This window comes from Ipomoea nil, unplaced genomic scaffold (assembly GCF_001879475.1).
Source record: "Ipomoea nil cultivar Tokyo-kokei standard unplaced genomic scaffold, Asagao_1.1 scaffold0382, whole genome shotgun sequence".
Classification (NCBI taxonomy): Eukaryota; Viridiplantae; Streptophyta; class Magnoliopsida; order Solanales; family Convolvulaceae; genus Ipomoea; species Ipomoea nil.
Window position 1 is genome coordinate 990473 of NW_017616810.1, and position 72089 is coordinate 1062561.

General features: G+C 34.5%; 6 protein-coding genes and 2 non-coding genes across 15 annotated transcripts; 2 read left to right on the forward strand and 6 right to left on the reverse strand.

The window, feature by feature from the left end:
* Positions 1-2292: 2292 nt before the first annotated feature.
* Positions 2293-7252, reverse strand: LOC109172051 (serine/threonine-protein kinase BRI1-like 2). Its single transcript, XM_019321203.1, has 2 exons — positions 7247-7252; positions 2293-5929 (listed from the first exon to the last, which is right to left on the reverse strand). The coding sequence occupies exon 2, from the start codon at positions 5883-5885 to the stop codon at positions 2487-2489; it is 3399 nt and encodes a 1132-aa protein (XP_019176748.1). The 5' UTR covers positions 5886-5929; positions 7247-7252; the 3' UTR covers positions 2293-2486.
* Positions 7253-9605: 2353 nt separating this feature from the next.
* Positions 9606-9679, reverse strand: TRNAI-UAU. Its single transcript has one exon. It is a non-coding gene; the product is annotated as a tRNA-Ile (tRNA).
* A 154-nt stretch (positions 9680-9833) lies between these two features.
* On the reverse strand, positions 9834-9907 carry TRNAI-UAU. Its single transcript has one exon. It is a non-coding gene; the product is annotated as a tRNA-Ile (tRNA).
* Positions 9908-22913: 13006 nt separating this feature from the next.
* LOC109171815 (transmembrane 9 superfamily member 3-like) lies at positions 22914-27018 on the reverse strand. 2 transcript variants are annotated; one of them, XM_019320894.1, is made up of 7 exons: positions 26630-27018; positions 26305-26345; positions 24722-25307; positions 24507-24644; positions 24185-24341; positions 23618-24102; positions 22914-23295 (listed from the first exon to the last, which is right to left on the reverse strand). In XM_019320894.1, exons 1-7 carry the CDS (start codon positions 26797-26799, stop codon positions 23076-23078), a joined length of 1797 nt encoding a protein of 598 aa, XP_019176439.1. In that variant the 5' UTR covers positions 26800-27018; the 3' UTR covers positions 22914-23075. The 2 variants fall into 2 exon arrangements, with proteins under 2 accessions (XP_019176439.1, XP_019176438.1); XM_019320893.1 differs by having other exon boundaries at positions 24722-25316.
* Positions 27019-30215: 3197 nt separating this feature from the next.
* Positions 30216-33462, reverse strand: LOC109172069 (transmembrane 9 superfamily member 3-like). Of its 6 annotated transcripts, XM_019321231.1 has the most exons (9): positions 33317-33462; positions 32712-32897; positions 32510-32550; positions 31844-32429; positions 31597-31734; positions 31359-31515; positions 30782-31266; positions 30435-30668; positions 30216-30400 (listed from the first exon to the last, which is right to left on the reverse strand). In XM_019321231.1, exons 1-8 carry the CDS (start codon positions 33424-33426, stop codon positions 30449-30451), a joined length of 1923 nt encoding a protein of 640 aa, XP_019176776.1. In that variant the 5' UTR covers positions 33427-33462; the 3' UTR covers positions 30216-30400; positions 30435-30448. The 6 variants fall into 6 exon arrangements, with proteins under 6 accessions (XP_019176776.1, XP_019176777.1, XP_019176775.1 ...); XM_019321232.1 differs by having other exon boundaries at positions 30221-30668; positions 32712-32870; XM_019321230.1 differs by having other exon boundaries at positions 30221-30668.
* A 3970-nt stretch (positions 33463-37432) lies between these two features.
* On the forward strand, positions 37433-39772 carry LOC109172071. 2 transcript variants are annotated; one of them, XR_002052687.1, is made up of 3 exons: positions 37433-37828; positions 38468-38623; positions 39065-39167. XR_002052687.1 is itself a non-coding variant. In XM_019321236.1 (2 exons), exons 1-2 carry the CDS (start codon positions 38452-38454, stop codon positions 39268-39270), a joined length of 378 nt encoding a protein of 125 aa, XP_019176781.1. In that variant the 5' UTR covers positions 37975-38451; the 3' UTR covers positions 39271-39772. The 2 variants fall into 2 exon arrangements, 1 of the variants encoding a protein (XP_019176781.1); XM_019321236.1 differs by lacking the exon at positions 37433-37828 and having other exon boundaries at positions 37975-38623; positions 39065-39772.
* A 7721-nt stretch (positions 39773-47493) lies between these two features.
* LOC109171807 lies at positions 47494-50166 on the reverse strand. The gene is made up of 5 exons (XM_019320884.1): positions 50028-50166; positions 49778-49941; positions 49561-49648; positions 48258-48464; positions 47494-47999 (listed from the first exon to the last, which is right to left on the reverse strand). Exons 1-5 carry the CDS (start codon positions 50131-50133, stop codon positions 47695-47697), a joined length of 870 nt encoding a protein of 289 aa, XP_019176429.1. The 5' UTR covers positions 50134-50166; the 3' UTR covers positions 47494-47694.
* A 13643-nt stretch (positions 50167-63809) lies between these two features.
* On the forward strand, positions 63810-70733 carry LOC109171917 (protein FAM32A-like). The gene is made up of 3 exons (XM_019321010.1): positions 63810-64007; positions 64563-64715; positions 70210-70733. The coding sequence occupies exons 2-3, from the start codon at positions 64565-64567 to the stop codon at positions 70464-70466; spliced, it is 408 nt and encodes a 135-aa protein (XP_019176555.1). The 5' UTR covers positions 63810-64007; positions 64563-64564; the 3' UTR covers positions 70467-70733.
* The last annotated feature ends 1356 nt before the right edge of the window (positions 70734-72089 follow it).

Here is a 72089-nt window from a genome sequence, read left to right on the forward strand (position 1 = left end):
CATGGCTTTATATATGTATGCCCATTGTTAGATGGTGGGGTCCATTTATTGTGGATTCCTATGAAATCCCGGCCCGTTCGTTCTGTACGATGATTGTGCATGCAAAATTACAGTACAGGAGATGAAGTTGGCCGGCAGGGATGAGGGGCGTCCAATACCGTTGATAGCGTGTTTCTGAAATCGAACGGTTCCTGTAGGTGCACTGCATTCAACGTTACGTTATTATATAATTATTATATAATAGATATTGAAACGAGGGAGTAAAACAGACGCTATATGGTGACATTTGTTGGTTGATATGTACGACATGATCGAAGATTACATGTTTCATTGCTATTGTTCTATATATGCATGGCAGGTTCATTTGTCAAGGGCTGCTCTTGTACCGGATACAAACTACTAATTTTTAGGAAAGAATTTAAATTTATTTATACCTGAGTACCAGATATCATAGAGTGTACTCAAAACCTTCTCTATTCATTATGGGGTGGCACACGGGCATATAGTACAAAATCACGTGTATGCATGCCACGCGTACGCGTACACATATATATAGACAAAAGAATCATATGCGAAACTTCTCCCAGGTGAAACGGAGTATACTAATTCCAACCATTCATCTAATGACGTTGAACACTTGATTTCAGCCGTTGATTGCAATTTTTAATATGCCGGTGATTATGTTCGAATTCACGCATTGATGAGTAAAAAAAGGGGAAAAAAACTTCCCTACAATTCTCGAATTGGTCAAATTAACAATTGAGAATAATTGAGAATGGTATCCGGGACTATGTGGTCTAATGGTATTCGGGTTGGACTTCCATTTGGAAGATTGTGAGTTTGAGCCTCAATGGAGGCGTTATTGGTTCCATGTATTTCAATAGGTTCAATTGAGGATTATGGGTAAATGAAAATTTCATGGCAAATTATGCTGTGCATACGGATGCAAAAACGACGTCGTTTTAATAAAACGCGAGTCTCTCCTTAAAAAAAAATCAGGTTCGATTCCCATCAACAACATATGAACTATAATTCCATAATCGATGAACTATAATTCCAGAATGAATGAACTAAAATTCCATAATCTATAAACTAAAATTTCAGAATCGATGAACTACAATTCCATAATCGATGAACTATAATTCCATAATCAATGAACTATAATTCCATAATCTATGAACTAAAATTCCAGAATGAATGAACAATATAATGTTGTTGTTGAGAATCGAATCTGAATTTTTTTTAAAGGGAAGACGCGCGTTTTTTAATAAAACGACGTCGTTTTGGCATCCGTATGCACCATGCATGGTGCATACGGATGCACAGCATAACGATTGAAATTTCATAGGTACCTTACCGGTTGCAGCCAAACGGGCCTTTACATCATTTGGGTCGATCTAATAGGCCGACCCACTTTGGGCCAAGTTTAGAACCTTTGCAGGCGTTTTTCTTGGGCTAAACCCAGTTTTTTGAGTTTAGAGCCCTTTATCCAATTATCCAATCAGTCCATCTTAATAATGTAAAGGTGCCACCTAAGTTTTTTTTTTTTTTTTTCGTGCACATAAGACGCCATGTCATCTATAACTGACTTATTTGAACTTTTTATAGGTTACCAATTATCCACGGGATCAATTATAATGATATAGTATTTATAAAATTAAAGGAAAAAAAAAACTGACTTAATTATTTTTTCTAAAAAAATTGAAAGCTTATTTTGGATAAGTGGATCACAAGAGAAACATAAGATCACTATTCGAGGGCGTGTGTTAAAAAAAATTATGTCTTGTGACTTAATCGACAAAGAACCAAAATGAGATATCCTAGCTTAGGTTGTCCATAGACCAACAAACCACTACGGCGGAGAGTCTAACTTATTATTTTATTTGAAAGCTTATTTGACCATTATCATTTAAAATATTTACATTGAAAAAGAGACCATATAATTCATTTTGATAGTTATATGTATTTATCTTTTAATGTAAGAATATTTGTATTTAAGATATAGATATATACTAAGCACTTGGAAGAAATATATACACAATAACTTATATTATTCATCCTTCCATCGTAATATATTATTTTACTAATTATTGAAATCAGACTCTCAACAGAAACCATTTATTAACCATCTTAATTTGAGACCGATCAACTATATAAGTAACTTAGGTTGGTGTATGGTTCTCTGTGGAAGCTTATTCCTACTCATTATTGAAAATTTTAAGATTTCTGAGAAAGGAAAAGTGATAATAAACCTGGGAGTTTATAAACACGAATTGTGTTGTGATTGTGAGGTTTTGTTAATGCAATAACGAACTTGATCATACATTTCTTGTAAGCCTTCATACAATTAAGTTATAATAATCTACATACAGACCTCAAAAATGACACCAAAAAAGTGGAAAGATGAAAGCAAAAGTGAAAACTTCTTAACAAATCTTACACCTTCTTCAACAATGAACAATCTGATCTCCCATGACGATAGATTCTCAGGCACTGCTGCTAGAACTCCCACTCCCCGGCATAATCAGCTCTCTCAACATCGCCACCACCTGCAGCATATTAGGCCTCTTCGACGGAAAATCATCCACACACTGCAGCGTTATCTCCAGATATCTCACCATCTCCTTCACCTCCGCCGCTTCCGCTTCATCCGTCTGCCCTTTCGCCACTAACAAGAGCTCGGGATCAATGACTTCCATGGATTTCGCTTCTCTCACCTTCATTTTTACCCATCCGACGAGGTTCGTGTCCCCGAAATCTTCCTTGTCGGTGGGGCGTTTTCCGGTGAGGAGCTCGAGGAGGACGACGCCGAAGGAGTAGACGTCGCCCTTGGCGGTGCAGCGGAAGCTCTGGTAATACTCCGGCGGGACGTATCCCGGCGTGCCGGCGAGGGTGCTCACGCTGAGATGGGTGTCGAGCGCGCTGATCAGTCTGGCCATCCCGAAATCGGAGACGCGGGCGTCGAGTTCTTGGTCTAAGAGGACGTTGCTGGATTTCATGTCGCGGTGGATGATATGAGGGATGCAGTTATGGTGGAGAAAACAGAGCCCCTTCGCGGCTCCCCTAGCGATCTTTTTTCTCTCTTCCCATGTTAAGATCCGCCGCCCCGATTTGGTCCGGCCGTGGAGGACCTCTTCGAGGCTGCCGTTTTCCATGAACTCGTAGACAAGTAACCGCTCCTCCCCGATTTTGCAGTAGCCGAGGAGGGGGACGAGGTTTTTGTGTTTGATTTTGCCCAGAGTTTCCATCTCCGCCATGAATTCCCGGTCGCCCTGGCAGCTTAACCGGATGAGCTTCTTGATCGCCACGCTGGAGCCGTCTTTGAGAGTGGCTTTAAACACCTCCCCGAACCCGCCGGACCCGATCATGCTGGCGGCCGCGAACCCGTTGGTGGCCTCTATCAGCTGCGAGAATTTCAGCTTCCTCAGCTGCCGCTGGAACGTCGCCACGTTTATGCTCAGCGGCTCTTTCTCCTTCTCGATCTTCCACGTCGTGGCGGCGTGGCACGCGTTCAGGCTGCTCAGCATTTTCACGTCCTCCGCCTCCCGCCGCCGCGCCCGCATCGCAATGGCCCACACAATCAATATACACACCGAAGCAACCGATATAAGAATCCCCAGAACAATACTATTGGCCCAGGAGGCCGCCGTGCCTCTCCGGGCTGATTTTCCAGGATTCGTCGCCGGGGGATTGTAATCGTACCCACATTCCGTCAACGGAACGCCGCAGAGGCCCGGATTGTTGGCGAATTGGGTCGCCGGAAGCGTGCTTAGTTGCCCTCTTTGAGGGATTTGTCCGGTTAACTCATTATTGGAAAGATCAATTTGGACTAGGAAAGAAAGATTTGAGAACGAATCAGGGATATGCCCCTGGAGCCTATTATGAGAAGCATCAAAGACTCCTAGATTCTTTAGTCCCCCGAGGGAGGATGGGATCTCGCCGGATAAATGATTGTGGGCTATTACCAGTACTTGTAAAGCTATCATGTCCCCGAATTCGTTAGGAATTTCTCCCCGGAGTTCATTGTAAGATAAGTCGAGATATTCAAGAGTTTGGTACCGGGTAAAAAGATTCAGAACGGCACCGGAATATAATCTCGTGAAATCACAGCTCCGGAGGGATGGAATCTGCAGTAGTCTTTCGGGACGAATGCCGGAAAATTCCAGCAACCCGCCGACTCCCCGGCAGGAGTTTCCGACGTTCCTGACAAAAATCATTGTGTTGCCGGATAACATCCCGCTCAGGGGCTTCGCCCCCTGCTGCCGGCCGAGCCGCGGCGGGATTTCGCCGGTTAAACGGTTGCTGCTCAGGTCCAGCCATACCAAGCTGGTGCATTTAGCTAACTCCCTCGGGATTTCTCCGGTTAAGCTGTTATTTCCGAGCTGCAAAACCGACAACCTCGTCAGGGACCCAAACTGCGGCGGGATTTCGCCGCGTATCCCGTTGCTGGTCAGGGAAATCCATTCAAGATTCCCGCAGTTGAAAAGCTCCGGTGGTATTTTTCCGGTGAGGTAATTGTTGTTCAAGATGAGATCTTTTAGCCTCCCGCAGTTCCCCAACTCCGCCGGAATATTCCCTTCCAAGTTGTTGTACCAAGCTATCAGCTGCTCCAGATTCCCCAGCTTCCCCAGCTCCGGCGGGATCGAACCGTTGAGATAATTCAGGCTGAAATCAATCGTCCTGAGCTGCGAACATTTCGAGAGCTGCGCCGGAATCCCCCCGTACAGAAAATTATCCGGCGCTCTCAGCTCTTCCAGAGCAGCGGCGCCGGGGCATAAATCCGGCGGAATAACGCCGGAAATATTGTTGGAACTAAAATCTATCACTCTAAGCTTCTTGCAGAACGACAAAGAAGGCGGAAACGCACCGGAGATCTTGTTACTGCTCATTAACAGAGTTTCCAGCGAGCCCAGATTCCGAAGAATGGAATCAGGAAACGGCCCTGTTAAATTATTGTTCGATAAATCAAGATTCTGGAGCCAAGAACACGCCGAGAAGGAAACCGGGATAGCCCCGGTGAGATTGTTATGCGAAAGCTTGAGGTCCAGAAGGGACCCACAAACATTCCCGAACTCCGGCGGGATCCATCCGGTTAAAAGATTCGAAGAAATATCCAATCTCAGCAAACTCCTCAGCTGCCCAAACTCTCTAGGAATCGGACCGGTGAAAGAATTGGAAGCCAAAATCATCTCCGAGAGAGCAGTACAGTTCCCGAACGCCGCCGGGACAGAATCCGTGAACCGGTTCCCGGACAAATCAAGAAACGATAAGGAATCACAAACCTCAATCCTCATCCCGGAGATCGAGCCGGTGAGATTATTAAACGACATGTCGAGATGCTGCAATTTTCCGGTGCGAAACAGGAAATTCACCGGGAGAGAACCGGTGATATTATTGAAACCAACGCTTACATACTCAAGATTCGGGCATTTAACAAAGAGATTCTCCGGCACCGGCCCGGCCAGCCCGGAAAACGACAACTCCAACTGTTTTAACCCGGAAGGGAGCATTCTCAACGACGAAGACGCATTCACGGACAACCCATTGTTCCCGGAAACATTAAGCGCAATTAACATATCCAGAGAACCAAAAGGGTAGAAAGAAACGTCGCCGACAAGCCCCGCCTGCGTAAGATCAACGGCGCTCACTCTCCCGGCGCTGCAACTCACGCCGTTCCAAGAACATGGATCTTTCTTCAGCTCCCAGCCGGAGAGGGCGCCGTTTGGGTCTCTCTGGATCATCTTCTTGAACGCCAGAAGCGCCTCCGCATCGGTTTTGATGGAGCGAACCGGTCCCGGGTCTGAGAAAACCGGAAACAGAACTGCCCAGACTAAAATGGCGGAAAGGCGAAGGGATTTCTGGAGTTGTGAGAGTGTAGTTTCCATTGGAATGGAGAAGTGAAGAGAGAAGAAGAGAAGAAATGAGTGAGCTTAAGAGAGAAAAGGAGGAGAGTAGCTTTAGGGAAAAGCTTGCCCTTTTAAATTCTTTTTTTATTTGTTGTTTATTTATTTATTTTTGTAAATGGAAAAGGAGGGAAATTGGCAGTGTGAATGAGAAAAGCAGTGTATTGTCGTATTGAACACATTATATTTATTCTGTCATGAAAATAATTTTTTTTTTTTAGACAGGCAAAGAAATTAGATTTATTGATTTAAAAGAGTAGTAAAAATAAATAAAAGTGAAAAGAAGAAGAAAAACTGAAAAAGAGACAAAATGCGAAAAAGAAGGGAGGTGGAATTGAGTTGTGGTCAAAGGGGGTAGTGGGAGGGCCCCACAGACAAGGCAATATCGGAGATGATGTTTTTTGAAGGAGCTGAGAGAACTGTGAACTATGTTTGATCCAACAAAGAGTGATTTTTGGTGTCAGAGGGCGTGAGAATGTTCCCCTTACTCTCTTCACTTCTGATGCAACGTTACCTCGATCTTCAAATTTTAAATTTCTAAATAAATAATTAAAATTAAAATTAATATATTTATATTTGCATATTTTCTAAAATAACTATAATCCAAATACAATATTGAGTTTTATCATGAGTAAATACCCAAAATAGTCCATCGATTATAGCTAAATTCACAAATTGGTCCTCGACTTTCAATTTCAACCAATTAAGTCCTTAACTTTGTAATTTTAACACAATTTGGTCCTCTGTCTATTTGACAGTTTGTTGACTGTGATTTTTGAGGATATATATGTAATTTCATGGTCCATCGTCGGTTTTTTAAGGTTTTGGTTGCATTTCCAAACCGCACTGTTACATTTTAATGCACTGCCGAAAGCAATATACCAAATCCAATCGCCTTTCTTCATCTTCCCTTTGGATTCAATGTAGTTGAGTTCATACCAGAGCGAAGAAGACGACACGTTTCCGAACAAGTGCAACGTCATCCTAGAGTCCTCCACGTGCTCTAACGAGAGCTGAAGGTTCATCTGGAGATCGTCGATCACGGTCAACAAACGGTCAAATAAATGGAGGACCAAATCGTGTCAAAATTACAAAGTTAAGGACTTAATTGGTTGAAATTGAAAGTCGATGACCAATTTGTGAATTTAGCTATAGACCAGGGACCATTTTGAGTATTTACTCTTTTATCATGATAGATGATTGATGTGTGTTGAAGATATAACCATTAATGCAATCCAAGTATAAGCTTATGCTTTTAGTTGAGATGAAGCACATGCTTCAATTTGGTATCAGAGTCAGACCGCATATAACCATTAATGTGCAATCCAATTATAAACTTAGACGTTTAGTTGAGATTGAACACATACTTCAATTATGTTGACACATACTTAGTAATCATCCTTTCCAATTAACTATTTAAAATTTAAAAAAAAAAAATTTGAAAGAATTCTACCCTTTTAGTACACACACGTCAAATACTCAAATGTAATTTATAGAATAAAAATATTAAAAAAATATATAAATTGTAATTAACAGCTAACTAATCATCAAATGGCCTCATAATTAAGCAGCAAAGGAGATCAATATTGGACAATGCACAGAAATTCATCTACAGCAATACTACATACGCTTATCAATAACTCGTCTCTTTTCAAATAGTAGATTTGACTATAGAGTTTATATATTATTTAAGCTTGATTATTTATAAAATTCAATTTTTAAATAATATAAAGATATTTTAAATAAATTAAATTTCGCATAATTTGCTCTCAGTCATTTTTGACTATGATTACCTTTTTTTTTTTTACGAGAGAAACTCGTAACTATTATTGTTTTCAAACTTTTTTTTTTGTGACGAGGGAAACTCGTAATCAGGCCTGGTTTTAAAATTTTTTGGTCTCGTTTTTATAAATAAATGAAGTCCTATCAAAAGTATAAGTGCTATATTCAAAACCAATACCGTAAAATATATGACTCTTCTTTTTAGTTACAAAATGGTTTTGACAAATTCAATTAATTAGGTCCTAATTATTAGGAGAGAAAAGTGATTTGGAAAAAAAATTGATGAGTTTTACAATTAATTGTATTTTTTTTATTTCTTTAGGTCCAAAATAAATATTGAGCGCTCTAAAAATTGTTGTCCATGCACGTGCTCGTAATTATTATTGTTCCCAAAAAGTTGGATCACATGGTAACTCAACTGAACACTACGCATAAGGAGTCCCCTCACACACTACCGAGGGTGACACCATTCTCCACACTACCGCTAGTGAGACTCAATGAGAGATTGCTCCAGTAGCAGTCTCCCAAACTTCACATATGCTTACTGCGCACAAGGGACCCCCGAGTCAGTCTCCCACACACCCTCACCCATTTGCTTAAGGCGCACAAGGGACCCCCGAGTCAGTCTCCCACACACCCTCACCCATGTGCTTACTGCGCACAAGGGACCCCCGAGTCAGTCTCCCACACACCCTCACCCATGTGCTTACTGCGCACAAGGGACCCCCGAGTCAGTCTCCCACACACCCTCACCCATGTGCTTACTGCGCACAAGGGACCCCGAGTAGTCAGTCTCCCACACACTGCTACTGTAGTCAGTCTCCCACACACTGCTACTGTAGTCAGTCTCCCACACACTGCTACTGTAGTCAGTCTCCCACACACTGCTACTGGTGACCCCCGAGAAGTCAATCTCCCACACACTGCTACTGTAGCTACTGGTGACCACAAGGGACCCCGAGTAGTCAGTCTCCCACAAGGGACCCCGAGTAGTCAGTCAGTCTCCCACAAGGGACCCCGAGTAGTCAGTCAGTGCACACACTGCTACTGGTGACCCCCGAGCGAGTAGCTACTGGTAAACCCCCGAGTAGTCAGTCTCCCACAAGGGACCCCGAGTAGTCAGTCTCCCACACACTGCTACTGGTGACCCCCCGAGTAGTCAGTCTCCCACACACTGCTACTGGTGACCCCCCGAGTAATCAATCTCCCACACACTGCTACTGTAGCTACTGGTGACCACAAGGGACCCCGAGTAGTCAGTCTCCCACACATTGCTACTGGTGACCCCCGAGTAGTCAGTCTCCCACAAGGGAGACCCCGAGTAGTCAGTCAGTGCACACACTGCTACTGGTGACCCCCGAGCGAGTAGCTACTGGTAACCCCCGAGTAGTCAGTCTCCCACAAGGGACCCCGAGTAGTCAGGTCTCCCACACACTGCCCCGAGTAGTCAGTCTCTCACACACTGCTACTGGTGACCCCCGAGCCCACACACTGGCTACTGGTGACCCCCGAGCGAGTAGTCAGTCTCCCACACACTGCTATTGGTGAGTCATCCCGGGATACACACTGCTACTGGTGACCCCCGAGCGAGTAGTCAGTCTCCCACACACTGCTACTGGTCATCCCGGGACACACTGCTACTGGTGACCCCCGAGCGAGTAGTCAGTCTCCCACTGGTGACCCCCGAGCGAGTAGTCATTCTCCCACTGGTGACCCCCGAGCGAGTAGTCAGTCCCCCACACACTGCCACTGGTGACCCCCGAACGAGTAGTCAGTCTACCAAGCGAGTAGTCAGCCCCCCACACACTGCTACTGGTGAGCCCCGAGCGAGTAGTCAGTCCCCCACACACTGCTACTGGTGAGTCATCCCGAGTAGTCAGTCTTCCCAAACTTTACCGATGCAAACTACGTGCGTAAAAATGGTCCTGGCGAAGCTCGAACTCGCGACCTCCGGCTCATAAGACCAGCGCTCTAACCAACTGAGCTACAAGACCACTTATTAACTTCACCTACACTGTCGCTGGTGAGACTCGATGAGGTTGCTCCCACACTGCTGGTGAGGCTGGTCATTGTTCCCAAACTTCACCCCAGTTGGTGGCAAACTTCACCCATGCAAACTACGGGCGTAAAAATGGTGAATTCTTAAAATGGTCCTGGCGAGGCTCGAACTCGCGACCTCCGGCTCATAAGACCAGCGCTCTAACCAACTGAGCTACAAGACCACTTATTAACTTAACCTACACTATCGCTGGTGAGACTCGATGAGGTTGCTCCCACATTGCTGATGGTGACACCACTCCCCCGGATCCACACTGAAACTTAAAATTGGTGAATTCTTAAAATGGTCCTAGCGTGCAAGGCTTGAACTCACAACTTCCAACTCATAAGACCAGCACTCTAACCAACTAAGCTACAAGATAACTTATTAATTCATAATTATTATTACTTAAAAGTATATATCGGATAAACCTTACTATAGCAACTATGAAAGGGTTTAAAAGTGAGCTAGTTGTCAAATTTAGTCCGCTATCTTTCTTTTTACCCATAGTATAAAAAGGACAAACTAAATCAACCAGTACAAAGATAAACCATGCATTTAAACAGCTAAAAAAAAAAAAAAAAAAAAAAAAAAAACTTACTTTCAATTATTACCTCTCATGGTACTTTACAGTCATTCACATAGCAAAAGAATTCTCAAAATCCCCTAATTAATCACCAAAGATCTTTCCTCTTCTAATTTTCTCTTTTATATAATAATAATGATTGATGTTACATTCGATCATATCTAGGTTAGTTTTACCACATAATATTCACCTTTTTACATACATACTTAGTAATATGTGATTATTTTTTATATTTAATTAATAAGTAAATTATTTTAACGTAGAGTACAACTAACTAATTCACAGGTGTCACTTAATAAAAAAAATTTATTACCATGTCAAGAAATTAACATTATGAAGTAAACTTAAGATGGAGAAATAGCATTATTCTTATAACAATAGATTATTTTAATTTATTGATTTAATTATTTACATATATTTTTAAGGATTAAAATTATATTTTTGATAAAATTAAATTATAAGATTTTCTCTTGTGCCAATCAATAGTAATTGGGACAATCATACATGCTATTTTTTTATTATATCAATATTATTAACACTAATGTCAATATTACCTTGTATAGTTAAATATATCACACATAATTATATTTAATATTAACGTATCAATGCTAATCAACATCATTAAAAAAAAAAAAAAAAAAAAAAAAAAAACTCTCTAAAGTTATACTCATCAACTTATTTATTTACATGCATGCATCCTTGATTTAATTGTTATTATTTCCTTAATGCCAATTATGTTAGTACATCACAATATATTTAGAATCGATCGTTATAATTACTTGTTAATGACACCACGTCTTGGTAAAAGCAAACCCTACTTTAGTGAATATAAATAAATGGTGGGACCCAAGTGATTAAATTTAGAAAGGGAATCATTAGGGTTTGCATGAGGCTCGAAGTTGGCAATATTTTAATGTGAAATTAGGAAATAAAAAAACTTGGAATGCGTATAAAAAAATTTTAAAATATTCTATGGGAATAAATAAATAAATAAACTAGATATTTTTTAGGAAAAGAAAAATGAAAGGCCCACAGAGGAACAACATCAATTATCTCTTGTGCTTAATGGCATAGGAGGTGATGATTATACCTCACATCTTGGTCCCCTCTCTTTTCTACTTTTATATTTTACCAAAGCAAAATTAATGCTTTTTATTTATTTTTTTGTTTAAATGATAAATTTAAATAAAATTGTCAAATTGCAGACTATGATGCCTATAGAGAATATAATCATGCAAATAAAATAATAATTTGGAGGATTACGTTGCATAATGGTCAAGTTGGGCTTATATTATGTGAAAAGATTTTTCGCAATAACAATTGCAAGAACACGTTAAGTGGGAACTATACAACAATTCAGTTGATTCAAAAATTTGAGCAATAAGTTTAATGTATTAGGCTCAACAATTAGCGTTCTAGATGATCGTTATTGATTAGTACGTGTTGGTTAGAAAATTATTCCTGATTAGTTTTTGTCATAATTTTTTCGATCAATTCAATTTTTCATAGAGATCAAATCAACCAGCATTTCAATAGTTTACAATGCCTACTCAATAGAAAATTATTCCTGATTAGTAATAATATATCCTTACCTATATCGACGCCCTTCCTCAATAGGGATGCATAGCAACTTACTCCAATTCATATCCCGGATTAAATTACAATTTATTATTGTTTTATTTCAACTAAATGTTTAGACTAATAATGAGTATACAACTTATAGTAAAAGACATTGTATAATTTTCATTCATACTATAGATTAACAAGAACCATGCTACGCCCTTATTAGAAGGCATTATAGTTAATTACCAGATGACTCACATGGTTAACAATTATATTTGTTACTTGCTATATATATAAATAGGCCATAAGTTGTACTATTCGACTATAAAACACACTTTATAGTGAACAAAATACAACTTATGGCCTATTTATATATATAGCAAGAGAATATATTTATTAAAAACAAATTATGGACCTATTATCAGCTAGAAGAAAAAAAGTTTAACTTTTAGGATTAGATCCAAAGGGTGTTTGAATCAGGGAGTAATTGGTCATAAATATATTTGTTTTTTCATGTATCTGAAACACTAATAATCAAAACAACTATAAGTAGTTTATAAAATTAAAAATATTACTCCGAATATCTTTAAGAAAATATGGGCAATCATCCATCCAAGTGATCGAGGGGACACTCAAAAGATAAGAAAAATGGTTAACTATGGTGATTGGATTTTGGTTCATGGTTATGCATTTTTTTTAAAGAAAAAATATGGAATATAATAACTTATTTATATACTATATATGTGTGGGAGAGAGACCGAGAGAACAAATGTTCATGAAAAAAATCGAAAAAACATATGAACTGTCAATTTGGAAAGATCAACAACTATTAAGTAAGGAAAAAAGGGGGAAAATACAGTGATAATTTTATAAATACATTAAATTTTAAAGTGCACCATGTACAATTTCAAAATGCACGAAACAAAACTACCTAGTGCATATGATGACATGTAAAAGTGCATTGAATTTTTACATGTATTTTTTTTAACCAACCAATCAGAATGCATTAATTAGTAAAGAAATGCGAAATACAACTGGATGGTGAAAAGTCCCACTACCCAAGGACAAACGAGGAACCAATCAGAATTTGTACATATAATTAGGTACATTTTGCAGTATTATTGCTCAATGCACTTTAAAGTTTGAGATATTTGCAAAAAATGCTACTGTGTTTTTTCTTACCTTAGAGCCATTGATCATTCCTAGATTGATGACTATGATGAATTCTCAATTTTTTTCTGTACTAGTTTATATATATATATATATATATATATATATATATATATATATATATATATATATATATATATATATATATATAGAGAGAGAGAGAGAGAGAGTGAGTGAGTGAGTGTGTGTGTGTGTCAAAAAAATTTGATAAGCTAATTAGGGTTATTAGCATGTTTTTGTTGCTCCTATATGTTTTTACAATTTGATATATACGACATAGTTTATAAGGTTTTTAAAATTTTATACTTGTATTAATTGCCTGTAATATAAAATGATTAATCAACAAACCTATTGAGTTAATAAAAAAAATTCACACAATAATCCGATAGAAAATTAATACAATATTTAATAAAATACAATTGAAATTAGTAATTTTAGTAGATCAGAGGCCGGATTGTAACATTACTGATAATAATGATAAAATTATTATAAAGTTAATACAAAAGTCTGTCCATTTTAATTTGTTTACAAAATAAAAAGTGATAGTGATCGAATGAACCCATCCATGATCCATCTGTATTCCCCAGCCACAAGAACGATCACTGCCTTTCCATTCATCATTATTTCCACTGGACTTCAACCCCATGCCAGACCATCGAATCTCAGAATTCGATATACCTATGCAAAAGATGAGAATAAGGGAGAAATTTAATTTCTATGGATAATAATGTTTTTAAATTAAAATTAATTCATTTCATATTTAGTCGTTTAAAGAGTGTTCTACTTTTAGTTCTAAATGTTCAAGATGTGTTTAAACGTAATAAGCTAATTAAACTTGGTGAAATGTTAGAAAAGTAAAAACATTTTGAATTAAAAGTGAAATATTTTAATTAAAGTTGAAATAAATTAATAAAATCAAAAAATAAAAAATAAAAATATATATTACTATAATCAAATAATAATTATGATTGAAATGAAGTCTATGATGTAAGTTAGTGACAGAAACTAGTGCATATAACAACGTTGCATGGAACGAAGAAATTTGGGGAAATTAGGGTTAGGAAGTTAGGGTTGGATCAGATAATAATCTAGTCCAGGACAAAAATTCCCTGTGTGTCAAAATTGTTTTACAGATCATTTTGAACTTTTAGAAAGACTTTAGCACTGAGGATCTGCTCATCACCATCATTCACCACCCAATAAGGAAAGCATGTGTCTCTATCAAGTTTTACAAATAGCATATTTTTTTTAAAAAAAAAAATTAAAATAAAAGATTGAAAAATAATTTTTTAAAAAAATATGTTTGATGAGAGTTCAAAGTTTCAATTCAGTTACAACGGTAAAAGATTACACGAATGTATATCTCAGTATACCTCTAAACTCTCCTATCTATCAGGACACTAATCAAAGACTTATTCTAGAACCACATATTACAAACTATAGGTTACATAATAATAATAATAATAATAATAATAATAATAATAATAATAATAATAATAATAATAATAATAATAATAATAATAATCTACTATCTACTATACTAATAAGAGCCCAAGAGAGTTAGGCCTATAATAGGTAGAAAAAATGGCGGTCGAATTTTTTAATCAAATGAATGGCTCAGATTGATCAGATTTTAATTTTTCATTAAGATTTCCTAATTTATCCTTAATGAATATGATTATCCGTTAAGTTTTTCGTTAAATATTATCTTTTCCGTTAATTTCTGTTAGTTCACCGTTAACTTACTCATTGATTTCAATAAGAAAGGTCTTAGGTTCGAACCCCATCCCAATTGGCATAATTAGTACTCTATTTTACTCTTATTAAATTAAATAATAATTCAGTAGCTACAACAAAAAATAATACACATGCATTTCTTTAATTTATAATTATGTGTCTACAATGTCTTTATTCAAAAAAAAAAAATTATTCATTATCAATAAATTAAGGGAAAATGGCACTTTTTCCCCCTATGTTATATGCTTATAGCACTTTTTCCCCCTGAGTTATTCATGCATCCACATTTGCCCCCTCAATTATTATAAAAGTGGCGGTTTTTCCCCCCTGATAATATTAAATAGACATTTTTACCCTTAAAATACATATTTTATTTATTTCTCTTGTTCAACAAATTATTGTTTATACGTAGGGATTGCCACGGTTTGGTTCGAACTGAACCGAACACTATAGCAATCAAATAAAAAAAATTCGGTTATGATTCATAACATAACCCAATATTTGGGTTTCCGTTTATTAAAATTGTGAAGTGGAAAAAAATAGATTCTGAACCGTGAACCAGAGGTTCAAATCGGAACAACTACTAGCAATAGCTTAAAATTAGAATTATAATATTTGCAAATAGTGTATGTTTTTTTCGCATTTATATTGACTCTCACATATAAGTATATATAATCGTGATTTGGTTTTTTATTTTGAATCATTGTTTCACAATTTCGGATCCAATTTGAACTGTTGGTTCAAACTTTATTTTAAATTTTTTTTTTTTATTTTTAAAGTATTCTAAATTCAACAATTAATGTATTTTATTTTTTCAAATTGTGGTTATAATTTGTTGGAGAAGTAAAATAAAGGAAATATTTATTTTAAGGGTAAATATGTCCATTTAATATATCAGGAGGAAAAATTGCCACTTAAATAATATAGGGGGAAAAAGTGCTATAAGTATATAACACAGGGGGAAAAAGTGCCATTTTCCCATAAATTAAATATGAGAAATAATTTCATTAGTTATATTGTTTTTATTTTTTCTCCAATATAAAAATTATTTACATTCAAATTCATCAATTGATTATATTTGCTACATTGTCCATACAATGTGTTTATTAAAAAAATTATTCATTATCAATTAATTAATTAAGAAAAATAATTTTATTAGTTATATTGTCTTTATTTTTCTCCAATGTAAAAATTATTTACATTAAAATTCATCAATTAATTATATTCACTACATTGTCTATTATCTTTTTTGTGCACTATTTTTTAATTAAATATCAAAGTTATAATACAAAATAATGTTATATACAGAGTATTTATTTACCAACTATTTTATTAATACAATGAAAAAATTAAAAAAAATATATAATTAGTAAAGTCAATCATATTAACTACTTGAGTGATTTGTTGACAAAGAGAGTATTCAAATCACACAATAATTTGAAGTGAGAACTACCCACAATGTCCTTGTTTGACAATCAACAGTTAGCGGATTTGACCAGCGAATTATATCAACGGTTGGTAAAAAGATATTTAAAAAAATTAGCTGTTTAAATTAACATATAAAATGACATAAGGGTATACATAATAATAATAATAATAATAATAATAATAATAATAATAATAATAATAATAATAATAATAATAATAATAATAATAATAATAATAATAATAATAGTTTTTAAAAAAATAAACAATAAAAAAATATAATTAAGCCAATCATATTAACTACTTGGGAATTTTTTGACAAAAAAAGTATTCAAATCACATAACAAATTGAAGTGGAAAACTATCTCGCAATTTCCTTGTATGACAATCAACGGTTAGCTCTTCAATATTAGTTTATATTTAATATTTTATGCCTTAATTTTTATTTTCTCTCCCTTATGTCCCGTATTTAGTTTCAACCATACCTATACAATTATTTTATTGACAATTATAATCAATCTTGACTATATTATCTTGCATTTGTAAACTTATAATTACTTATTTAAATACGCAAATTCAACATTCAATTATCTATGCATGAACAATTTCAATATAATCTTGCCTTAATATATTTTAAAGTACTTATTAAAAAAAAACATTGGGCATTATCCCAATCGCGCAATGCGCGTAAAAAACTAGTTATTTATACTAATAAGAGCCCAAGAGAGTTAGGCCTATAATGGGTAGAAAAAATGGCGGTTACAGATTTTAATCAAATGAATGGCTCAGATTGATTAAAAGATTGATAAGATTTAAATTTTACACTAAAATTTCCTAAAATACCCACACACCGTTACTAATTCCGTTAAAATTTTAAGAATTGCCGTTAGTTCACCGTTAACTTACTCATTGATTTCAATAAAAAAAAAAAAAAAGGTCTTAGGTTCGAACCTCATCCCAATCAAAGTTGGCATAATTAGTACTCTATTTTACTCTTATTAAATTATATAAATAATAATTTAGTAGCTACAACAAAAAATTATAGATATGCATTTCTTTAATTTAGAATTATGTGTCCACAATGCCTTTATTCAAAAAAAAATTATTCATTATCAATAAATTAAATAAGAGAAATAATTGTATTAGTTATATTGTCTTTATTTTTCTACAATATAAAAATTCTTTATATTCAAATTTATTAATTGATTATATTCGCTACATTGTCCTTACAATGTCTTAATTCAGTGAAAAAAAATTATTCATTATCAATAAATTAATTAAGAGAAATATTTTCATTAGTTATATTGTCTTTATTTTTCTCAAATGTAAAAATTTTTACATTCAAATTCATCAATTGATTATATTCACTACATTGTCTATTATCTTTTTTTTTTTTTTTTTTGCACTATTTTTCTAATTAAATATCAAAGTTATAATACAAAATAATGCTATATATTTATTTACCAAGTATTTTATTAATACCATGAAAAAATTAAAAAAATATATAATTAATAAAGCCAACCATATTAAGTACTTGAGAGATTTTGTGACAAAGAGAGTATTCAAATCACACAACAAATTGAAGTGAGAACTACCTTGCAATGTCATTGTTTGACAATCAGCAGTTAGCGCGCGGATTATATTAGCGGATTTGACCAACGAATTTATTTAATTATTAACATTGAGTAGAAAAAATGACCGCCAAATTATTAAATCAAATGAATAGTTCAAATTGTTCAGGTTTTAATTTTTTTTTTTTTAAATTTTTCTAATTTATCCTTAATTATATGATTATTCATTTAACTTTTTCGTTAAATTCCGTTAATTCACCGTTAGTCTAATTATAATATTAACGTCTAATATAGAATTATAATTACACCATTAATCTAATTCTAATATTAAAGTCTTAATAGAACTTAACCACAAATCCTAATGTCGAAATCTCCTCAAATAATATTAGTATATATTTAATATTTTATGCCCTAATTTTTATTTGTTCTCCCTTATGTCCCGTATTTGGTTTCAACCATACCTATACAATTATTTTATTGACAATTATAATCAATCTTGACTATATTATCTTGCATTTGTAAACTTAGAATTACCTATTTAACCCGCACGGGCTTAGCTCAATGGTTTAGTGGGCAGTATTTGGGAGAAGAGACCAAGGTTTGAACCTCGGCGACGGCAGTGCGGGAATTATGTCCAAAGTGGGCAGATTCCTTGTTCACACCGGCATTTGGTCCTGTCTGCTGAACCATTGAGTCACCGTGATTTACAACTTCCTACAATGCTCTGTCGGGTTAGAGTGTGGGGGGGGGGGGGGGGGTGCCTTGGGGTAGGGGACTCAACCTTTGGGAGAAGAATTACCTATTTAAATACACAAATTCAACCTTCAATTATCTATGCATGAACAATTTCAATATAATCTTGTCTTAATATACTTTAAAGTACTTATTTAAAAAAAAAATATTGGGCATTATCCCAATCGCGCAATGCGCGTAAAAAACTAGTAATAATAATAATGACTCAAAAAAAAAATAATAATAATATCACTCACATGTTTACTTGTAACAGAGAATTGAAAATTGAAAAATAAAAAATAAAACAAATTAGAAAAATGAAAAAACAATAATTAAAGTAAACGCGTATTCAATCCGGAAAATTACCTTATATCTTCACATAAGAAAATTCTATGAGTTAATCCAACCTACAACGAGTAACAAAACATCATATTTTTATTATAAACTCTCTTAGCTTACTAATATTTATTAGATCTAGTTACCATGATATTCTTATATCTAAATAAAAAGTTTTAAAGTTTAAATCTCGCATCATACTTTGTGGTGTTACGTTTATTAAGTTTCCTTGCAACATTTTTCTTTGATATATACTTATATATTATTGCATAAATAAATACTTAAATTTCAACCCACATCAATACTTATAATATCTTATACAATCACATAAGTATTATATTATTGACCATAAAATTGGAACATTTGTAATTATAATTATGGGTTAAGGTTGAATTGAGTGGGTCCTATAGCATAGGCATCATGATTAAATATTGAGTGTTTTTTTCAATTCAAGATCCTAGTGGGTTTTCACTTTTCAACTCACAGATCTTCTCCAAACCGGCCGAAAACTGACTTGTCTTACCATCAAACACAGCTACACAATGCAATGCAGACCTTTAAAAAAAAAAAAAAAAAAAAATCTCTTAGCTCATCCAAAAAAAAAATCTTATGGCAAAGTAATATTGTGACAACTGCAATGTTATAGTTAGACTTTACGTGGTGGGTTATTTGTGGACACCAAACAATGATCCTCTTACTTAAAAAGGCGTTGAATTACCGTGATTTACCCATTCGCCATTATATTGGACAGGGGTGAAAGATTTCATTTTTCATAGGCAAGTAACGTACGTAATTGTAGCTTTAAAATCTGCAATTCTATTTGGAGTTTTGGGTTGGGGGTGAAAAATTAACCCCTAAATTATATATTGATATAATTTCTCAACAAATTTTACCCTATAAAATTGAATGTCAAGTTAAAGTTCAAACCCCCATGCAAATCAATTGTGAACACAATTCATCAATTCCTTTGTGGCATGCAAAGGCAAAGATTACTCTTAATTGGATGAAGAAATACTTCAATTCCTTGTCTATTTCATATACTATTGTCTATGATGGATATATTATACCTACGACTCGACCCGAGGTAGCAACGTGGACTTGGAGCACCACGGTGGAGCCTAAGAGCAACGCGGACCAGGGGCACCACATTGGAGCCCAAGAGCAGCACGGACCAGGAGCACCACGTTGGAGCCCAAAAGCACCCGACCTACGGCGCCATGGAGGTGCCCCGACTCGAGCCGACCTACGTGGGGGCTCGGGTCGGGGAGCTCGGTCCTACCCGAGCTCGAGACCCGACCTGACCCGGCACTACCCGAGCTCGGGACCCGGCCTGGCCCGGCCCACCCAGGCCCGGTCAAAGTGGTGATCCAACCCCCCTCCCCCCGATTTAGGGGGAGGCTGTTGGGGGGTTTGGCTTGTATAAAAACCCCCTCCTTGTCCTAACAAGGGACATTCTATCTATATTCTACATTTATTACACACTTTGTCTCACCGAATCTTTGTAATAGCCAATTCCTACGGCAATTAATATAATATACGGTCTCACGGCCTTTAGCTAGATCGTTGTATATTATTTATATTACGTTTTTATCCGAATTTATTTATTCGGGTCCACCCCGGGTTAATTAAATCCATCAGTTTAATAATTGTTTGTGTAGTGCGTGGTATAGGTTGATATGATTGAGTAGAATACAAAAGTTATATATGTCCAATTCATTCCGATCCTAATCCAAATTCTTCTCATAATAGCTTTCCACTCAAAATAATGGTTGGAATATAATGCCTATACTCTTAGGACAATTTATTTCCAATATCTATTTGATCATCATTAATTCATTATTTATATTATTTACCGTTATGAATAAATCCTTACATGTGAGATGTGATTTTCATTCGAATGAGCTAAGTTCAATTTTTTCTTCAAATAAAAATTTATATTTGACTTACATTCTTCCAAATGGTTGAACCCAACCCGACAGAGCATTTGGGAGGATGTTCATGAACCCCACAGAGGCTAGACCCTTTGCTCACTGCGCACAAGGAACCCCCTCACTTTGAGAGGTAGCTCCCACACTGCTGCTGGTGAGACTCGATCCCTGGTCATTCTTCCAAAGTCGTTTCACCTCTATGACCAGTTGAGCCGCCCATGCGGGTTATATTTGAATTTCATGAATACAGTAATAACGGGAGGTACAAAATTTTCTATATGATATTCAAAAGTAGTTCAAATTAACTCAACAACTTGAGATAACGGGTAAACGAACTACATCATTGAAAGATAATGGATTCTTGTAAATTATTTTCATTCGATTTTGTTATTATTATAAAGTTTAAAAAATAAAAATAAAAAATAAAAAAAGCAAAGTGATACTCATAAGCAACCTGTTATGGATTAGCATTGAGGAAAAAAGTAAAAAAGAAGAATGAGAAAGCTTTGACTTGAACCCTTATCACGCTTGCAATTATTGATCCTATTTTCAAAAAACACACACCACTATTTTTCAATCATTTTTTCCTCGATTCCTCAAAATTCTTTTAAGCATAGATAAATATATAATATGTATACTTTACTTTTTTCTTTATTTTTTGAATACATGAGAAAAATAACTTGTTAAAAAAATTATATGAAGTGTTTGGTAAATAACTTATCAGCTAACTTTTAGTTTATTTGACCAACTTTAGATGTTTATTAACTAAACCAAATAGTTAAAAACAGTGATTGATAAACAAATTTTTTCTTTAGTTTATTGATGCAGATAAATTAAAAATGAAAAAAGTTACTTAGAGTAGTTTTTTGGTATCATCGGATAATTGTTGGTTATTGTGGTGGTTATGCTCGCTTATTCAAAATTTATTCATTTTTACATTTTTAATATTGAATTATCTCTATTTAATAAAAACAACAAAAATAGTTAAAATAATAAATAACAACAATATTGAAAATAACAATACAGACAATACTTATTATTATTATTAAGTAAATTTATTTTAAAATTTATACCTAAAATTAAAAATAATTTAAAATTAATTCAATAAATAAATAATATATTCCCGTCCTTAAAATCATTTTGCATGTTTTCCATGGACATTAAACAAATAATTTACAAAATATTCTCCTACAAACTGTTAATACTATTAGCAAGTCAAAACAATTAACATAATCAACTATCAATTACCCACTAACACAAAATCTCAACAACAAGTCTCTTGCGAATGAAACTATTCAATCAGTACAAAAATTCACTTCATATTGAAATTGAATGAACTTTCAATATAATGTCAATTCATCCGCAACTGTTCTTGATTGTCTTAGCTTTTAGAATAAAAATTGTTGTGATGTAATATTTTTTATTCTTTATTGATATTATATTGCATGTAATTTTTTTTCTTACTCCAATAAAATTGGGGCATGTGATAACAATATTACTAACTGCGAGTACATGTATAGTTTTTAAAATGAGAATAAAAGAAATTATCTAATTGGTTGAGTCTAACTTTTAATAATTGATTGGAATGAGATTAGCTTGCATTTAAAAATTAAAAAAAAATATTTTGTAAATTAATTTTTTTAAAAAATGTTTTTGTAAATCTTTCCCTTAAATTTGGGGCAGCATTATTATGGTGATAATAATGGGTGGGGCTTTTGATGCAAAAAGGGTATAGAAATTTGGCAAGACCGAATCTTAGTAACAGCACGCCATCCATGGGGCAGCTTATGTCTAATGTCACCTCGTCTTAGGTATTTTACTATTGTATTACTAATAATTCTTTTATAATGTCTGTCAAATATTATTTATTAAAAAAAATGAAATAAAGAATTCAAGAAGAATAAAATTCATTGAAAATTTGTAAGTTGCAATTAGCCAGTTGAGGAAATAAAATTGTTTTGGTTGTAGTGTGTTGTTTGTATCGGTAAATTATATCGTGGAATCGTATCTACTTTGCAAGATGGAACTGAAATTCCTGATTCGATTTCACTGAATCAAAATGCTCACCCATACTTCCTCGATTAGAATACACTAAAACTCTAAATGTACAGATTAATCAAATTTAAAAAGAGACCCGCCATCTTATCTACACCCGTAATTTTATTTAATTAGCTACAGAAACAGTTCACAGTTGTGCTTTCTAAGTGAACCAAACTTATACTTCACTCTGCAGATCAAATTTTTGTATGACCAAAAACCTTAACAAACACCACAGAAACTGCAAAGGCCTCCATCCATCTCTGTCTACTCACACTTTATAGACCGATAAATATGGCGAACGAAGACCAGCGCAGCGCGAAAACCTACAGCCCCGAGCATGAGGAAGAAGCCATAGCAGATGCAAGCCATGTACCCGAAGAAAAACGAGGTCTGCATGAAACCAGACATGTCTGATCTCGCATAATAGTAGTACAAGCAGTAGGCGTAGATGAAGATCCCGGTTGAGCCACCACATAGAAACGACCTGCACCCGAGCCAGTTCAGATCATTAGCAAGAACGCATTGCAGATAACATGGACTACGTTACGACTACCAGACATTTTTTATTTTTTTTTGAGTGCTACTGACTCTGTTACAATGCAATATCTGTTCATAACTACTTTCTCAACCTACTGAAGCACAAAAATCCACAACCTCCTATATGAGAGTGCAACTTAGTGCCACTAGACCATAATGTCTTGGCAGACATATAAACACTAAACCGAAACAAATACGAGAAAACCAACAGTCAAATTGTATGAAAGTTCAGAAACATAAACCAAGAAGAGCAGTGCAGAGTTGCAGACCTCCACCACCATTCATGATCTTCTGCAGCTAACTGGAAGTAGGTGAGGGCGATGGTGATGAACGCTGTGACGATCAGAAGGATGATGAAAACGATGAAAAGAATGCTATAAATTGTGTAGATTTTATGACCCCAAACGCTCGCGAATATGTAATAAAGCTCGATATATATAGCAGAGAATGGCAGAAACCCAGCCATTCCCATCTGAGGCGCTGTCCATCGATACCATGGCAGCTCGGGAATTTCTCTGGGATACTTTGTAGTTCGACATGGAGCATGGAACTCCGTTCTGCTATTCTTCCCCGCAATTCCTCCTAAAACCAGCAATGGCGACGTCACTAACGACCAGATTAGTACTATAACCATAATCGTCCCGAATGGCAACGCTGCAGTTGAGCTATACGCAATGGCAACAGAATTGAGGAAGCAGAATGTGATGACCAGAGGGCCACAGAAAAGGCACCCGGTTAACAGCAGGTTTCTTACCTGTTACGAGTACGCATTTTAAGGCCATTTGATCACACACGCTACGAACTTCGTTTCCAGAAGCAAGTAAAAGAAAACTTACCCAGTTCGTTCCTTCGAGCATGAAATAAAACGAGGTTGCAGTGTACCCAGCAATGCCAGAAGTGAGTGCATATATAACCAGCAGCGCAGTAAATAGCGATCCCCGGTTATATGGATAGAAAACGCCCACAAGAGCTAGCATAAAAATGAAAACTGCCCTGTATGCAAATGCCAAAAAACAGCCAAAATCTGCAGATTTTAGGACTGAAATTGCAGAATTCTGGTTTTGGGTTCTATGTTGAGCATTCGAGATATAAAATATAAATGTGCAGTGTGACTATTAGCTTAAACTTTTAGTCGAGACAGAACAGAAGGATACTAACAGTGTAAAAAGCTGGGTGCCACAGCCAAGAGCAGCTGAAAACAAAGACTTATGTTTGGGAAAGCGAAACACATCGCCATGTATGTACTTCCACCCGGTCTCCTCCTGATCATCAACCGCCTCTTCATCACGAGCATACCTATCAACAACAGATGGTTAGAGCATAAGACGGGCGAAAAACGAAAAACGAAAACCGGGCAGGCAATGATTGCTTACTTGATGAAGTCATTCTTGAGGACTCGCAACAGAATGGTGGCAAGGAAAGCGGTTAACAGAAGAACAGTGACACAAGAGTTTATGATCGAGAACCAATGAATCTCGAGATGATGGGGCAGAGAAGAAGCCTGGAAGAACTTATCCATTCTGTTCTCGAAAGGGATATCGGTTTCCTTCCATTTCACAGTGTAAGTGAACTCTGCATCGACTTCTTTGATCTCTGTCAAGTCGATAACTGCACGAGGATCCGTCCTGGCATTGATCTCAATAACGCGATCTGTGTTGTAATGAATGTCGAAATGAGTGTGTTTGTAGAGATAGAACTTGTAATCCTTGGGATCATCTATGCCTTCCCTCTCAACTCTCCCTATAAGTCCCCAGATTGGCAGGTCATCATAGTACATCTGAAAGTAATAGTCTTTATCCACTGCTCTTCTGAAAATTGAAACTTCCTTCTTTGTCAATCTCCTTCTGCACACAACTTCAGAGTCTTTGTTGATCAAGAAATCAAGGGCATATGGACCACTTACTAGCCTATCTCCATTTAGCACCTCCCCTAGATCTTCCTTCTTCTCTTTCACATGATCTGCATACACTTTCATTCAAATTCTCATTCATCAATTGGAAATTCAATCACGATTGTATCGGTTGCTATTGAAAACCATTACAATCATGTATAGTACACCGGGTAGTGTCAATCGGTACACCAAGCAGGTATTATCGGCACTAGTGTCAATCAGCACACCAGGCAAGTACAATCGATAGAGGTGTCAATTGGCACACGGGGTATGTACTATCAACACCAGTGTCAGTTGGCACACCAAGTACTACTCTCACCGGTGTTAATTGGCACACTGAGTACTATTGACACTAGTATACGCCGGGTACTATTGACACTAATCTCAACAGTACGTACACCGGGTACTATTGGCACTAGTGCCAATCAACACACCGGACAGGTACTATCAACACTGGTGTCAATAGGCACACGGGGTACTATCAACACAAGGTACTATAGGCACTAGTGTCAATCAGCACACCAGGCAAGTACAATCGATAGAGGTATCAATAAGCACACAGGGTACTATCAACACCAGTGTCAGTCGACACACTCAGCACACCAAGTACTACCCTCATCAATGTTAATTGGCACATTAAGTACTATTGACACTAATGTACACCAGATACTATTGACACTAGTGTACACCAGATACTATTGACACTAGTGTACACCATGTACTATTGTCACCAATGCCAATCAGCACGTACACCAGGTACTATTGGCACTAGGTCAATCAACACAACGGACAAGTACTATCAACACTGGTGTCAATAGGCACACGGAGTACTATCAACACAATGTACTATGCACTAGTATCAATACTGTCGACATGAGTGCCAATTGACACACGATGTACTATCAACACTAGTGTCAATCGACACACTGAGCATACTAAGTACTATCAACACCAATATCAATCAGCCCACCAGGAGTATGACACTAGGCTGGGTAAATATATGGCACCTTAGAAGTTCTGATAATAATTAATTAATGAAGTTAAGAGAGTGAGGGAAATAAAAACCTGGAGCACAGAAGGGAAGGTCGAAATATCTATAGGTCTCACTGTAAAACAAAAACAACTACATATAATTAAACTAACCCAAAAAAATTATAAAAACTACAAATATAACAACACCATGTTAAAACATACACTCCTCAACTGAAAATGACATTAAAAAAAACTTTCGAGATCTGTGAAGGCAAACATCATAGTATCATAATCAAGAAAATTGTAGGGTGTCTACAATACTAATTAATGTACATGAGGGTGTGTATACGGACCCATATATATCTAGTCATATACATACAGAGATATGTGGGTGGGGGTGGGGGTGGGGGGGACATACCTGGGGTTATGGAAGGGACCCACCTTGTTAGCGTACAGAGGGACGGGGTCTCCAGCTTTGTAACGATGATCAGAGGCGTCTGATTGGACGGTGGTGATGAATAGGAAGGTAGACGTGAGAACGGAGAGGACGGCCATGATTGCTTGGGCAGAAACAGCCGCCATTACCATTAATAAGGATTTTGTGTGTACGATGATGAAGGAAATTAAAAGATAGACAATGGCTTAGAAGGAAACGCAGTTCGGGAAAAATGATAAATGAGAACCGGAATTTTTTATTTGATCGGAGGAGAGAAAATTTACTGCGGCTGTTTGTGACTCCTTGGTTGGTACTTGGTAGTTGCTACACTCTTCTTGATCTCTTTCTAATTTTAGTAGGAAGAATATAACTTTCATTAAATTATTCGTGTAATGAACAAATTTATTGACGTAAATTTTCTATTTATATTAAGAAGATTCAATTTTTTTTTATTTTTATTGCATATAAGCATATTTATTATTATTATTTTTTGAAGACAAAAACTTAATGCATTAAATCACAATCAAGACAGTTTACAAGGAAAGTAGGGGGTGTATCAAACCACTTTCCGCAACCTGACATAGAACAAACCTCCAGAGCAACCGTGTGGGCGGCAAAGTTCACAGATCGCTTAACGAAACGAAATTCAACATCACCAATAGCAAATGCCAATTCTTTAATATCACCAACTAAAAAACCAAAAGCAGATACATATAAGCCATATTTATATGTATCTATTATATAGAGATGATTTTTTTTTAAGGAACTCAGAAAAAATATTATTATAGAGAAATGTAAGTCTAGGTAAAATATTGTAAATAATTATTTTCTTTCAAATTTATTTGTGTTGATTAGTTATAATTAAAATCGGTATATAAGTGATACTCTATAGTAAAAATCAAAGTCAAGCACTATTTATGTCAGGAATGAAAATTGTGAACCTAAGTTGACGGGGGCACTAAAATCATAGGACCAAAAGTGAAAAAAAAAAAAAAAAAAAAAAAAAAAAAAAAAAACTCTTTGGAAAAAAGTAATGGGTTGAGATTGAATTATTAAAACAAATTCAACAAAGTTATTAGAATAGTGAATTTACTAGCTAAGAATTGGTAATCAACCCCTCGAGCTTAATTTAGGTCATTACATCATACTCTGGACATAATCACTTTGATCATTTAAACAAAGTCAAGTGTCACAACCCTTTAATTTACTCAATCAATTCAAACTCACCTTACCCTAACTATTTTGCATCCCTACTGCGATCACAAGCATATCAAAAGCAATGGATGTAAATATGGAATAAGATAAGAAATTTAATTAAAGATTTATGTAAAGTAACCAAATCGGGAGCAATAGTGAGATTCAGTAGCTCGGAATTGGTAATCAACCCCTCGAACTTAGATTAGGTCATCACATCCTAACATGGGCTCAATCATGTTAATCACTTAAATAAAACTAAGTGTCACCCCTTTACTCAATCATTTCAAACTCACCTCACCCTAACTAATTTGCATCTCTACCTCGATTACATGAATATCAAAAGCAATGGATGTAAAGACTACAGAAGATAAGGAATTAAATTAGATTTAGGTAAAGTGGCCAAACCGGGAGCAAGATTTAATAGCTAAGAATCAGTAATCAACCCTCAAGCTTAGATTAGGTAATTATATCCTAACCTGGGCACAATCACGTTGATCACTTAAACAAAGCCAAGTGTCACAACTCTTTATTTAACCAATTCAAACTCACCTTACCCTAACCATTTTGCATTCCTAGTGCGATCAGAAGCATATCAAATCCACCTTCAGTTACCTGACCTTCACAATGTACCACTTCGACCCTAACCACGTCTACGGAAAGATTTCATATTCCATAATGAAGTGTTGGATCCACCACTAACCTACACGGGGATCTAGATATTTAACATTTACCCAGAGAATGTGGGGCATGCAATATACCTAGACTCAAACACCATCGTTGTTGACGACGTGGCCAAACTATGAGCAGTGGACATGGAGGACAAAGTGTTGGGCAGTGGCTATATTATTTAATTTGATATCAGAGCATGATTTTGAAATTCTGTGGCTCTGATACCACTGAAATTTTTAAAATTATACCAAATTTGAAGAAAATAATGAGTGGAAAATTATGAATTATCTTCCTAAGAGTTTGATGGTGTTTATATCCAAATATTATTCATATTATTCTAACTCAACTCGACACCTTGTGTTAATTTTTTTTTAATCTAATTAAAGCTCAAATTTTATATATTTTCAATATTAATTAAGGTGTTGTGCACACATCTTGAACAATGTTCAAGATGTATTGAAAGTTGCTAGTGTTGTATTAGAAAAAATTAGAGAGAACATTAAGTATGTAAAAAATTCTGAAGCAAGAATGATATCATTTCAAGAATGTGCTCAACGTGTTGGTGTTGATATTACTTGTGGACTTGCTATGGATGTGCCAACTCGTTGAAATTTCAACTTATGTAATGCTTGATAGTGCTATATGGTGTCGTCGTATTTTTTGCTCTCTTGAATTAAAGGATAGAAGTTACAAGTATTGTACTTTAGATGAAGAGTGATCAAGAGAGGAAAAAGATGTGTGCATTTTGGGTATCCATTTTATGCTATCACCAACTTGATTTTGGGTTCATCATATCCTACTTCAAATTTGTAATCTTTGCAAGTTAGGAAGATTGAATGTTTGTTGCTTGAATTAGAAAGTGGGGATGAAGTAGTAAAGGATATGACTATTAAAATGAAATAAAAGTTTGACAAGTATTGGGATGAGTATAATGTAATACTTGTAAAATGAGATGAGCTATTCTTGATCCATTGTTGAAATTGCAATTTGTAGAATAATTTTATAAGAAGATTGATCTATTTACTTGTCAAGTCAAGGTTGAATGGATAAAAGAACAAATTATACATATTGTACAATGAATATGAGAAGAAAAGTGTTGGTTCTTATCTTCTGGGAAGTGGACGAGGAAACTGGAAATTGGATGAAGCTCTTCTTAGTGTAAGGTAATTCTTTTTAGTTCATATTCACATATACATTGATATTGTTAATTAGTTATTGGTTAACATGGATAAATGTTTAAATTATGTAGGATTATCTTCATTATCGAAGCAAAGGTGAAAGTGGTAGTTGAGATTCAAAGTCTAATTAGACAAATACTTGGAAGAAGAGTAATTAAATCAACTGGATGATATAGATGTGCCCTTGTATTGGAAAGAAAAAGAATAAGGATATGGGAGCTTGCTAAAATCACCTCTGACTTGTGATAGCAGGTCACTAACCGATATTTAGGCTATTTATGGCCTAATTATAATCTATTTCTACTTTATTCTTTTTTTTTTTTTTGAATGTTACTGGCCCTACTGAAACACAAAGAACCAATAACACCTCCACTGAGGCTCAAACTCGTAACCGATTCCAAATGGAAGTCCAACCTGGTACCATTAGACCACATAGTCTTGGTATTTCTACTTCATTCCAATTTTGTGAACCAAAGGTCGTTCAAACATTATATGTACTTTCTTCATTCTTTTTATGTGTCTGATTCAATAACGAAATTTGACTCAAAACTATTAAATAGAACAAATAAAATTAGACAAATGGACAAAGAGAGTATCATTTATGAGTATTAACATACTTCAACTACCCCCAATCTCTGTATATTTGTTAGTCCAAAGTATACACCCAATACTCCACTTCTTCACCCTTTTAACAATTTCAAGGCTTCAACCAAACCAGCTGATTGACTCTACAAAACCAAGACCCAAAGTATGGCAACTACTCACATTTGATAGAGCTGTAAATATGACGAACAAATAGCAACGAGGCACGATACCCCACCGCGCCCAACATGAGAAAGACGCCATAGCTAATACATGCCATGTACCCGAAGAAGAAAGAGATCTGCATGAAGCCTTTCATGTTTGATCGTTGCATGTAGTAGTATATAGCATAGCCGAATATGTATAGCCCGGTAGATCCACCACAAAGAAACGACCTGTTTAGGTTGAGACGACAGCCAAAATCAGTTCAAAGTTAAGAGGATCGACGTGTTTATCAAGAGTGAATGTAACAAAGAGATTAAGATGAGATGAGAATGAAGCACTGCACCTCCACCACCATTTGTGATCTTCAGCAACGAGCTGGAAGTAAGTGAGAGCAATGGACACGAGAGCAGTTACAGTTAAAAGAAGTATGAAGACAACGAAGAGGACGCCATATATCGTGTACACCCGGTGGCCCCACACGCTGGCAAATACATAATAAAGCTCGATGTACATAACGAAAAAAGGCAGAAATCCCGCTAATGCCATCTGAATAATCGCACTCCTGTACCACCGCAACGGTGGAATATCTCTAGGACACTTTGTGGTGCGACACGGGGCTTGAAACTCAAACCCCATACCCTTCCCGAGAATCCCACCAAATAATAGTGAGGGCGAGGCAAGAAATATCCACAAAACAAGAATCACCATAATTGCGCCCGAAGGAATTGCAGCACTCGAGCCATAGCTGATGGCAACAGTATTAAGGAAGCAGAACATAAAAAAGAATGGCCCGCAAAAAATCCCTCCTGTCAGCACCAGATTCCTTATCTGAGAAACACAGTATAGACGATATGTTAACAAATTTAGGCTTACATTTCAAGGTCATTATGAAACTATAGGCGTAATCTAACCGTTCATACCCAATTGGTTCCTTCAAGTTGACGATAAAAAGATACTGATGTAAATCCCGAAATCCCAAAAGTAATAGCATAAATGATGATCAGTGTCCTCAATAGAACGCCTCGATCATATGGTTGAAATACACCAACCAGGGATAAAATAAAGATCGATACTGCACTGTAATTTCAAAAATAGTTGCAGTGAAATGTAAATTCTCCAATAAAGTTAGAAAATTTCTAAAGTTAAATGAATACTAACACCAATAGCAAATGCGTTCCAGAACCAAGAGCTGCAGCAAACAAAGATTTGTGTTGTGGATACCGAAATACATCCCCATGGAGTCCTTTCCACCCAGACTCTTCTTGGTTCTCGTTCGATTCATCATCTTGAGAATACCTTCAGAAGGTTGAGATTAAAGAATAAATTTTTAAAAAAGCATAAAACATCAATATCATCATTCTGTAATGCATATAGTCAGTCATGTATGTTTCTTTGGACTTCTTACTTTAATATATCTCTTCTCAGGACTCGCAAATAGATTGTTGCCAGGCAACCAATCAAGATGAGAATCATCACGGATGAGTTTGTAATAGAGAACCAATGGATGGCCAAGTGATATGGTAGACGGGAGGACGGCCAGAATCTCTCCATTCTCTTCTCAAACACACCATTTGTTTTCGTCCACTTTACCGAGTATAAGAACTCCACATCAATTTCTTTCTCATTTGTCACATCAACTGTAGAATGCTGGCCTATTCGACAATTGACCGCAAGTACACGGTCTTGATTGTAAAAAATTTCAAAGTGAGAATGAGTATAAAGATGATATCGGAACTCAACCGCTCCTTCATCTTCCTTCCTATCAACCTTCCCAATAAAAGCCCAAACAGGCAAGTCATCATAGTACATTTGGAGGTAATAGTCCTGTGAAATTGCATTTTTGAACCACATAACTTCTTCCTTTGTAAGCTTTTGCCTACATATGACTTGGGATTCTTTATCCTCCAAGAAAGGAAGCTTATACGGAGCAGATACAAGGCGGTCTCCATTCAATGCCTCACCAAGAGATTCTTTCTTCTTTTTCAGATCATCTGTGAATGTTTTCGTTTCAACACAAATAGAAATGTAATATGGAGCATTAAAGAAAAATGACTATAGGAAAGAAGATAACCTGGTGGACAGAATGGCATATCAGAAAAAGCATATGTTTCACTGCAGTAGGAAAAGAAAAGAAACAAGACAAATTAGGTAGATAACGCAAATACTTCACTCTTCCACTTTGTTGATCTGCGATACTATGAGCCTCGGTTCATTCGTTTGATTAAAAAACACAAAAGTGCTGGAAATCACTGTTGGGCATGTTAAATCATTACCTAGGATTATGAAATGGCCCAACCTTGTTGCCATAGAGAGGGACTTCATCTCCCCTTTTATACCTATGGGAATAGGCATCGGATCTTGCTAGGCCTCCAAGATTCAGAAAAACTATGGTGAATATGAGCATCTCAACAAGTTCATTCATCCTGCCTGGCTTGTTAAGTGGGGGAAGAAATGGTACTCTGTAATAACAAAGCAATTTGAAGATATAAGAACGGAAAAAAAAACAAAAATCATTAACAAGAAACACCAACTTACTAAAACTGAAGTCAATTTATACTACCAAATAACAGAACCTCTTTTCTTGCTACTCCCAAAACAACATTAAAGCACTCAATCTCCTTACTACAAAGACCACATTTTTATCAAACCACAGTGAGTCCTCACAGTCACAGCAACCTTGGTGTTATTATTCTGTGGCATAGTGGGTAATATAATGGCTATTATCAAAACCCCAGAGCTAAGAACAAGTCAACACTCAACAGGAGCACAGAAAGATCATCAAATTAAACGTCTGCAATCCATTATTTGTATGCGGGGAAATGAAAAGTAAAGAAAATAACTTGAGAAGGAGAACGTAAAAGGGTGGGGAGAATCTTACAAGATTAGAAAGCCTCTGGAGTCCAAATTTCTTGCACCAAAGTGTGATTTGAGTCTGGGAAACGGAGGATGAGGCCGAAAGTCCAAGAAACTACGGACTTTCCTGCTCATCGTTGAATGTTGACGGAGACTTTGTCAACGTATATGAATAAGCCTATATTTATATTATAGATTCACATTGGAAGGTGAATTTTTACTAAACATTCATTTTTAATATATATAATATTCTTTTTAATGTATTAAATGTTCGTTTTAACTAATATATATATATATATATATATATATATATATATATATATATATATATATATATATATAACTTACACTATATAAAATTGAATGATACAATGAACATTTAATATACAAAAATACAATAAACATTATATTGGTGGTTCACCTTATAATATAGACCATAATTCATAGACTAGGGTATAATGATTGTTGATTTCTTTCTTAGCATTTAGTTGTTCGTCATGTGACAAAGGTAATTTATTGGTTGTCACCTTAAAAGTCTTGTTTCAGTGATAAAAATTCACTAGGAGACTCAAAGTATAAAAAATTGATCAAATGAAGACTCTTTGTGTTTAGAGTGTACATATAGTATGAAAATTGAGGACTTATTATTTACCTTCTTTAGCACTTTTGGATAGAAATTTTGAAATTTTAAAATTAGTATGACGTAAGTTAAAAATTTTAATATTAAAAAAAAAAATTAGTGGTTGACTGGTTGTCGGAGAGCAATGGAAATGGGCCGATCTAAGGCCATCCACACTAGTGGATATTGTGGGGAGAATTCAGAATTAAATCTTCCCTTCATGAGATAATAGCTAGTGTGGACATGAGATAATTGAAAAATAATCTCCCTGCAAATGTAGGGAGATTGTCAGAAAAAAAAAAAAAAAAAAAAAAAAAAAAAAAAGAGAAAGAAGAAGAAGCAAGGCTTTGCGCGTTCGCGCACAGCCTTGGGCAAAAGCCGGGCGCGTGCACTGCACGCGCCCGGAGGCGCGTCAGGCGCGCCTGACGCGTCTGACTACTTTCTTTTTTTTTTTAATTTTTTTTTTGTTTTGTTTTGTTTTTTCTTTTTTTTTTTCTCTCCTCTCCCACACTCTCTTTCCTAATCACTCTTACATTATCTCCCCATTCTTCCCAACCAATGTGGATGCTCTAATGCCTGTTAGGGCATTGGACAGAATGTTTCTCTCCCTTGTGCCCATGTAATCAATAGTTATGTCATGTATCTAGGTCCACCTTATAAAGTGGATTCAGTTAAATTTATAATTTATATACTGAATGTTCTTAATTCACATACTGTATGTTCACAATTTAAATTATAAACGTACAGTATGTAAATTGTGAATATTTAGTATATAAAATTGTAAGCATTCAATATATAAATTATAAACATTTAATATATACATTGGGAACATTCATTCAATATGTTAATTGTGAACATTCAGTATGTAAATTGTGAACATTTAGTATATAAAAATTATGAACATTCAGTATGTAAATTGTGAACATACAGCATATAAATTGTGTATTTTGAATCCGAATCCACCTTACAAGATGGACCCGGACCCACGGAATAATTTGCCCCATGTAATGCTCCTTGTGTGTATAAATTTCAAAATATAATATTAAAATATTTTATGACGTTATCATATATAACGTGTTTATTGGGGATATAGGTTACGGTCGATACTTGGAGCCCAATAAAAGGAGGACGGCAAATTATACCATTAACCATGGTTTAGCTGTTTTTATAATTGACATATTCTATACGACTGTACCTACAATTAATAGTTTATGTACATTTAGCTATCATATTATGCGTCAACAATTATCTAAAAATAATATTCAGATTCTGTATCTATTATTAACACATTATGTATCTACAGTTGATAGTTTTTGTACATATAGCTATCATATTATGTGTCAGCAATTATCAAGTTATTTGTTTACATATACATAAACTGTTAATTGTAGATACAAAATGTGTTACTTGAAAGTACAGAATTTTTGTATCAGGTTCACAATGCAATATGAACTCTCATCCATCGTATAACAATTGAAGGAGGACCCTCTAGAATGGAGAATGAAGTCCATTTTTAGAGGAATGGAGTAGAAAGAATCTAGTAGAGGACATATGGTGGACCACGAAGCGACAACGTGACACAAGGATAGTTGTTACGACTTGCAGAGATAGTGGCACAAAAAGGGTAGACCACAATTTGACCAATATGATTATTACTTTGTCTATTAATTAGACTGGTGCAGTGTAACCGATGATTAATCTAAGTATAGTATAAATTTAAATGTATTTCATGTAGTTAAGATCTACTCACAATACTCGAATCTAACATTCTAACCAAGAACATAAAGAATAACTCTAATTGGTGTAATATTTCCCGTGTATCCTTCTTGGGAATTCGCGTTGCTTATATATTTTGTTTATATTATAGCAAACGAATCGACACTAACAATAATAATATGAAATTTATTAACATTCAACTATTATGTGACTCATGTATTATAAAGTCTGGTCTAGTAATAATAATAGACTAATAGTCATTTAAAGTAATAGAGATTTGAGTTGAATTTAGAGTGAAGTTTCCTAATCCCCTCGGGCTCTCGTTTAAAGTGAGCATTATAACTTTATAGGGATATAGTGATGCGTTACATAAAGTCATAAAGCATCTCTATATTCCATCAATATGAGAGAATTAATCAATTTTGATAGAACATGTTTTCATATTTTAAAGGTTATTGTTGGGACTCGAACTCGTGATCTCTGATACCACTGGTTAGGATTAAACGTTTACCACTTACACAAAAAATTATAACTAATAGTGAATGCGCAACTTTATTTCTTTATAAACAGCCATCACATTGTTCGAGACACTGAATGTTAGACTTGATCCTAAAGCTTTTACTGTCGTCCTCCGCCCAATAATCCTCTAGTCACCGAGTGCTAGACTAAATCTTTTACTAACCTCCGCCCAACAATATAACATGGAGGGGTTACCAAAGATATATATATATATATATATATATATATATATATATATATAAAAGACAAAACAACTACCATTACTTGCAAGCACACATTAGTATAACCATTTAACCCAATCATCTTGGGGCTTAACCCATTTCAATAGCCTATTTGAAATAAGTTCGATTGTTCATAGCTACATCATATAATGAGTGTTATATTAGAAGTGACCATGAGTCAATTAGGACAAGACCAATCGCAAGCCTCCTATAAAAAGGCTCAAACCGAGTTTAAACTTAAAATTTTAGCTTCTTCTACATTATATAATAGTTTTTGTAAAAATAAATAAATAAATAACATTTTTCCTACACCAATTAAAATCTTGTAGATTTACAATCACTTTATGTTTTTCAATCAAAGCTATAATAAAGGTTCATAATGATATAAATATACCGTCAAGCGTCAATGAATCAATGCTAATAATGATTACTCAATATTCATTGACCAATAATAATCACGTGACAAGCAATGACCAATGACATAAAATTTCTTCCTAGCATATACTATAATTATTACTTGTGTACAACTTGATATTCTTTTGTTTTTTTGGGTCTAAGATGACATCTCTCAAATTTAAATCATATCTCATATGTACTCCAAAAAAAAAAAACCATATATCATATATTAAGTGTGGATATTATCTAACTTCTTTTCTTTTAGTTATTTTTGTTGCAAAATTTTCTGTACAAATTTATTTTTTATAATAAAAAATAAGAAAATATCATTGATTACCCCTACACACATAATTCATTATTATTGTATCATCAGTCACTGCTGGAAATCTCGCTATTTCCGTCCAACATTTCCGTCCAACCGTAAGTTGGTCGGTATTTTAATAAAAAATTCAACTTTCTATCGCAAAAGAAGGGTGGACGGAAAGTTGGTCGGAAGTTCCGTCCAACATTCACGCGTTGGACGGAAAATCCGTTCAACATCCGGTGTTGGAAGGAAATTCTGTCCAACCTGTAGTGTTGGTTGGTAAACTCAAATTGATTAATAAGTAGAAATTAAAAATGGTAAGAATTTTAATTTCCGTCCAACATATTATTGAACGGAAATTTAGGAAATAAATAAAAATAAAACCCTAGACGTATAGTACCCTCCAAACACAGATCTAAGCTCTTCTCTATCTCTAAGCTCTGGCGATTGACGACTATTATTAGGGTTTCAAATTACCCTTCGTCTTCAGCAGTTCATATCGTTGCGACTTCACCACTCCAAAACCCTCGCTCCACCGTCTCCAGCCCACGCGAAAACAACCCCAGCACCCCACTACCGCAGCTCTCCATTCTCCCTCGCTGTCATTCCCACAGCGCCGTCGTCGGTCGTTGTCCCCACAGTAGTCGTCGTCGCTCGTCGTCATCCTCTTCTCGTCGCACAACCGGTCCAGACGGAGGACCGAAGCTCACGCTCTATCCAAACCTTCCTTTGTCTGTTTCATTGGCGGCCTCTACTGCTAAGGTGAGACTTTTTTTTTTTTTTTTTTTTTTTTTTTTTTTGTTCTGCTTTTCTAGGGTTTCTGTTTCAGTTTTATTTATCTTTTTATTTTTGAGTTTTGTTATTACTGTTTTATTTTATTTTATTTTTGCTCTTTAGTTTAATTCGATGTTGCCGATATATTTGATTTTGGTGTCGCTTATTGATATCAAATTTGATGTTGCTGATTTATATTAGTTTTGGTGTTGCTGATCGATTTTATTGTTGATGTTGCTGATCTATTTTGTGTTTTTTTTTTCTGATGTTCAGATCTAATCGTTAAAGTCTGCTATCACCATTCTGATTGAATATAAACCAACCTAGAGTTTACCTTAGATAAACCAGCTTGATTCCTGAATTGGGGATTTAGAATTTTACAAATAATTTTCCATGCTTCCTTTATGAAATCTGTTCTAATGCGTCGAATCCGTATCCTCCACTCTTTCTCTGTTGTATTTCTTTACTGGTTCTATGTGTTTTCATGAATTGCCTCCTCATTAGTGTTCCTGCCTTCCATTCTGCTATCTGCAAAATCCTAATTCCCATTCTCAAACTTATTGGTTAGACTTCTGAGCCAGGCTTCATAATTTTTCTCAAACCTTTAATTAATGGGGTTGGGTGCAGTTGTGACAGTGAAAGACCCCAGGGAAGCACAGATTATTCTTGGTGGGGTGGAAGAAGGTGGGTTTGATGTTGTTATTGCAGATGTGCACATGCCTGAGATGAATGGATTTCAATTGCAGCAGCAAATCACCACTCACTTTCAACTGCCTGTTATTTGTGAGCTAGTTTTTAATAACTCTCTTTTATATATATATATATATATATATATATATATATATATATATATATATATATATATATATATATATATATATATATATATATATATATATATATATATACTTTAAGATTTGGACTAGCTATTGCTATTTGAACACTGTTAAACCAAAATATGTTTCATTGATCAATACTTTATGCTCAAAACAAATATGTTGAATTTGTAATTCTTTAAAGATGAAATTTCTACTCGTATCCAGCTTCTGTCCTCTTAACTTTTTATATAATTTTGCATGCTACATACTGTGAAAAGGAGGCCAAATTATTACATGACTACTATTCTTTCTTTCTTTTTTTTGGTGAGAACATGACTACTATTCTATTTCTATGCATTTTGAGATGGAGGTCTTTTAACACTTCATATTTGCTCATCACCCACAGACTCTAGCTTTGCTATTAAGTGTGGTGGTCAAGAAATAACATCGTTTAACCAGATAGTGTATGAGAGGGATAATGAGACTCTTGGTTCGGCAACATATTACATGACAAGCACAGGCAGGTGGGCTGTTAGTAATGTTGGACTGCCCTTTGATAGCAGTTGGGCTGTTAGTAATGTTGGACTCACCTTTATTTATCTCTATTTTTAACAACCCTTTTGTTTTACTGAGAAATGGGAATTAAGCAGATAAAAAGAAAGAATGTTGTTGTAGTAATTTGTTTAGGTCCTTATTCAAGTTTAAAATTTCTCCCATTTTCATGGCGGTGTGCTTGTGTAAGTTAGTTCTCTTATGCTGATGTTGTGTCCATTAGTTCTCTTATCATTGCAAATAATACTTGATGAAATGTTTATCTCAGGTTGCTTATGATGATTTTGTTGATGTTGGATCATTTGCAGTTGCAAGAGAGAAAATACTTCTAAGTTTGTTTTTCCAAGTGTTGTTTATGTTTTCTGTATGATTTTTGCATTTTGAAATCTATCACGGTCTAATTTTGGAGAAGGTCTACATTTGATCAAAGTCATTGAAGAAGGTTGTGGATGCTACATTGATCAAAGCCATTGAAGTAGTGTCGGATTTGAAGGCTTATTTAGGTGCAGCATACTTAAGTAGTATCAATTAAGTAGTATATATTTTCATGACTTTTTTTTTATGAACATGACAATAATTTTTGTTGTAAAGAATTTTGATGTTTAAATATATTTTCAATTTGAAATTTAGTGTGTTCAATAATTTGTTGATGACATATAATTTATTTACAATAGATATAAATAAAATTTTGGTAATATAAAAATAATAAAAACATTACATATGATTTAAGATTTTCCTACCAACCGTTGGAAGGAAAATTACAAAATATAATAAGATTTCTGACCAACGCACATAATTGGACGGAATTTCCGACCAACGCACAAGGTTGGATGGAAATTCCCACGTTTTAAAAATGGTGGGGTACTTGCCGGAATTTCCGTCCAATTGTTGTTCGTTGGACGCTATTTCTGACCAAAAGTCGTAGTTGGACGGAATTTCCCACGGAGGTTTTTCCGAACGTTCATTTTGGTCGGTATATTGGACGGAAACATCGTTTCCGACCAATATATCGCGTTTTCCGTCCAATATTTGTTGGACGGAAAACGCGAGATTTCCAGCAGTGAGTTAAGAATATTTCAAGGTTTAAAGTTTAAACTATTAAATATTCTTAAGTTTGAACTATGTGTGATGGGGTGTGAACCCCGTGGGCTCGGGGCCCAAGAAGAAAAGAGATCAAGCCCAAAAAGAAGAAGCAAAGCCCAAGAGAAAAATGGAGTAAGCCCAAAAGAGATACGGGCCAAGCTGAGGAGTCGGCTCGATCCGGGAGTCGGCGCGAGTGTGGGGATCGGCACGGATAGAGGGTCGGCCTAAAACTAGCCGTTAGCCCCTATTAAATTCCTAATTATCTACCCTTAAAGTCCTATTTACTACCCCACCATTCCTAAACTCCCACTTATTACCCCATATTATTATTATTATTATCCATAACCCCCTAACATAAACCCTTACTTACTACCCTAATTATCACCCATCAATACCCTACTAAATGGTCCAACGGACACTTTTGGGATGGGCTAGCTATAAAAAGGAGGGGAAGACAAGAAGAAAGGGACCATTCACTCACTCATATACACATGGGAGGACTCTCCCAAGCACTCTTCCTACACACTTAAGGACTACTATCACTCTCCCATAACTACTTTCCCAAGAAGGCCTCATTCCACAATACACCAAGAAGGCTCCACCGCTCTTCCACGCACGAAGAAGACTCCACATGAGAAGACTCCGCCACCATTCCATCAAGAAGCATACTCCATCTCTCAATGTACAAAGTATAACTCTCTCCCTACACAATATTTCCATATTACATATAGAGAATAGCCCTACAAGTAAGTACAAAAGACACCTACAAAATGCATAGTGGAATTAGGCTTGGCACGGCCCAAAAAGGCCCGTGGTTTTCCTTTCGGTTTCCACGTCAAAATCATCGAGCCCATATTATTTTAGCAAGCTTTATTGAAAGGTGTATCCTCCAGCTAAAGGTTGTGTTGGACCTTCTTGGGCCCGAAAACCCAAAAACCATCAATGTGCTCTAACACGACTGATAAAGAAAGTAAATCATTGGATGTACTACAACTGGCTTACAGAGTTACAGGTCCCTAAATGTTTATACACTAGTGCATGCCCTTAACAAAGGCAAAACATACCTCACTTTTTTATATTTAAAAAACAAATCTTCCAATGGCACCAAGTTGAACTCCCATATGGAAGGTTGTGGGTTCGAGTTTCAGTGGAGACGTTATTGACTCTCTATGCTTCAGTAAGTTGAGAAAGTAGTCGGCTACTGACTCTATATGCTTTAGTAGATTGAGAAAGTAGTTATGAACAGATACAACATTGTAATAGAGTTAATAGCATTCAAAAAAAAAAAAAAAAAAAAAAAAAAAAAAAAAAAAAAAACCTGAACCATGCACATTGCAGTTGTTAGCAAAATAAAACTTCTCAATTTATTTTGATTTGATTGGCCAATTGAGTTGTGTCTTGGTGGCGAATATTAAACATTCATGACCCATTTGGTTCATTTAATATTTCTAAGATTTGAGTAAAATGAATTCATTGATCTCCTAGGTATTTCATTTTTCACACTTTTTGAATGAGAAAATATACCATGTAAATTTTTATATTATCATTATATATGTTTATTATGTAGGAACATTTGAGTCACCTAATATTAACATTAATCAACTTTGGATTTTGATGAATTAATAATTGGAGGCAGTTTTAGTTAGGCTTAGAATTTGTAGATAAACAATAAGGGGAAAAAATGCGGTTTCGATTTCATATTATAAATTAAAAGTTTATAATAATTATAAAATTGATTATATATATATATATATATATATATATATATATATATATATATTTACTAAAATCATCGATCATTGATAAAATTAAAATTGATGAACAATTGTGATTAATCATATTTCTTTTATTGGAAGGATTGTTTCATCAGAATCCATGTATATAATCAACTCATATAAACAAATAAAAAAAGAAGTCTAAAAATTAAAAATATGAAAATCAAATCATTGATGCATTATTGCATCCATTGTGACATTGCATAGGCAATCAAATAGGTGGGGATTACAATATCAAATTAAATAGATAAAGATTTTCCATGAGTCAGACGGCAGATGGTCTCCAACTACTTAGACTCTATATTTATTGTGACCACACAAAATAATAATAATAATAATAATAATAATAATAATAATAATAATAATAATAATAATAATAATAATAATAAACATGCATCTAGGATTTAGCTCACTGGTTCAATGGGCAAATATATGAGAGAATAACCGCCCTTGCTTCGACCCATTTGTCTCAGCAGTATTCGGTAGCGGGGAGTGAAGTAGGTCATCACTATCAGTAGTCACGCAAAAAGTAGCAACGACGCCCTTTGGCGAAGGGTCTTCCAAGCCCTGAGATCGCGGAGTGCTGCGCGCTTCATTAATAGGAGTTATACACTGACTAGAGCAGCGAGGAGCTACAAAAGAAAAGAGCTCACTTTCTCCTCGTTGGGGCGTAGCGGTAGCATTCTCACTCAAGAAGGTTTGTCAGGACAGGAAGAGCTAACCCAAAAGACAAAGAGCAACAAAAGAGGCCGGGTCTTTCCCCTGCTTGCTCTGGTTATAAGCGGTTAAGGTAAAGGGCAACCAACTTTCAATCATACTTCTCATTTTGCCTTGCTCATGGCACTTCTTTCTTCGTCACTCGCCCTTCCTCACAACATAAGGTTTAGTGCCCTCCCGTTCGATTAGCTCTCTCGCAACAAACAGAGGAACCGAGAATGAATATGCGCTTATGTGCTGCGCTTCGACTTAGTCCTCTAACTCTAACCTTTAGTCGACCAACCACCATCTCCTTCCTAGGAAACCATTTGCCTTTTCATTCCTTTCCTAGATAAGCTATCCTCTCTAGGCGGACCTACCTTTATCAATGAAGGGGCCCGTTGTACTCTTTCCCATTTTTTTTTAGTTTATAGCTCCTGGAACTAGCACACCATGGGTCGGGCTCTCGATCAGCATAACTTCAACCCCAATAGTGTGGAGATTACGCTCAAAGTGGATAGAGATACTCTGTGGGCCGGAGTGTGAGAAGCCTTTAGGATTGGAGACGATAAAAAAATAATAAACATATTCCAATTGCATTTTTTTTAGGAGAATTCTTATCATATATTCAGATTTTATTTAAAAATAAAAAATGAAAATATAGTCTATCTTTCTGCTTTCAATTTATCATATTATATCACATTAATTTAAAAGTCAAGGATTCTATGGTGTAGTGGTTAGCACTTTGGAATTTGAATCCAGCGACCTGGGTTCGACTCTCAGTAGGACCTTTAATTATTCTCAACCCTTAAGAGATGTCGGGAGTTTGAACTTTCTCCCTTATGGAAAAAATTAAAAAATTGAAGAGAAAATTTAAAATTCATGTAATAGTATCTAAAAATAATAAATAGATATAAATTAATAGGGAAGTGGGAGACAGGAAATTTAAGGTCAAAAGCCCTTCACCTACAAAAAATGAGTTATTGGTTTAAAGAGCCAAGTTAAAGTTAAAAATCTAAGCATTACTCAAAAGTCATACCAAATCATTTTCTTTAACCTCCATAATCATTAGGTGCACATGCTAGTGTGATGTTTATCCCTACTCTGCGATACAGCTATCTCCTACTTCAAATTCTTTTCTTCTTGACACAAAGATTATATATAAATTTTAAATTTAAAAACAAAAAAAAAAAAAAAAAAAAAAAAACACATAAATCAATCTTTTTAAATGACCCTTCACTTGTGACTTGTGAGGTTTTCCAAAGCTCTAAATTAGAAATGATGGAAAAAGAAAAAAAATTATAAATATGGAAAATGATGAAATTTACTTTTTATCATAGATATTCTGTCTGATGCACTCTAAATGACCTGCCAAACAACTATAAACTAGCATAAGTCGTTTATTAGTAACCGGTTTAATTTGAGAAGATCAATTGGCAGTTCTCAATAATTTAAAAAGAAGAATAAATAATTTTTATAAAGAGTCGAACTTGAAACTTTATAGTTACTAAACAAATTGCCCAACTAACCTTACTATACTATGCTTTTATTATTTTTATTTTCCTAAACCATTTTAGACACAAAAACGAGGTGAGAATTGAAAGGTATTTGTTATGCATCATGCGACGGCTGCCTGTCTAATACGGCAACGTAAAAGTTGGAGTTGGGCCAACATGCTAGATTTTGTCTGGATAGAGAGTTGACCGTTTCATCATGCCAACTATACATCTTAGGTAGCTATTCAATTCTCATATCATCATATTTTTCCATGTGCAATTCAATTCATTTATTATGTTTTGCGACGTTAGTTATGGATAATTCAGTACCCAGCTCAATTGGTCAATTAACTTAAAATAAATTTATAATTTGTTTCTTTTGTTTTGTTAGCAATTTCGTGTCGGGTTTGATTGTTATCAAGACAAAAAAAAAAAAAATATAGATCAGTTGAGACACATCTCATAATTTACTTTATTTACTAGTTTTCAGGATATGAGCGTTGAAGTGTCTTAAGTTTAAGGTTTAATTTGAATTGACCTTAGTTATGAGGTTTAGTAGATTCAATTCTTTGATGGTTAATTCTGATCTATATGTACTAAGAAAAAAAAGTATATATAATGAAAAATGTATAATTTAAAGTAGCATTAGTTTAAGACATTTTACTACTAGTTATTGATGTCACCTCCTTAGGTTAATTATGTTACGAATTACTCATTTGCAATAATGTCAAAATTAAAGTACCAATTTAGTGTCAATAATATGGGGTTGAAAGTGAATGCATTAACAATTTAGGAATTGATCCACAATAGTCCATGACCAAAAAATCTATAAGTGTCTTCCTCATTAATATAGTATCTATTAACTACAAAGTTTCGTTCAAGTTACAAGAATATTGTGGTTAGAACCTTTGGTCATATGTTCAAACTTCACTAAAAATTTATATTTATAGTTTGGCCCTGTTTGGTAAAAAAATTGGCCTATAGGTCAATTTTGGCTTATTTGACCACTATTAATTGTTTGATTTAGTTAAAATATCAATACAAATGTTTGGTTAATTAGCTTTTTGCAACTCCAAAAGGCTAAAATTCAAAAAGCTACTCCAAGCAACATTTTCAATTAGCTTTTTGAGAAAAGAAATTATACCAAACAACTATCAGCTGACAGCTAATTTACCAAACACTTTTCTACAATCAGCTAATGTTATCAATTATTTATACCCTCTAATTAACACAATCAGCTAACTGCTAACAGCTATCAGCTAACAACCATTTTACCAAACAGGGCCTTTGTCTTTATAAGGTGGTAGGTTCTCATTAATTGGTTTGGGTGTCAAGTCTTTTTCATTATAATTCATCAAGTGATTTAAATGGCTAAAAATTATAATTCATTATATATATATATATATATATATATATATATATATATATATATATATATATATATATATATATGTAAAGAATCCTTGACTTTAGTGAAATGCTGCTGCAATTGTTGAAAGGGAAAGTGTTTGTGTTTGGGAGGTTCTTTTGCTTTCTCACATGCCCTGACAACTTCTTTTTGGATCATCTCCACCCTAGCTCGCTTGGTCAACACTCTATATACACAGATACATCAACCAATCGTTAGGTCAAAATTTAATTTATTTTTTTCCAAATATAAGTGGTTAAATGGACATACTAAAAGATTATAAGTAATTGATTCTTGTTCATACACTCTTGAACTAATCGAGCCCGTTGTATATTTACATAGGATCTTCACAATGTTAAAACATTTTTTTTTATGTAGTTTACAAGTTATTTATTACATAAAAATAAAATTTGCTCCATGCACATCCTTAAATAATAGCTACAAATAAATTTTTTTCACACAGAAAAAGTTAAATGAATTTTTTGAATAAAATAATATTTGAATCGATCTAGTGGACATATTCAAATTTGATTGGACCAAAAAAAAGCAGGCTAAGGGAGGAAGTGCAAAACACACCTCTTAAGAAAATGGGAATAAAGTGATTTTTTTTTTCTGTTTAATACATTAATATGAATCTTTTGTAATAATGCTTTCTACACAATTAAATAAATGTCTAATATATATATAAAAGATAAAAATAAATAGCTGTCATTATAAATAAAAAAAAATTATTGTCCAGTTAAATTTTGATTTTTTATTTTTAATTGAACTTTAATATAATATAATATAATATATAGAAAATGTTACATGTACTATCATATTGTACTCCAACATACTAAACCTTGATGTAGACACTTGTATTGGGACCTGCATGAAAAAAAATAACTTATCAGAATTCGCCACGTCAGAGAGTAAAATTTAGGGAGTAAGATTAGCGAGTACATGTAGCAAAACTCATAATATATATATATATATATATATATATATATATATATATATATATATATATATATATATATATATATATATATATATATATATGTGTGTGTGTGTGTGTGTGTGTGTGTGTGTGTGAGAGAGAGAGAGAGAGATATTAAATTTAATTCTTAGTATATGTAACTTTTAATTTTATTAATTTTGAATGAATAATTCTTAACTAGTCACAGTGTAATAATTTATCACATGTCTTGGCTTTGAGAATGGAGCAGCATAAATCTCCAGGTCAGTTGTCCCACCTAAAAGAGGTGCCTACAATTCAACAAGGAGATCAGTCATTGTGTTTAACGAGAGAAACCCTAAGTATATCCAAAAAAAAAAAAAATTGACATTCATAAATCAAATCATGACAAGATAATTTATTGAGAAGAATGACAAGATAATTTATGTCGCATGTGCAGCTCAATTGATTATAAGGGTGAAGTATGAAAAAGGGGCCGCAGTTTCTAGGAATAGCAATTTAGTTAATTTTTTGTCATATTTTAGGGAGATACTTATCATGTTTCATGTTTGATACTCAATCTACTTATAATCAATTAGCATATTGTAGGAATTTAGTTTATTAATTTGTGCTAGAACATTCAATGCTCCTAATTGTATATAAGCCCTAGAAAAAAGACATAATAGGTTCTCAATTGTTATCACTTAAAGCAATACACTAATTTTGTACGGTTATCACTAATTATTTTTATGCACTTGTTCTAAAAGTTGTGTTGAATGACCATTGAAGCGTTGATTGCAATAGTCATAAAAATAAGCAATGTCTTTATGCTTATTACGAAATATTTAATACTAAATAATAAATTAGAAAAGATATACATAAAATTTTAGATTAAACAAGCAATTTTTTTTATATATATTCCACTATGAAATAACAACAAAATATGTATACAAACATGTCTCCCTCCTCTACTATACAATTCAAGCATGTTTTACTCCTTATCACTCACTAGTAGTAAACAAAAACACCTCTCATTCTTTCATTTTTCTTTTTTCTTTTTTTGTCCCCCCATTTAAAAGTAAATAAATTTCAGCCTCTTGTCCTGATTATGGTGATGGTCCCTCTACCCTGAGTTTGAATCCTAGTCAAGGCCACCACCGCCTTGCCGGACAAGCCGGGTCCGTCCGGCGACACCAGCGGCCGGCAAGCGAAGTCCCCGACGGGATGCTTCACCGGCCGAGTCGGCGGCATCAGAATCCTCTCGTTGATGTCGTTCAGTGTCACGTCACCTTCCTTCCCTCCCGGCTTCACCACCGCGAAAGGGTACACCAGCTTCCCCGCCGCCGACGACGGCGACACCACCCTCTTCCTCCGCCGCCAATCCTCCTCGCTTCCTGGCCGGAAAAAACATACCCATTGCCCAAAATCAGTCACGAAACAATAAACCAAACTCCATTTGGTCAGAAATTACGAGAAAGAATTAAATCAGTCTATGTTATTGACCAGTTTAAATAAAAAAAGATTTAATTGAAAGTTGAACATAAAACTTTATAGTTATCAGATTAATTGTCTAACCAACTTTGTTGGGATTGATCAGTACGATGAAACCAAAGAAGCTAGAAAACAGCAAAAGCGACGAGGGAGGGAATTACCGGCGGAAAAGGACGACGGTGGGTCCACCGTGGGCGGTGGGGCAGGCTTATCCGCAGAGTATTTCCGGGAAGAGGACGACGAATCTTGGTATGCAGCCAAAGCCGAGATGGCTTCCTCATCTGATGATGGGTTGTTTCTTTTCATTTCTGTGAAAAAGGAAGTTTCCTCAGTGCTCATCCTACTTCCAGATTTGCATATTCCCTCACCTGAAAATAATGCAAAGTTTTTCAATTATATTGCCATCAACGTCATGTCACCATACTTTTTTTTTTTTTTTTTTGAATGCTACTAACTCTATTACATTGTAGTATCTGTTCATATACTTTCTCAACCTATTGAAACACAAAGAGCCAATAACACCTCCACTGAGGCTCGAACTTACAACCTTCCAAATGGAAGTCCAACTCGGATACTATTAGACCACATAGTCCTGGTTATCACCATACTTAATATTGTCAAAAATACAAGTCTTTCACAACATTGTATTAAGTATCACTCTTGACCCCCCGATTCGATCGCATCGATTACCTATGAGAATTAATTTTTGACAGAATAGTTAAGTTTGAATTCGTATTGTTTACATTTTGATTTAACTCTTACCCAAAAATGGACTATAAGTGCAGCTCACCTTATAACTTTAACTAGTAACGGATCACCCAAAAAAAAAAGTAAATCAGATCATTTTAAATTATCAATAGCTTACTGACTCAAATTAAGAAGGTTAACAGACACTTTTCACTAAACTTCAAATTTAATTGGAAATGTTAAAAGTAATGAAAACCATAAAAGGAAAAATATCTAAATAATATAGTATATGCTAAATTAGTGGTAGGTAATTAAGGATTACTTGGTCGTACGGCCATTAGGTAAGAAATTCAAACTCTACAAATGCCCTACTTAAAAGGGTGGAATGGGTATGTACTTAAATAATAGCATATGATTGTGACCTTACAGTGTAACATTTTGACTTATTAACACACATAATTTGAAAAAAAAAAAAAAACAAAAAAAAATTACAATTTTGACCTTTAACATATAGAATAAGTGCAATTTCAATCTTTATTTTGAATATCATTACAAATGTGTCTCTTAATTAATTAGTTCACAAAACGACTATTATATATTTCATCATCCAATTATGTATTAGGAAGTTAAAAACGTAATTTTTTCAAGTAGTTATTTTCGGTAGTAATTAACGTACAACATGTAAATTAGTGACTAAAATTATGCATGCTACCTCTATATTTTACGGATCAAATGTAAAAAAATATATATAAATTGAAAAATTAAAATAATATTAACCTGAAAGGCTATCACACTTGGTTATCTGGCTCAAGCAATCATAATTTTCAAACCAATTGAGGTTTGTGTTCCCATTATCCAGGCAGCTCTGCACCAAACACATAATCCAACTTTGTGATATTCTGAGAAATTAATGATCATTTGATCAAATTAATGAATAATAATTCACTAATCATACATAAAATCAAAAGATCATTATAATAATTATTAGTATTACCCTAAGATTATTATTAAAGTAGTCTTTGCTTTGATCATCATCATCATCGAACAATAGCAGCCTCCTCCTCTTCGAGCTGAACTTGAACAAAGCGTCTTCCAGGTAGCCGGTGGACAGGTCGTCGGAGTCCAAGTACGAGAAGAACGGCGGCGTGTTCTCCGACACTATTATGCATGCATAAAGTCAGTCAAATTAAAATATGGGATTAAAGAAAACAAAGTTAATTAAGAAGGCCGGAGACGAGGTTTACCGGGAGACGGAAAGCCACCGGCGGCGAGGTCGTGGAGGTCCCAACCACCCACTCCGGCGAGGGAAGAGGTGGTGGTTCTGTAAGCAATGGCGTGCAGATCACCCATGGTTTTTGGTGGACAAGAGAATTTGTCCTACGTCCATGTAGTATATAAGAGAAGGAAAAAGTTAGGGTGGGGTGGGGTGGAGGGGGTAGGGGGGGGGGGTTGAGGGTGGGCCAGTGGGACCATGCATGTCGTCAAATTATATCATGCACTTGGTCTGCCTATAAGTCTATAACATATGTAATATATCCTACGTTAGATTTCTTGTATGTATTTGTGATACTCTTTAAAAAAATAACAATAAAATAAAAACATATGGGTTGTATAAAGTATAATAAACTATTACCATAAATATTAAATACCAATCCCTCAATCCTTGTGGATAATTGTTCACATTGCAAGACGAATCACTGATATGCATGTTCATTTTTAATATATTAAATGTTTATTTTTAGTGTACTACCTGTTTATTTTTTAAAGATCTATATTTAGTATACTACCTAGAAATAACTTTAAATACAAAAAATTGAACATTTATAAATAGTCTATATTACAATATGAATCATAATCTACTAGTGTATAATTTGCTATGTACAACCACACAATATGACTTGTACATATCATTGTATTATATATTATTGACACTGTATAAATTTCATTATATATATATATATATATATATATATATATATATATATATATAATCTTAATCATATGAGAATCATGTCTCAAGTGAGAACGTGAGAACAAATCTAAACCACAATGAAATTCACCGATGCCCAACAGAATGTACCACACCTAGTGATGCATTTTTGAACACTTTGTGTTGCATTTATACATAAATGGCAAGTGACATGGGAAACACTGTCCGCACGGAAACCTGATCCTATATATATATATATATTGGTTCCTGTGAGGTCAGGTCTTCCCGTGCGGTCAGTGCGGCATACACCATTAGGTATGCATAAATACACCATACAGTGTTCGAAAATACACCAGAATGAAATGTCAAAAAATACACCACACAAAAAAAAGTACACCACATATAATGGTGTATTTAGAAACACTATGCGGTGCATTTATGCATATCTAATGGTGTATGCCGCACTGACCGCACGGGAAGACCTGACCTCACAGGAACCTGACCCTATATATATATATATATATATATATATATATATATATATATATATATATATATATATGTGTGTGTGTGTGTGTGTGTGTGTGTGTGTGTGTGTGTGTGTGTGTGTGTAATTAATTGCAATGTATATTATACATTATGTTTATTTTATTATATACTTACAAATTATTTCTAATTTTACCATTTTATTCTCCCCTAGTATTTCTAATTTTACCATTTTATTCTCCCCTATATTTCTAATTTTATCATTTTATTCTCTCCTAGATTGTTAACATCGTTAAATAACATTGTTAATTATACCATTTGTACTTTTAACAATATGGGACAATTATATAGAACTTTAATAAGTTTAAATTAAAATATTGTTAAATTAGATAGAAGAAACTTTTAGAATTTTGTACACAAAATGACAAGCACAACAAAACCAAAGACATAGTAGGTACAGGCAAAAGCAGGAGGCAGGGCAAAGAGGAATAAAGTGACAAAAATGAAGAGATGAGATGATAGATAATATTAGAAATGCAACCAAATAAATTAATGGGTCAGTCATGCCACTGTGGCGGCAGCAGCAGCAAGAAGAGCAAAAGAAAATAAAGAAAAAGAAAAAGGAAAAAATTAAAGAAAAGAAAAAGCAGTGGATTTCGTTTGTTCCTAGGGATTCGGAATTTGTCCCACTTTTCTCCCTTTTTTTTTTTTTTTTTTCCCTTTAATTTCATAATTTATACTCCTCCCCTTCCAAAAAAGGGAGTAAATATTATATTGTGATAATTCTAATCGAGTTAGTCGAATAATTGACTTGATATTGTGTGAGTTGTCTATTATAGTATTTTATAGTTTGAATCGATCATTTATTGATAATTAGAATGGTTTACTTCCATATGATTCTTTGTCAGCTATGATCATAAGACATGCTTTACTCAAAGCACACTTCGAATAGCAGCGGATGATTTGTTCATAAATCAAAGAGAATATTATATGTGTTTTTTTTTTGTTACTATAATTTTATTCTCGGCTAGCATGACATACTTAGATTATTCAAAGAAAAAAAGGTCAATTTTTACTTCTTTCATTTTTCTTAAATAAAATTAAGACATGTAACGAGCAATATACTATCATGGAGAATAAAATTAAGACATGTAACGAGCAATTTTTAATTAATTCAATTTTACTGACTCTATTAGAATGGAGTACATGTTCATAACTGCTTTCTCAATCTACTAAAGTACAAAGAGGCACAAAGAGTAAATACCGGCTCCATTGAGACTCAAACCCATAACATCCTATATAAAAGAGTAACTTGGTGCCACTAGACCACAAAGTCCTTGGCAATTCAGTATTAATTAATGCAATTTATATATTTCAAAACTATATATATTAAAAGGTTAAAAGCTCTATTAATTAATCAACACAAAATATCAAAATAATTTGATACATATGGGTTGTAAATCAGACGACATGTACTGTGTATCTTCCAGGTTAATTAGAGGTTTTCAGTTTCTACTTGACACAATCATTATTAGTCTGTGTATAATTCTAATTGATTGTTCATCAAAAGAATTGGTTAGCGATCATCCAAATAAAAAATCAAAGTTGATAAATATAAAAAATTATTTCAAAAAACTAAAAAGAAAGATTAATTTGACGAATGAACAATCTGATATAAAATTAGTTACTGGCATTAGATCAATTATTGTTCGAACTTCAAATGGAATCCTATCAAAATTTGACTAAATTAATACTCCGTATCATCTTATGACTTATGATATGTGATCAATAGTATTTATATCATCTTATGAGTTATGATAAGTGAATAATAGTGTATTATGTTTTTTAAAAAAAATGTTATGAAAGGAAATAAAATTGAAAGGGGGATGGGGTGGGGGACTAAATAATTGCAGTGGGTAATGATATGATGTTGCTGGGCACTCATAGGGCAATACACGAAGGACAATGATGACTTTGACGACATGCTTGGGAGAGACAACAACACCCATGCATACACTCACACAACAACAATTCAAATTCTTCATTCCACCTTTTCCTTTTTCTCCTTCCTTCTCTTCCCCTTTGCCATTTTTTCTTCACATCCCTTTTAGCTTTTGCTCTTTCTTCTACTTCTTATATATACTTCTTCACATCTCATTAGAGAAAACATATAAATTTTAAAGAATGTTGTACTTTCGGTGTGCACAAAAACAACCACATCACCTATTCACTACGGAATGGAATCACGCATTGATATAGTTTAATTAGTTAATCAATCTAAAATAAATTTAATAATATACTTCTTTAGTATGTAGTCGCAGTGTACGGGTTTGAAACATAACGAATGAGGTAAATAATGGAGTTTCAAATATAATTTGATCGATGAGTCAAGTACTTTATAGTCTAATAACATCACTCTACTACTTTTAATAATGAATGTTTCAGGTTCGAGACTCATCCCAAAAAAGAATATATAAGGTTGTATTAAAAAATGTATAATTTGATGATATTTTTTTCCCTTTTAATTGAAATACTTGATTTGATTATTGAACTATGCAGTTTGCATTAAGAGGTTGCAATTTATTTATTATGGAGTAATTTTTTTGTTCAAGTACAATGTGGTTAGGGAGGAGATACCCGAGAGTTACTTAGGTCTAAAAATAATTAGAATCCAGTGATAGTGTTTTTTTAAGCTTAAATTGGGCCGGAAAATAAAGTTGGAAGGCAAAGTGTGGTAAGGCGTAAAGTACCAGGGTCATAGCACAAAGCTTAGGGATGGGGTTAAGAGTATGTTTGGCAGCGTACGTGGTATGGAGCAGAATTCGTAAAAACGAGAGGTGAAGATGAGCTGTTTGCTTAGGTCGTGGGGGCACCAACTAGTAACCCAAAGGGAGCGGAGCGGACCGTCGGTGACCGACCGGAAAATCACTCCCAAGTCCACAACTGTAAGGCCTTTTCTCCCCTCACCGGGTTGTCTCAGCCATTCGTCGACAGTCGGAGGGCCTTGACCTAGTCAAACCGGTCGAGGCAAATTGCTCGGGTGATCAATGGACTACTCGCTGGATGGTGCATATCACTCAGGCGGACTACCCTGGAGGACTGATCAAGTCGACTGCTTAAAGCGAATTGTTCGGGCTACCTGTTTGTCGTGTAGTTTGTGGGCTATTACACAAAAACAAGGTTTAACCTATTACATACCATCGGATAGTGACAGAGAGTTTTCCTCATGACACACAATTTGCAAATATATGACTTTGGATAGTATTAACCATGTCCACAATAATTATTTTTAGAGTTTATTATACTTTTGATCCCTTAACTATATATAGTAACTGTATATTTACCTTTTGGCCATTATATGTGATTTGTTCCACTTTTAAGGTCTGTTTGAAAACTTGAAAATGATTTATAGACTCATTTTCTGAAAAAGAATTTACTTTTCTAATGCTTGGGAATTGGCTTAATGTTAGAAAAATATATTATTCTGCTTTGCTGAGAGTTAATAAATTGGTAAACATATTATTTGTTATAATAACAATAACAATAACAATAACTTAACAACAACAACAACAACAACAACAACAACAACAACAACAACAATAATAATAATAATAATAATAATAATGATAATAATAATAATAATAATAATAATAATAATAATAATAATAATAATAATAATAATAATAATAATAATAATAATAATAATAATAATAAGATGAAGTGGTGTGATGGTTGTGGTGGTGGTGGTGGTTTGATGGTGGTAATAATTTGAAAATTAGTTTGAAAAAAGACGAGAGAGAAGATAAATACGAGAAAATAAAGAATCTAGAAAATGTCTTTTGACTAAAAATTAAAGAATATATTTTCTGTCAAATTGAACATTTTTTTCGTTGACCACAATGAATATTTTCTTTAACTTTATTTTCCTTGAATACCCAAACATGAAAAAATCTTATAAAATGATTTCTGAAAATTACTTCCCAAAATTTCAAACTAACCCTTAATTTTAAATTCTAAACACCATTCATGAATAGATACTACATTGTAATAGAGCCAATAACATTCAAAAAATTCTAAACACCATTCAACTTTTAGTCTTAAATACACAAAATGTCATCAATTTGTTAATATTTCACAACAATTCACCCTACCACAATTAAAGACATTTGGGTATTTAAGACTAAATGTTGAAGTTTTCTCTCCCCCCCTCCCCCCCCCCCCCCCCCCCCCCAAAAAAAAAAAAAAAAAAAAAAGAAGACTAAATGTTGAACAATGTCGATTAAAATTGGAACAAATCAAATATTGAAGACCAAAGAAACATCTATGTAATTTTGTAATTTATGTTTCTATTTCGTTAACGTTCTACAAATCGTGCTGTCATACTATTGCTCGTGAGGCATCTTCTATATTAGATTGTAGGGAATGTCATGTCATTTCTCATTCGCTTATCACTCATGTTTGGACCTTGATTTAACAAATTAGTCTATGTATTAAAAAAAAAATATATCACTATAGTTGAATGATTACAAATGGAATAAAAGACAATATATCTTATTACGAGAGTAATTTTAATACTAATACTTAAAAAGAAAAAAAGAGATATGGAATGATTATTTACTAATTAGATTTTTTTTTTTTTTTGTATTTTATTAGAGAAATGAAAATTGGAGAAAGAAAATAAAAAGAATTATGCTACATTCTACTCCCAATATTCACCTCCTTATGTAATGATGTTTGATTGTTTTGGTTTGTATGTTATTAATAAGTAGATTCCTCTTTTAATGTTGAATGCATGGAGTCGGTTAATTTACATGTAATAAATCAATATAAAGAGTTTTATTGTCATGTCATGAGACTGAACATCAATATAAAAATTAATGAGAAAAAATTAACATTGTTTATAAAGAAAATATGTTTATTTGTACATTTATTTAAAAAATAAAAGCAGAGAATAATTTTTTTAAAAAAAACTAAGGAAAAAATTGAAAGAAAACAATTAAAGAATTGAAGTATATCCAACATCATCTTTTTGGTGTGACACATGCATGTTATACATTAATTTGCTGATGAAAAATATAAATTAGTCCGACAAAGTTGTAATATTTGGATTATTAAAAATAAAAAGGTGAAATTACATACCTTGATCCCTGCTATAAATATTAGGGGTTTGGTATGAAATATGTTTTTGTGTGTACAAAAGTGTATAATAAAGTGTTAAGTTTCGATCTTATATTACTCGATTTATTATCTCATGGACCTCAAAATTAGTCTATAATAATGTATAAAATATAGTTTGATAGAAGTAAAAAAACATGAGTTATCAAAACAAAATTAAAAGTGAAGTAAACATGTTTGATCTTGACTTTGGTATGGAACAGTTTTAAATCTTTAAACCAGTTATCCCATCTAAAAAATGAGTCTATAATTCAACGGTAAGATTTGTCACGGTGTCTGATAGTGAAAATTTTGATGCAAAAAAGAAAAAAAAAAAAAAGTATGGCAGCAATGCAGCATGGGCAACTCAACAAGTAAATACACCAACTGTACACATACATATACACATATATACTTTGGGTGTTGGGGTCAGATCAGTTACCAAAACCCAGAAAACCAGACCCCACCAGGAAGAAAATCTTTTGGGAGTTTCCATGAGAGCAGTTGTTGAGGTTTTTGCACGGTGGGGCCCCTGCTGATATGGATGGGGCTTGGTGGGGCCATGGGGGGGGTGAGTGAGGAGATTTGTAGGAGGAAAGGGAGAAAGGAGAAATTTGAAAGAACGGTAGAAATGGGCAAATGTGGCCCACATTTGATATCATTTATTGATTTCAAACACTTGTCTAACCACTATGCACCTAAATTATTAGTCCTTTTTTTAGTGTTCCTCGTTGACCATAAATTTGAAACATATTCATATTTTATTTATGAATTTTATGTTTCAATAATCCTTATTCTTCTTATGTAATTTCCTTTGAAAAATGTCCGTTTACTCCATCTAAATACATCCTAATGCTAGTTTGGTAGTTCTAATTAAGATAAATCATGACACAATACAAGATTTATTCAATACACACCTTAAATAATAGTTACAAATTTTGTGTGACAACTATCTATCTTATAAGGGATATGTTTAATAACCTAAACTGATTTATTTTCTTGTGTTTTTTATCCGCTTGGATCATAAGACATGGTTCACCCAAAGTGCAACTTCAAGTAGCCATGTAGATTTTCTAAGTAAATCAAAGATAGCTTATAACTAGTTGGCTATGCATTACAAAAATCGTATAATCTGTCAAATATGAAGATTTAATTTTCTCTCCCTCTGTAAAAGCTGGTATGTATAATCTGGCAAATATGAATTGATGAATATTTTTACATGGCAAGCTACTTCATCTGATCTATATGATAGTGCCAACCACAACCACAATCTTTCACTCTCCCTCTATTAGATAGACTAAGTCCCTATTTGATAACATAGTTAGCTTATCAGCTAATTTTAATTTATTTGATTATTATTAACTATTTGACTTGGTTAAACTGTTAATATGAGTATTTAATTAATTAACTTTTTAGATCAACTTTTTGATAAAGTTATTTTGCATGTAATCAATTATCAACTAACAGTTAATTTACCAAATATCTTTCTACAATCAACTAATTAAACTCACTAACCCAATTAATTAACAATTATATTTACCAAACAGCCCCAAAGTATGATGTTTTATGCAGAAGCAGCATTCCCCAGAAGGTATTAGATATTGATGAAAATAGTCCAACAATAAATTAAAGGAAATCATGTATGAGCCCGCATGTCCAGCTCAGTTGGTTATAGGGGTGAAGTTTGAAAAGAATGATCAGAGATTGAGTCTTACCAGTGAGAGTATGGGAGCAACCCCTCAAAGTGAGAGGGGCTCATCATGCACAGTAAGTAAAAGTCTAACCTCTATGATTTAACTGAGTTACCATGATTTCCATCCATTTTTCTAGATGCTCTGTTGATGGTCTGGAGTGTGGGGGACCCTTGGAGTTGAAACCGGATCTAATGTGAATGCCATAACTATTAACACTTATCAAATTGTGTGCACTAGTTTTAGTGGGCTTTTGGATCTTGGACTGCTCCATTGAGTATGCCAATATTTGCTAGATTGGACCAATTACTAACTCCATTAAGTATCAATTACTATATATGAAATACATGCAGCATGATGCACTCTATTCTTGATTACAAGTCACTAATTTAACCAAAATCACCAGATAGGGTAGAGCTAGTTTCTTGTCTTAGGCAGGGTAACCCTCAGCCAGGTTGGTCAAATAATTCACTTGATAATCACAAGGTTTAAAGTTTCACATTTTTTGAGAGTTATATGATCTATTATTGGCCTTCTTGGTTTGAGCTGGTCAGCTCTGGGCAACCCAAACTGATTTACCTCTTTAAGTCCTTTGCTAGCTAAAGCCACAAATAACTAAGGGCTTCACCCATCACGCACCTATGCTGGTTTTCGTGTAAATCAAAGTTTATTGTATATGCTTACACTCCTAGCAGAAACCAATAAAACAGGAGAATATCGATCAGGTGATTGATTCTTGCTTCTTTTTAGTATGTTGGGTTGCTCCCAAATGGAGGGCAGGAATGAAATAACTTACACTCTTACAGTGTACTCTCAACAATATATATGCTCATTGCAGTTAAGGAACCAATTAAAGCAGCATGCATATATATATGCATGGTGCAGCCAAATTTGGAGATAAGATTCTCCACTACTGCAAAACTGCAGCCTTGTAAATATATACTTTGATCTGCTGAGGTAATATCACCCCTACTGTCCTACTGAACACAACCCACTACATCTATCAGGATATATGTCTGATCTTCACAGCCAAATGCATGTGTCAGAGCCAATATCAGGCAAGGAATATATATGCATTATTCACACCTCAAAATACTTAGTTTATCCAGCATCCACTCTCAACAAGAATACCAATGCTTAGATTTCATGGCATTTGCAGGGTGATATGAGTACCAATGACAGACAATCTCCACTAGCAAGTACCAACCATTTTATCTGATCTGGCACGTCATCACCCATACCACTAGTAGAAATTGAACGTGATCTTAAATCAAGTTGATACTAAAAAGTGGTCGGAAATAGCAACAAAGGTTTTCCGGATACCAAAAGTGGTCGGAACAAGGCTTTTGACTTGATTTAAGATCACTTTCAGTTCCGAAATTTCATAATTTCCAGTAATGAGTACCAAGCTTGCTGGACATACATACAGTATGGTGTATCCATCATTAAAAATACTCTACCCAAGAGGTATTAACATGAGTGTAAATGATGAGCCAAGTTATTTATGGGTTCACTACAACAAAAAGGGTCATAAATAACCGTTAAAAACTGTTGTCTATTAAGTCAAATTTCTGTTGTTGAAACCAGTATTTTTGTAAGTCCTACGCAAAGACAATGGCTGTTGTCTTATATAACAAAAACAACATAAGACAACAGTTAAAAATCGTTGTTTATTGAATGTTGTTGAAATCAGTGTTGTTGAAAGTTACGCGCATAAACAACGGTTTTTAGCCGCTATCTTTTCTACATAAGACAACGGTTAAAAACTATTTTTTATTGAGAGTGTTGTTGAAGTTGTTGAAAGTTACGCGGATAGACAACTGTGATGAGATAACTTGTATATTTTGATTTATTTCTTATACAATGATGAGATATTTTCAAAGTTACCATATTTCACTTTTTACTTTTTAATTTATGTACAAACTTTAGTAACAGAATATTCCGTTAACTATTTACATTCTTAAAATTGTATTAAGTATTCAACAAAATTGCATAAAAATGAGAAGTTAAAGGTGTCTAATTGAAACTATTTTAGTTGAAGTGTTTAATTACATTTTGGCCTAGAGTTACATTGAATAGCATATTTGACTTTTATCCATTTTAATGCACGGATTATAATTAGAATTAGTGTCAAATAGATCTTCAAACAAAATATCAAAGTGTAATTAGATCCTTCACTTAGACCCTTAAACTTGTTAAAATTGTGCTATTCATCTATTTGACCTATAATAGGCATGTTACTCCCATATCACCTGTAAGGACGCCACGTAAATTAATAGTTTTTAAAATTATATATTTTATAAAAATTAAAATAATTATATTAATTTAAATTATAAAAAAAATTGCAACTATCTGCCATGACAGCCAAGGTTCCATGGACGAAGAAGCTTGACGGGATTCTCCATCATTAAAAAGTTTTTTTAAAAATTATTTAAAACAATTCTTAATCTACGTACGTAGGATGTCATGTAAGCACAAATGGCTGATTACTTTTTGGTAATATTTTAAATAAGTTTTGTTTTTTTTTTTTTAAGAAAAATGTTAAATAAGTTAATTGCACAATTTTAACAAAGTTGAAGTGTTTAATTGAATATTTTTTAATTCGAGGATCTAATTGGACTTTGGTATATAGTTGGGGGCCTATTTATTATTATTATTATTATTATTATTATTATTATTATTATTATTATTATTATTATTATTATTATTATTATTATTATTATTATTATTATTGTGAAAAATAAATAAAAACAAATCATTATTAAACGTATTAGAGTTAGGGGTGACCACGGTTCGGTTCGAACCGAAACCGTTACTGTGCTAACCGAAATCGAACCGGAACCGTCCGGTTCCGGACTTGAACCTATAAGGTTAAGGTTAAGATTTGAGGTGAAAAGGAACCAGAACCGGCGGTTCCGGTTTCAAACCGGAAAAAATTAAAAATTATAATTTATTTTATTTATTTTTTTTAAATAAATCCGGTTAGAACAGGCGGTTCCAACCGGAATCGGAACCTTACTATAAGGTTCCGGTTCCGGTTTGTCTACTTCCGGAACCAGAACCGGAACCGCGATCACCCCTAATTAGAGTCGAGCTTGAATTAAAAATAAATAAAAAAAATTAGAGCTTGATCGAGCTCGACTTTTAATTGTTTGAATTGAGCTAAATTTTAAGCTTTAACTAGTTTGGTTTGACTCGACTCGATTGGCAATTTGTATCATGGATTAAGGTCCACGTAACATTGTGGACCCTTAATCGAAACTATGAGATACAGAATTCATTCTAGTAAGGTATATAATTTCATAACACAAGACATACAAAATTACTACAAAAGATACATACACATGTTATATATTTACTTATTTTTCAAACCTGGTACATAATTTGTGTTCATATGCATAGAATTTTACAACACAAGATACACAAATTTATAACATAAGACACAATTACTAATTTGTTTCATGTACAGAATTTCATTACACAAGATATAAAAACTCACAACATAAGACACATACATATACACCAGAGTCCATAATGCCCATGGTATAAGGATTGAACTCGTTTATACTCCGAGATATGAATGTCGAAAAGCACTCAGAAAACCCAATAGTTGTTGTGCTGGGATATCCCTGAGCCCATTAAGCATAGGCCCAAAATGGATTGATTAGCCCAAACAGCAAGTCTACAATCGTTATGCGTTGGACCCGTGTCCAGCATGCATGCATGCATGCTGGACACAGGTAACAGTGCCGTTAGGCACTATTATCTCCTTCTTTCTTCTTCTTCTTCTTCTTCTATTTTTTTTTTTTTTAAATTTCAGACCGCTTCGTTATAGAAGTATATGTTCATAATTTTATTACTATATGTTAATAACTGTACATTCATAACTCCATAACTGTACGTTCATAACTCTATAACTGTACATTCATAACTCCATAAATGTACATTCATAACTCCATAATTGTACATTCATAATTTTCGAAACTCTATGTTTACAATGTTAGAGCTCTATGTTCATAATTTTATCACTATATGTTCATAATTGTAAGTTCATAATGTCAGAGCTCTTTGTTCATAATTTGATCAATAACTGTACATTCATAATTCCATAACTGTAGATTCATAATCTCATAACTGTAGATTCATAACTCCATAACTGTAGATTCATAACTCTATAACTGTACATTCATAACTCCATAACTGTACATTCATAATCTTCGAAGCTCTATATTCACAATTTTAAAGCTCCATGGTCATAATTTTATCACTATATATGTTCATAATTGTAAGTTCATAATGTTAGAGCTCTGTGTTCATAATTTCATAATTGCATAACTGTACATTCATAATGGCATAACTGTACATTCATAATCCAAAAAAAAAAATAACGCCGTTAACGGCAAAACGCACGCGATTTTTTTTTTTTAAACTAAATGACGCGTTTTTTTTTAAAAACGACGTCGTTTTGGGTCCGTGTCCACAATTCATTGTGGACACGGGTCCAGGCCATAATTTGCCGCAAGTCTAGGCAAATTATGCTGTGAATCGGGGTCCACCTTGCAAGGTGGATCCGGGTCCAAAATAGCGTCATTTTGTTTTAAAACAACGCCGCTTGAATTTATAAAAAAAAAATAAAATTACTTCCTTCCTTTCCGTTTGTCTTCAGAACGACCCGGGTCCATGGCATAACAATTGGCAAGACCTTATTTTTTTTTTTTGAAAAGGTGGGGAGGGGAGAACCCAGCTAGGCTAATTCCTAGCTCTCATTGCCTCATTGGTAAGGCAGCTCTTCGCAGCGTCAGCTTGGAGATACCTCAAAACCTCATTGGCAAGACCTTATTTGATTGTGAAGATTAAAGATTTAAGTGTAATGCCAACATTTTATTAGCCTGCTAAAAAGGGTAAATTATAATATCGATCATGATCTACATTGCAACAATAGATTAGAAGTCACGTCAACAATGAAATTATCAAAGAGGACATTTAGGATCTCTACAAAATAGGGAATAAATAATTAAATTATGGTGACCTAACAATCAACAACCTCTTAAGTTGCACTGATATTACTCTTTGATACGTCTTTAGCCTTTACCCACAATACACCACCTAAATGCTAAATTGTTGGTTAAAACTATTTATTTATTTTATATTTATAAAAGTTTTAAAAACTTTTGAAATTGTAAATTGGACTATAATTTTAAAGGTGTTTTTACTCATTATTATAAGAGGTGGTTTATACTTTGTCATTCATTAAATTTCCGGAGAAATGTTTTACTATGTTTGATGGGAATAACTCTGCAAGGAAAAATAATTAACATATTTGATGTACTCTAGAAACATAACAATTAAATTCTTTGAATAACAAAGTCCAATGGTATTATGTTGCTCCCCTATGTGGGAGGTATTAGGTTCAAGCCCTATATTTAATTTGAACTAACAAATAATTAGGAATTTAATAATAATATTTAAAATACAAAACAATACGTATCTATAAAAAGACGGCCAAGTCATTAAATTAATTAAGTACCTAATTATATACCATATGCGTGTGTGTATATGTATTTATAAAATTCTTTTAATTTGAGACCAAAAAAGATAAATACCTAACTGAATAAATTTGATAAATTCCGAATCACTTAAGAAAAAGAATTATACCTCCATTAAAATTTATTTTTCTTGATATTATGAGATTGTGATTTTAATTGATCCAAACTTTATAAGTCAAAAATTACACCAAATGTAAAAATAATTTTCTCACAATAAACTACCAAACGCCCTCCCCAAATTTCCCCCCTCCCTAGTTTGTCTCAGTTTCTCTTCAGACTGTTTCTACCTTGGCTCTCTCCGTCTTGCTGTCGCCGTCGCTCCCTCTCCTCTCCGCCGCCGTCCCGTTCTCCGTCGATCCATTTGGCCACCTCCAGTCCTCCACCTTCTACTTGCAAGGTTCTGGAGCTGAGTAACGGGTAAGTTAATCTTCTCCGTATCTCGTACCTGGCTTTTTATGGCCTCGTTGGGGATTCAAATTGATTAGTAGCGAATGTTTTTACTGCAATTTGTTGAATGAATTGGTGGCTGTTTTGGATTTATGATGACTTTATTGAATAATTTTGTATGTATTTATCTAATTGGAAAGTTAGGGTTTGCTTCTGTATAACCAAAAAAAAAAAGTTGAGTTTATGTCGAAATCAAATATTTCCTGCGTCTTTGCATTATTTATTTTACAGTGTTGAGAATCGGTAAGGGATTTCCCTTGATTATAGTAATATTGCTAATAGAAAACAAGCTCCTCCGACCTCCGATCAACTTATTTAAAGCTAAGTGCTTGTGTTTTCCGTAAAATATTAACATAATTTGGATTGGAGTCTTGTATCTATTCTTTGAAGAATTCTAGGAGCTAGGTCATGATTGGAGTAGTATGATGAATTTATTCACTCCCTAAGCAGGGGTGGGCTATTGGTTAATACTTAGCACTAGAATTTCTTACTCAATTGTTTTTCTTGGTATCTTGTTTTTGTCAGAGATGTCTGCATACGATAATGTTATTGGTGGGAAGCTGAAACTTAAGGGGAAGGCCCTAGATGTTAAGGCCAGTGGAATGAAGAAGAAGAAGAAGAAACAAAAGAATAATTATGATAACATCTCTCAGAGCAATGAGAATGAACTTTCAGCAGGTTGGTTGCTTTTTTCAGAACTTATTTAGCTTGTTAAACATTCTGGGTAGACATTTATTTTGTTCCTCTTTTCAACCCTTAAATAAATTGAAAACAACTGCACAAATACCCATCATGTTTTCTCAACATAAGGTTGGACTGACGAAGTTGATAGCAAACTATATTGTCTCCACCATTCTTGCTTTACTTGTTCGAGATGTGTTCTGGAACTATAAAAGGTAATTAGAGGTACTGATGGTTTACATGACTTTTGTACTCTGAATTATAAAATTATTACATCAATTCTAGAACTCATGGTTGTAAGAAACTTTTTCAAAAAGAGATAATCAAGGTTATCTAGGCGGACTTTCTAGGCGACAAGCCGCCGACCGCCTAGGCGACAACTAGGCGATGAGTAATATATTATATATAATATATAATATATTAATATATATACTAAATTGTCTAAATATGCATTAATTTAAACATTCAATTCAAAGTCAAGAACCAACATCACACATTCACACAATACTATGATACTAAATGTCTAAATATCCAATGTCTCAATTCTCATTTCTCAAACTCCCAAGTCTTAAGCATCCATTAAATCAATCCCGAGCCCTGCACCACCATCATTATCCTCATCACTCTCAATTCCCTCATCTTCTTCATCATCATCAATATCTTCATCATCATTTGGGAAAGGATCTTCATCATCTACTTCATCCCTCAAACCTCCCATTGATGAAGTATTGCGACGCCGAGAATAATGTATTGGTGCACTCGTGCCTTCACCTGCATGAGCTCTTGTAGGAAGATTTCTTCCCTCCAAATTTGCTGAAGCACCAAGCACCTCATCAACAAGACTCCAAGTGAGGTCCTCACCGACATGAACATTATCATTATGATTAGTACCATCCACCCATTCATTTTCCCATTGAAATTCTTCAAGAACTAATGGGTTGAAGTTTGTTCCTTCCTCACGCCGCTTTTGAAACCGACTAACAATCTTCCGGTTATACTTCACATAAACCAAGTCATTCAACCGTTTATGTTCTAATCGGTTTCTTCTTTTTGTGTGAATCTAAATCATAAAAAATAAAAAATAATTACTACTTTAGTAACTTAGGAACAAATAACAGTATTAGTCTATTATTTAGTACTAAGTAGTAAGTACTTACGAACTCAAAGGTGCTCCAGTTACGTTCACAACCGGCAGATGAACAGCAGAGGGAAATAATGCGCAGTGCTAATTTTTGGAGCTCAAAATGATTGCCTCCAAAAGGCATCCACCAATCAACTAAAATATGAATATATATCATACTTAGTAAGTTAGTTTATCAAAATTCAAAAGTATAAAACTAGACATTGTTTAAACTTTAAACTTTAAAGTTTAAATTTGTTGTAGTTTAAAACTTTAAATAATACTTACGAGGAGTTTTGTTTTTGTGTTGGTTGATAGCTAATTGCTTCCCAAAACTTCCTCGCAAATAATCATACTCATCAACTTGATTGGATATTTTGAGTTGTGTTTGTTGATCTGGAACCATCTTCTCAAGCACTTCATTAAACATGGCCCGCTGCTTAGAAGCATATTCACTATCACTTACTTTCAACTCAAAATAATGGGACGGATTTAAAAACAATGCTGCTCCATACAAGTCAACTCCCATCTGATCTTGCCAACGTCTATCCACAATATCCATCAATCTTGCCAGCAACCTTGATTGACTTGCAAACGCTTCATTCAATTTCCTCCTTGCAGTAGTCATAGCCATAGCAACCTCGGGCATAACAGGGATCTCATCACCATCTACGATTCTCAAGACAACAAGAATCGGTTGAGAAGCCTTAATGCAATCTTCCACCCCAGACCAGAAACGAGTAGAAAATACCGAGTCATAGATCTTCTTTCCAGCTTGTGTGTTTGCTAGTTTAGAAGTAGTCCAATTATCACTAACAAACAAGTTTTTTAAAGCTTTCTGATGCCTGTATAAGCTCTGCAAGGTAAGGAAAGCTGTGGCAAATCGAGTTACTCCGGGTCTCACAAGATCCTTACCACCCGTGAACTCCCTCATAGCATTTAAGATTCTTCCATGCCTATATATGAAGGTAGTGATGCGTCTAGCACTTTCAATCTTCTGTTTGAACTCAACTAACTTGCCAATGTCTTCCAACATTAGGTCCAAGCAATGTGCTGCGCATGGAGTCCAAAACAGTGTAGGTATCTTATCTTCCAACAACTTGCCCGCTGCTTTGTAATTAGCACCATTATCTGTCACAATTTGGACAACATTTTCTGTGCCTATCTCTTGAATCTTCATCTCTAGTAACCTAGCCAACATGTTGGCATCATGGGATTCGCTCGATGCATCAATAGATTCCAAGAAAAACGTCCCCTCCGGACTGTTTACAAGAAAGTTTATCAAATGTCGATTTCTTCTGTCAGTCCATCCATCGGACATCAAAGTACATCCATAACGCCTCCAAGCAACCTTGTGTTTGTCTTTCAACACATCTATTTCCTTTTTTGCTTTTTCTAAGAGTGAGACCCGCAACTCTTGATAGCTAGGAGGTTTCCACCCGGGTCCTAATTGTGCAACGGACTCTAACATGACCTCAAAACTAAAAGCATTTGCGACATTAAAAGGAATGCCACACTCGTAGAAACAGTTTGCAACATGCATTGCTGTTCTCTCTTTCTCTTCTTTACTTCTTGTACAATCTTCAAGGGTTCTTTGATAACCCTTGCTACGCCTTTCTTCAACAACTTCTTCAGGGGTTTTCCTAACCATTGCCGCAATTGTTTTTTGCGCCGGTTGTGCAAACCTCAAAGCCGACTGCCTCTTCTTAGAACTAGTCCCCGAACTTGGATGAGTAATTGAGTCGTGAGATGATGGTTGTCTTGCTTGTGTTGGTTCCATTGACACTTCTTGTGAACCATCATCCCCATTATCGTCATCCAAATTTAGTTGTTTGTTCCTTGAATTTTTTAAGATATACTCCCGCATTTCTTTCATAATCTCTGTTGTTGTATTCGGGCATGCAACAACATCTCCATACCCCTTAGCCAAGTGTTGTTTCAATCTTTTAATGCCTTGGCTAATTTGTCTTCCACACAACGTACATTCGATCAACTCTTTTTTACTTAAATCTGGCCAAAATCCATATTTCCAACCGGGGTCTTTAGACTTGGCTTTTCTTTTAGGATCCTTTGATGGATCATAAGTATTATCGTCCTCCATAACCTGACAAATAAAAAATAAACAACCTATATGAAATACAACAATAGCACACTGCCAAGTATGTAGATTGTAGAAAAAAAAAATGGTCAGTGTGGCACACTGCCAAGTGCCAAGTATTAAGTATGAAAATATGAAATAACCACACTGTGAATATACTGCCACCAAGCTTAATATATAATGTAATATACTGTGAATAACCACACTGTGAATATACTGCCACACTGTGAATAACCACACTGTGAATATACTGCCACACTGCCACCAAGCTTAATATATTATATAATATATATATAATGTAATATACTAATATATACAAAAATAAAAGACTATAGTTTTACACACTCACAGTCACACACGACTGCACTAAGAAGAAAAGAAAAAAAAAAAAAAAGGAACAAAGCAAGTTAGCAACAAACTTACCTTCAAGAAGATGTCGCCGGTCGGGGGTCGCTGCAGGAGGAGGTCGCCGGTCGGAGGTCGCAGTCTGCCGGAGGTCGCGCCGGTCGGAGCGCAGTAGGTAGGAGTTGTAGTGAAAAAGCGAATGAGCGATTAAGACTTGGAGTTCAGACTTGGAGACTTGTGATAAAGACTAAGTCAACTACTAGGGTTTTAACTTTTAATTCAGCGATTTTTTTTTTTTTTTTTTTTTTTTTACATAAACCCGGGTCGAAACCGGGTCGAACCAGGCATAGGCGTCCCTGGGCGTCGCCTAGGCGACGCCCAGGCTCGCCTCGCCAATTTTAGGCGAGGCGAGGGAACTAGGCGGGAGCCCTAGCCCGCCCAGACGCCTAGGCGACGCCTAGATAACCTTGGAGATAATACCCAAAATAGTCCCTTGAGTATACCATAATTCTCAAATTGGTCCTCAATTACCAAATCACCCAAAATGGTCCATCGACTATACAAAAATGTACTTAATTTAGTCTTTCGGTGTAAGTAATAGATGACTAAAATGAGTAAAATTTTGCATAGTTGAGGGACCATTTTAGGTGAATTAATTGTTGAGGACCATTTATCACGGTGTCGCCTTGGCGTCCTGTCGGTGGAGACAGGACGCCTGGAGGCTTCGCCTTGCCTGAAAATGGTGAGGCGAGCTCCAGCGTTTCCCAGGCATCCCAGATGATGCCAAGGACGCCGATTCGGCGTCCAAACCCATAAACCCTACCCATTAAACTTTATTTTTTTTTAAAAAAATGTTATGACTGTGTCGGCGACGACTTCCCTCGAACTGACAGAGAAGAAGAAAGCCAACCCAGTGACCCATAGCCACCGCCGTGGGTCGTCATTGTCGCTTCTTTCTTCTCCAACCGCCGTTATATATATATATATATATATATATATATAATATATATATATATATATAATATATATAAAATATATATATATATATATATATATATATATATATATATATATATATATATATATATATATATATATATATATATATATATATATATATATAATATATATATATATATATATATATATATATATATATATATATATATATGCTGGCAGTGCACTGTGCTGCACTGCTGCCACATATATTATATATAATTAATTCTTCCCAATATATACTCATATTATTATATATATAGAATATAAAATATGCTGGCAGTAATTGTTGTATATGAGAATATATATATATTACTCATCGCCTAGGCGGGCGCCTAGTCGCCTAGGCGATCGGGGAGTGCCACGACTTAACAGGGCACCGTGATAACTATGTTGAGGACCAATTTGAGAATTATGAACAAGGGACCTTTTTGGGTATTATCTCTTTCAAAAATTATTGTAATAAGCTTCTTTTCTCCTCATATAGATGCTATTCTTTATTTTCTGATGGAAAAGAATGTGATTCTAATCAGGTTTTTCTCCCTTTTACCTTGAACACTTTATTCTGTGTTTATTTCTAACTTGAATTCCGATTGATATCAATCGTATTGATTGCTTTAAGGCTTTTTGCTCATCAGGCTTTTCTCCTTGTATAGATGCTATTCTTATTCTATGATGGAAAACAACCTGATTCTCATCAGTTTTTCTCCTTTGTGTCTTGACGTCCCTTATTCTGTGTTTATGTTTCTGACTTGTCTCCGGTTGATATTAATCTTATTGAATGTGAAATGGAAACTCCAATTGCAATCAATCTTATTGAATGTGAAATGGAAACTCCAATTGGAATCAATCTTATTGAATGTGAAATGTCAGGCTTCAATTAGTGGCTGTAATAGTGCTTGTTCTTTACTTTTCATTTTCACTTGATGTAGGCGAAAGTGCTGAATTGCTAGTTGATTCCAACCAGGAAGAGATCAAAGATGCCAATAAAACTGTCCCCGAAGGAGATGCAGCCCGTGATTATCTCACCCCAGCAGAGAGACGCTACATGGAACAAAGAGAGAGAATCGATATGCAGAAGATGGCCAAGACTGCTAATAAATCTCACCGTGATCGAATCCAAGATTTTAACCAATATCTGGCAAACATGAGTGAACACTATGACATTCCTAAAGTCGGCCCCGGCTAAATCCCAAGAAACAACAGAACTCCAGAAGATGAGCCTGCTTATTCTGTTCTATTATTGTATTATGTAATACTGTTTTCTGTTGGATTCAGATTCACCAATTGTGCCTTTCTAGCATTTCAAAGATGATAAACATCATGGTGATTTGGTTTCAGCCTTTCATATGGTACCTACCGTTTCCATCATTTTGTAGATAAATTCATAAATTTGTTTCTATCTACTTTTATTGTACAATGCTGGCAATGCATGTAGGTGACTGCCGAAGTTGAATCCTGTCCACTATAAGAACTCTGGCAAATGGTAAACATTTGTTTGTGAGATCGTCTCATGGATCTTTGTCCGTGAAACGAGTCGAGTTAGGTCAAGATGAAATGTAATAGTTATACCAGTAAATGTAATACATGCTCCGAAGTCATTATTTTCCTTATACATACATACAAACTAAAATTGTTTTGAAAAAAAAGTTGGGAATAAAAAACTTAGGTGGCAAGTAAACGAGTAGTTGAGACATACTAAAATATTGCCGAAAACATATCTAATGGTTAAGGTAAGACATCCGACCCCAAACGTGTATTTTTGTCTTTGATTACAAATAGCGGCCTATTCAACCCAAGAGATGATGTATATATGTATGTCTTATTTCAACTAAATATATATTTATCTTGAGTTGTAGAAGTTGAGCCCCAATTTGTTTTCGTCTCCTCGCTCAAATTGTGACTTTATCAACTGCACATACATTAGACCGACCAATCTTCACATAGTACAAGTTGGGTTCTCATCCAATTATATTATTTTCTTAATATAATATTCACTCCGATCATGCGTTAATCCCTTTGTCAAAAGTTATAGCTAATAACAAATGCGCAACTTTATTTTTCTTGTACCCTGAAGGTGTGCTATGGGTGCACGAAACCCGCCTTGAGATCCTAACCGGTAAAGGATAACAATGAGGTTAACAAGCCTAGGTTGCCATAGCTGACTGACTCAAACTAAGAAGACCAATAGGTAATTTCTATAGGGAATTGAAATTGGAACATTGTGATTACTAAGTCAATTCAATTACCTAACTAACTCGGCTAGGGTTACCCCGTATTATTTTCTTATACTTAAAGTAGTAGTCAACGTTACGTTTCGATGGTAAAATATTGGACTCAGCCCTCCAAACTCCCGCCCAATAAATTGAGATCTAAACTTTTCACCTCATAAATCACATTTAAATTTTGGGGAAACTTCCAAAATTGAAGGAAGATCCGTAGTATTGTTTAACTTATATTATATTCCGTCTATGCCACCTCAAAACCGAGTTGACATTATGAAACATTCAAAATAGTGTGTTGGTAGTACCACAAATCAAATTTGATTTGGAATAGTATAGGGACGTTGTTTAGAAAATGAAGAATTGTTCCAATTTTTCTAAAAATTAAAAATTAGAAAAGTAAAAAATTGAAAAATAAACTTGTTCATTAATTAAATTCAATTCTCCAAGCTCCGCTCCTAACCTAATATTCTCTCTGCAAGGGTTTTTCCTCATCCTCCATTGATGGGCCACCGCCTCTGCAGCCTCTGCAAATCTTTTGCGGATGCGGTGCCGGCCTCCTCTCGTTTTTCCTACTCCGACCGTCTCTC

What these genes read in the sequence shown, in the direction of transcription:
- LOC109172051 (XM_019321203.1), bottom strand. Translation starts at nt 5,885, where the DNA reads ATGGAAACTACACTCTCACAACTCCAGAAATCCCTTCGCCTTTCCGCC.
- LOC109171815 (XM_019320893.1), bottom strand. Translation starts at nt 26,799, where the DNA reads ATGGTAATGGCGGCTGTTTCTGCCCAAGCAATCATGGCCGTCCTCTCC. An exon ending in GGTCCCTTCCATAACCCCAG is followed by an intron (nt 26,346 to 26,629) that starts GTATGTCCCCCC and finishes TTTGTTTTACAG; the next exon opens with TGAGACCTATAGATATTTCG. An exon ending in CTCAAGAATGACTTCATCAA is followed by an intron (nt 24,645 to 24,721) that starts GTAAGCAATCAT and finishes TGTTGTTGATAG; the next exon opens with GTATGCTCGTGATGAAGAGG.
- LOC109172069 (XM_019321231.1), bottom strand. Translation starts at nt 33,426, where the DNA reads ATGAGCAGGAAAGTCCGTAGTTTCTTGGACTTTCGGCCTCATCCTCCG. An exon ending in GGGCCATTTCATAATCCTAG is followed by an intron (nt 32,551 to 32,711) that starts GTAATGATTTAA and finishes TTCCTACTGCAG; the next exon opens with TGAAACATATGCTTTTTCTG. An exon ending in GATCACAAATGGTGGTGGAG is followed by an intron (nt 30,669 to 30,781) that starts GTGCAGTGCTTC and finishes CAACCTAAACAG; the next exon opens with GTCGTTTCTTTGTGGTGGAT.
- LOC109172071 (XM_019321236.1), top strand. Translation starts at nt 38,452, where the DNA reads ATGGGGTTGGGTGCAGTTGTGACAGTGAAAGACCCCAGGGAAGCACAG. An exon ending in CTTTCAACTGCCTGTTATTT is followed by an intron (nt 38,624 to 39,064) that starts GTGAGCTAGTTT and finishes CATCACCCACAG; the next exon opens with ACTCTAGCTTTGCTATTAAG.
- LOC109171807 (XM_019320884.1), bottom strand. Translation starts at nt 50,133, where the DNA reads ATGGGTGATCTGCACGCCATTGCTTACAGAACCACCACCTCTTCCCTC. An exon ending in CGGTGGCTTTCCGTCTCCCG is followed by an intron (nt 49,942 to 50,027) that starts GTAAACCTCGTC and finishes CATGCATAATAG; the next exon opens with TGTCGGAGAACACGCCGCCG. An exon ending in ACCGTCGTCCTTTTCCGCCG is followed by an intron (nt 48,000 to 48,257) that starts GTAATTCCCTCC and finishes TTTTCCGGCCAG; the next exon opens with GAAGCGAGGAGGATTGGCGG.
- LOC109171917 (XM_019321010.1), top strand. Translation starts at nt 64,565, where the DNA reads ATGTCTGCATACGATAATGTTATTGGTGGGAAGCTGAAACTTAAGGGG. An exon ending in TGAGAATGAACTTTCAGCAG is followed by an intron (nt 64,716 to 70,209) that starts GTTGGTTGCTTT and finishes CACTTGATGTAG; the next exon opens with GCGAAAGTGCTGAATTGCTA.